The sequence below is a fragment of the Capsicum annuum genome, chromosome 11 (genome assembly GCF_002878395.1).
Source record: "Capsicum annuum cultivar UCD-10X-F1 chromosome 11, UCD10Xv1.1, whole genome shotgun sequence".
Lineage (NCBI taxonomy): Eukaryota > Viridiplantae > Streptophyta > Magnoliopsida > Solanales > Solanaceae > Capsicum > Capsicum annuum.
In genome coordinates this window covers 43,422,621-43,494,709 of record NC_061121.1, presented here as the reverse complement: position 1 = coordinate 43,494,709, position 72,089 = coordinate 43,422,621, and the positions used below count along the sequence as shown (strand labels likewise).

Here is a 72,089-nt window from a genome sequence, read left to right as displayed (position 1 = left end):
CAAGCAAGTAACACAAGTGATTCCACATTTTGTGTTCCTAGTTTCGGCCAAGTCTCCAAAGTGAGAGAGAACTTGTCTTTCAATTGCCTATTACAAGAGATTCAATATCCAAAACCTAATGAAAGAAACCCTGCAATGTTCTTTATATAGTGTATTACAAAATAGAAGTTAAAATGATCAAAATGTCCCTTAACTGAGAGTTGTCCATCAAGTGTAGTTCAAGTGTAGTGTATGGATGTTTTTGGAGTGTATATTGGTGCTCCTTTGCACTTTACTTGCACACTCCAAGTCTCGGGTCTAACACGCACTCTCATAAGTCCATCTCCGTGATCATTCTTGTATCACGTATATCAATGAAGCTATTGTGAAAATTGTCAAACTTAGAAATGTCTATAATTTTGAACTCAAGAATTTACCTTAACAATTAATGAAATGGGTAAGAATCATGAAATTTCAAGTTCAAATTTTTGCAAAAACAAAATTAACAGGTGATTTCTTTCCATATATTTCAGTTTTTGTGTATAAAGTTACCTGAAACTTGGTACAAATAGAAGGTGACAATTATCTCTTAAAATTAATAGAAGTGCATGCAAGTTACTTCCAAACATCATAATTATCTAATAAAAATATATCCATTATTTTGAAGTTCAAAGTATTTTCAATTTTTGAAATACAAATCTGAAAAAGAGGCCAGCTAGCATCATCCTAAAAGGTTATGCTCCCCTAAGAGTACATTTGTGTGAATAAACTTTTTTAATCTCTTATATAGGATTATATAAAAAATTTATCCTTGAGGCTTAAGATATTACAGATGCAATTTATAGGGATTTAGTTGCATTCAATTTAGACAACATATTAGTAAAATCTTTACGGTGGGTGTTGACACCTAATTTTTACTCTCCACAACCAAGTTTAATTTCGAGTTTCTTTAATTTAAAATAAAATTACAATATTTATTTTATCCGAATAAAAAGTTTTTCAAAATATTTATGTACGTAATTTTGTCATTTTAAGTAGCAATTATATATTATTGTATTCAATTATACGAGATTATATAATTTTGTTAACTAAATAACTATATTATGGCATATCCGATTTTAATCAAAGCTTATCTTGAAAATTAATTCAAATGGATAAAATCTTGAGTAAAATATGATTTATTCCAAAAATAATTTATTTGGAGAAATATTTATTCAATTTTAATGAATCAAGAAGCTCGGGATTAAACTAGTTGCTAATTCGTTTCAAATCTTGATTAAAATTTGTCAATTTATTAAATTTAACCTTACTTGAAAGTGATTTGTCCATAATTACAATGTAATTGATCAATTAATTTTTAATTATGCTAAAATTAAAATTCAATTGGCTAAATTCTAATGGTTAGGCTAATTTAATAAATAGCCAAAATTTTTAATACCTAATATAATTGAGGTTTTCTCAAAATAACCTCCATTTCAGCCCATTTCTTATTTTTTAATTACCAGTCCAACAATTAAAAACCATCAGCCTAATAACCCCTAATTGCCCAGCCCAGTCCAATGCAATTAACCCATCCCGTTTTACTCTTCATCAACAAATATCAGCAAACAACAAAAACACGATATACAATACCGCTATCAACCAAAATCAAACCCGACCTATCAACGACGGCTCCAACCCGCAGTACCTCCGACCCGTCTCCAACGTCGACCCAAGCAGCTCTGACCTAGCACCGGTGAGCCAACGGCGACCCGATTCAACGCTAACAGTGGAGAACCCCAAAACCTGCGACCCAATATCAACGAAACAACCCGAATCAATTGCAAAATGACGCTGCAATAGCCAGTAAAAGCTATCCATTTGATTTTCAAAATCTAATACCAAAATGGTACGATTACAAATTGTCCTTATCCCTTTTATCAACATTTGAAATTATTCCCTTCGAAAAAATCGAAAATTGCCCCCTGATTTCTCCTATCCCACATCGATGGAAACAAAGGGTTGAGCCCAAAATCCCCTCTTTTTAGTACAAGTCTTGGAGGGGAGAAAAACCTTTGAGCACAATTCAGTCTCTTTTTAGTAAAATTTTATTTTTGTGAAATTCGTTGGCGTGTTGACGACGACAATGTTTTCTGGTGGTTGATCCCGACGAAGTTCGTGGTCACGTTTTACTACCTCAAAAGAGGTAAATTTTTCAACGCTTTATTTCTTTCTCGTGTTTCTGCCACATTTTCATTTTTTTCATTGTATTAGTAAATTTAGTTCTCTCTTATGTACTGGGATTTGTTCGTTGTAGAGGCCATGATAGTCGTAGGATTTTTGTGATGTTGTTTTAGTTGTTTGCCCTTTTGCTCCAAAGTTCTGATTCTGTATTCATTTCTAAGAAAAAAAATGCTTTGTGTTTGAATGTTTCTTTGCCTGAGCACAACTTCATCCCAAACTGTTTTATTTTTCCCCTTTCGTATGCTGGGATTTGCTTGCTGTAGAGGCCTCAGAGGCCGTAGGTTCGGTTGCGACTATATTCTTATTGCATGGATTCTAGAATCTCACTTTGTGTTGTCTGTAAGCTGCTGAACAATGTTCTTCCTGTCCATTTGGATTATGTTTTTATTCCACTGTGTGAAACTGGTATGGTTGGGTTCGTAACGGTAATATGTTTTATTACTCATGTTAAAATTGCGCCTTGATGAATTTTTCATGAAGTTTGCACGGGATTTGTTCTATGTTAAGAGTAATTATTATGCGTATTTGGGTAACAGAATCAAGTTATTTTAGGTTTGAATTTTGATATTATGATTCGGAATAAATTGTTGTTTTGCTTCTGCATGCTCCTTTTTTCATTTTTTGTGAATTATTTTTCAAAGTGCAAGTCTTTGCTTTATGTGTTAGGAAACATGTTATAGCTTCTGTTAAGGTGACTTCAACATGTCACAATTAGTGTGCATATCGATAAGAATTTGAGTGCTTTACAAAAATTGCTTTCTTGCTTGGTTTTGTCAAATTTTGCTTGCTCCTCTCCATTTCAAATTTTCTACCCGCTTGCAGTCTTGTTGCTTAAAAGGTAGTCATGAAGAATCTATGCTAATTTCGTTTTCTCTATAGAACATTGTTTGTGATCAAGTCATATGTTCTAAAACATTGTTCAATTTGAAAACTAGCCTAAATAGTGAGATAAAAATCAGTTTAGTATTTATTCACATGTGATAAGATATTATATGGTCTGGGATGATTCTAATTCTTACCTTTTCCTTTGCATGTGAATCTGTTTTGGAGTCCACAATGAATTCCCTCCCATTCCATTTTCGAATGGGCCAATAAGGCCCATTGCCTCAAAGTTCAAGACAAAAATCAATCTCATGGAATATGGATACAACGAGTTGAAAGAAGAAGAATGGACTAAAGTCTTGTCTTTGAAATGGCAAAGAGACTCGAGAGGATCATTTTTTATTTTATTTGTTTATTTATTTATTGTTGTCTTTTATTATTATTTATTTATTTCTTCATTTCATTATTCATTCATTTGGACCTCGAAGACAAAGTTGTAAATTTAATACAAGTGAAGTGGATTTTGGGCCAAAAAAGCTTGAAAACATAGATTGGGACAGGTGAAAAATAGGTCGAAAACCCAATTAGATTTGGACAGGTTTCATTGATTTGGGCCCAATGGCCTAAATCTTTTACTTCCTCCTCCCTTTCCCCTTTTATGTGCTTATTTGCTTTTCATTTGCTTAGACGTGGTTAAATCCCTACTAAGTCGTCCAAATCAATTTTACACAAATCTTTTTCTAAACTCAATCACTTTTCAACAATCAATCTTATTGAAGTTAGTCAAAAGATATTTTCAAATAGTCCGAATAATTGCAAGTTAGCGGACGTTTTAGGTGCCTTAAAAACTTTCACAAAACGTTAATAGGAACCGCTTACTCAGAATCTTTAAATTTAAACAATATTTCTATTTTGAATTGTTTAAAGTATCGTATAAAGGTTTTCTTAATTCCTTTTCAAATAAATTAAGTGGCGACTCTCAAAATTCAAAATTTTTGCAAAATAGAAATGGCGACTCTGCTGGGGATTTTTAACTAGGTTCTAACCAAATGTTTAAATTTATCATTTGACGAACTGTTTAAATTGCTTACGTGTTTTTATGTTTTGATTTTACAAAATTTAATTATTGCATCTCAAAGCATAATTCTGTATTGATTATTAAATTATTTAGGGGTTTCGTGGATGTCCCAACCCCTATTGTTCAACTCCAAATAAAGTGTTGGAAATACGATGGTCTATTAGCACGTGAGGCGTCTGATGGTTGTTCGTATTTTCAAACTCAAGTTTTCCACTTGGGACCATGATTCAAACCCACTCTAGACACTTAGGGTAGAGCTAAACCAATACCCTTTTAGGCATAAGCCTAGGACGATCCATTACTCGAAGGGGGTATTGGGCTCATTAGAAAACTTGTCGTGCGTTTATTAACCCCGAGTCAATTACAGATTAATTATATTTATGTGTTTAAGAAATATATGTTTGTTTAATCCAATACATTATCCTTTGGGGGTCAGAAGAAGGCTTTTTTTGCTTACTTTTGTTTAAGGAAGCCTCAATCATACGCCAATTGAAGGAAGAATTTAAGAAAGCCAAGCAAGAAATTGATTGATTTGGATGGTTGCATCTAGAGCACAGTTATATGGAAATCGCTTGATCATCAACGGATGTTGCCAATGACAAAAAATGCACAAAGCTAAGAGAGCGAAGGCCGATAGAAAAGCATTCAGGAGCTATTTTAACTTATCCCCTGTGCGGGACATTATTTTTTTTCTCATGTTATTTTCCCTAACCCTAAAGATTGTATCCCTTTTGTGCAACTTTTGTAGGCATTTATGCCATTTATGTACACCTATGAAGGTTTTGGGGGATAATGGATTGGTTTTAAAAAGAATATATTTCCCTCAAATACGTTAGGCCAACCTTTGGCTCAAAAGGGTTACCCAATTAGGATGAATGACTATTACAATATGTTTGTGTTATATAACTGCTTAAGTGCTTATAGGTGCTATGTTGATTCGAATCAAAGGCGAATTGATCCAACATCATTTTCCACAGAGCATCTCTAGGTAAAAATATACCCCACTATACAAAATCCAACCAAACATACTCCAAGTCTCCCAAGTTTCTCAGAAAAGTCCACAGTTATTCTAAAACCTTCCAAAATGATGGCTACCATTTAAGGAAAGTTGACTTTAGAATTAGAAAAATCCATAATAGTTCGAACTACGCAGGCGTTGATTTCTCCCCCGTGAGATATGTAGGAAGCCTTTTGGTCCGGCCCCTTTTCGCAAAATCTCTATTGTCCTTCACTTTCTTGAAAGAAGAAATAAGGTCGGAAGGGAGAAGATTTGAGCCTTCCTGATAAAGTCATCATTACTTCATAGATCAATTCACATGAGATAAGAAACAACTCTATGTGTTTACTTCCTACCTAATATCTTTTTTTGCTTATTACTAACGGAATCTAACACGTCAGGCTTTGAGTTGTTTTACTTTGTAGGTAATAGAAACTACTTTGTGTTGGCATAAAATGGCCCTACTAGATCAAAGTGAATAAATGATTCCCCTCTTGAATATAGCTTTGTTACAGGAAAAGAAAAATGACTAGTAATAAAACTAGATTCTACCTGTCATTTTTCAAAACCTCTAAGTGATGGTCTCAAGGGTGGAATAGGGAAAAATGTGATGCTATTATGGAAGAATTTTTCAAGACAGTCGGGATCATGGAAGATGAATTGGAGGAAACATTATTGAAATGGACCTCTAATCCACTCATGACTCGTCGCCTGTTGGGTAACAATAACTTAAAACCTTTTATTGTCATGTCATCTAAAAAATCAAAGTGAGAAGATCAAGAAGGATAATGATGAATGGGAGATGATAGTCCTAAAGCAGTCAGCAAAAGAACCAAGGACTTCAAAAATCAAGAAAAGTTTAACATAAAACAAATTGAGGTAGTTAATTAGGGGACAATGACCAATGTAAGAGAATCAGGGTCGATGTCTAAAAAAAGCGAGGAAGATGGAATCTCATCAATTATTTCAAAGGAATCTGGATGGTTGATCCTTCATTCCATCAGGACATACGAAATGAAAGTGTCATCCATAGAGGTCTTATTTATATTCTAGTAGGATGGACAATAATATCTAGGGCCATTCAACTCCTTCCCTTTTATGTACGAACTATGTTTGACTTGAATTCCCAAGAAAGGGATACATAGGCGGCCTATGTCTACTTCGATCAACCCTTTAGGAGAATTTATTCTTTTCTTTTATGTACCAACTACATTTTACCTCAATTCCCAAGAAATGGATACGTAGGCGGCCTATGTCGGCTTCGGTCAACCTTTTAGGATAGTTTATCCTTTCCTTTAATGTATGAACTACGCAATGACCTAAATTCTCAGGAATGAGATACGTAGGAGGCCTATGTCGACTTCGGTCAACCCTTTAGATTTTTCTGTATATCCCTAGTGTAGTGCAGAACTACGTTTGACTTGATTCCTGCTTCAACGGGATACGTAGGCGCCCCTAAAGCTTGGTCATATAACCCTAGAAAATGGAAAATAGGAATAATTTTCGAGAAGGAATCTCAAAAATTCACAAGAGAAAGATCATCTTCCAAAAAGAAAGAGAATGAAGATCACCAAAGACTTCAAATCCTCTCGAGTTGAGATTGTCTCAAACAACTTTAAATTGGGGAAAAAAATTTTGAGGAGGTCCTCAAAATTTCAACTAATATATTGGAATATGTTTCACATCACCCAACACCAGAGTTCAGAGTTAAGTTTTGGAGATCATCAGCTGCTACGAAGTCTTGGTAGACTAATTCTTCGACTATGACAGAACTTTTTGAAGAGCTCTTCAGCAGTGATGATGAGTTTTGAAAATCCTCCATCGAACATCGGATACAGTCAGAACCAGGAGAAAGATGTCTGTTGAGCTAGTACATGACATGACTGGCAGAGATTGTTTAAATCTTTTACAGAATTTTTGAAACTAGTTTCTAAAAATTAAGAATACTTTCAAAAATATATACAAGTCTTTACTTAGTAATTGCCTAGGAATCTATTGGAATGGGGAGTCAGGGTGGAAGTCCTAACGTGACGGAGTAGCAAAAGATGGCGAAGAGCAAACCAAGGATTGAAGGAGGTCAACACGGTATAGTTTCACTCAAAACTAATCAATTTTTTGTGGATGCAGGGATCAGTACCCAAAAAATGGAAATCTTTTTTCAACAAAAATCCCCAAGTGGATTACAAGACACACTAAAGCATATAATGCTCAAAAATGGTATTTTCGGGTAGCCCAGAAGATGTGTTTAATACCCATTTATTGAGGACCTTTTAAATTGTCTATCGTAATTCTTAAGTCCATGAAGGGCAAACAAAGGCGCCTTAGATTTTTTATGAATGTTGTATTTAGAATTCTTTATATAAAAACGGTCGCTAGCATAACTGACTTTATGTCTATTAAATATTTACTTTGAGCGCAGGTGCATTCAAGGACGTCAGCATAATAAATACAACAATCAAAGGATCACTCAATAGGAGGACGAGCAAAAATTCATCCTCCAAAATTCACCTCGAAGCGAAGCATACGGTATTTGAGTAATCTCCAAAGAAGGGGTTTTCCCCATTTACTTGTATTCGGTGGATCCACTATTTAATTATTTCTTCAAAAAGAGAAGATTAATAGCAGAATAAATCATTCAAATTATGATGCTTGGTATTTTCCATTAAAATATCATAAATCTTGACTGTTGTTGCTAGTGAGAGCGATATTATGCCTACAGACTGTCTACCTTGAGTACCGGTGCAAGTAGAAAGCAAAATGTAGACAAACGAACTCAAGTGAAACTATTTTCAAATCACCGAAAGAACCATTTCACTATCGAGAAGGCCATATCATATCATCTCATTGCCAAGAGGGCCATTTTATGCCATTGCCAAGAGGTCCATTTCATATCATCTCATTGCCGAGAGGGTCATTTCATATCATTACCAAGATGGCCATTTCATGTCACTCTCGAGAGGACCATTTCATGTTATTACCAAGAGTACCCTTTTATATCATCGTTGAGAGGGTCATTTCAAACCATTGCCAAAAGGGCTATTAAATATCTGTTGACACGTGAGATAGCATACGCTGGTGTCGGGGATATCATCAATATCTAATATCTGTTGATACGTAAGATAGCATACACTAGCGTCAAGGATATCATCAACATTCATTATTTGTTGATACACGAGATATCATATGCTGGCGTCGAGGATATCATCTGCATCTAATATCTTTTGACATGCGAGATAGAATACGTTGGCATCGAGGATACCATCAGCATCTAATATCTATTGACATATGAGATAGCATACACTAGCATCGAAGATATCATCAGTATTTAATATCTGTTGGCATGCGAGATAGCATACGCTGGCGTCGAGGATATCATCAGCATCTTATATCTATTGACACGTGAGACAACATACGCTGGCGTTGAGTTTATCATCAAATCTAATATCCGTTGACACGTGAGATAGCATATGCTGCGTCGAGGATATCATCAAACATCTAATATCTATTGACACGCGAGATAACATACGTTGGTGTCGAGGATATGATCAACATTTAATATCTATTGACACCAAGATAGCATACGCTGGCGTCAAGGATATCATCAATGTTCAATATTTGTTGACATGCGAGATAGCTTACGCTGGCATCGAGGATATCATTAGCATCTAATATCTATTAACACGCGAGATACCATACGTTAGCATCAACGTTATCATCAAAATTTAATATCTGTTGAAACACGAGATAGAATATGATTTCTTCGAGGATATCATCAACATATAATATCTGTTGAGACGTGAGATAGGATTGCTGGTGTCGAGGGAATCATCTATATTTAATATCTGTTGATATACGAGATAGCATACGCTGGCGTCGAAGATATCATCAGCATTTAATATCTGTTGACACGCAAGACACAAATATTGGCATTGAGGATATCTCATCATTTTATGAATCAGCATCTGAATGCATCAAAAGCACATGATTCAAAGGGCCATCTTTAAGTCGTTATCTAAAAGTGAACGACATATAAGACTTCCTAGAAATTGACAATCCTAGGGTCATCTATAATTCATATTATTTGAAATAGCATAGTGTGTAACCTATGGGTTGATATTCCATAGGTCATCCATAAGCCGCAGCAACATCCTAACCGTATAGTGTGCAAGGTTACCATAAGATTGATAGTTTAAAGGTCATCCATAAGTCGTAACTAAATCCTTATCGGAGAATATACGAGATTATCAAATTGACACGTCCAAGGGTTCTCTATAAGCCGCGTTATATCCATGATTAATTATGTACAAGATTACCCGAAGACTAGCAATTTGAGAGATATCTATAAGTCATATTGTATCCAAGGTTGGATGATGTATAAGAATACCTAAGAGCTAGAGATTGGAGGGATATCTGTAAGCTATCTCATATCCAAGGTTGGATAATGTGTAGGATTACCTACAAAACTAGAAATTCAAAGGATATCAGTAAGTCCCCTCTTATTCAACATCAAATAATGCGCAAGATTATCCAAAGATTGACAATTCAAGGAAAATCTATAATTCGTTTTGACACAAAAGATGTGCAAGACTTACCCGAGGTCATATGCGAAGAATCATTGTCAATAACCAAAAAGGTTATTATTCTACATACAACAATCAATATAGGCGACCAAAAGGGTTGCCGCATCAGCATAAGATTACACGGTTGCAGGGACCATTCTACATAAATTGATGTCGGTGTCTAAAAGGGCCACCTCTCTTTGAAGACATATTCAACTGCCATGTGAGCTAATTGTACAACAACCAAGAGAGTTGTTGTTCCTATCGTTGCAAGTTATTTCCTCCCAAACAGGTACATGAAAGGATGACTTCACTTTTTAGGCAGCAACTCACGTGGAGATATGTTAAAAATTATACACCCTTTCATGAATTATGCTTCTTACTAATGATTTTGTTTGAGTTATTGTCAGGAGAATCCGAGAAGATGAAAATATCAATCCCAAACCACAGGTGCAGACGACTCCAGATAGGAAGCAGTACAACATAGAACTCTTTCTTAGCAGCAAAATGGGACATAGTCTAGAGAAGGACATCTAACTCTTTAGATGCGATCTAAAGGATGATCACCACCACCAATCAAACTACACCCCTGTTATAAGGCATGTGGATACTTTGGGATATTTTTGTTCCAGTTTCACACTCGATATATTTCTAAACTCATATCGAGGGTAACATTATCCTTCCATCAAATTTAAGTTATAGTACACCTAGAGTTTTGTAAATTATGTTTAGGTAAGTTCTTTTCTATGGATGTGAAGGATCCCACATTCATGGTTAAGAGGTTACAAACCTCTTTTTCGCAACTCGATCAACTTATCACTCATCCTAAACCAAAGACCGTTTACAATAAAAGACTATCTTTTCTACCAATTGAGTCGAACTACAAGCAGTTTGATTCCTTGAGTCATGGGGATATGTAGGCAGTGACCTATTTTGAAAACTTGACTGTATTCCAACCTCTTCCCAGATCCCTTTATTCTCTAGCTTTTCGATTTCATCAAAAACTCAAAAACTGAGATAACTTGTAATTTTTTTAAAAATTACGCTTTAAATCAAGTTTTATGAACTACAAGTGGATTGAATTCTCATGTAACCTGAGATATGTAGAAAACCTGATACCGAGGTCCAGCCATAACTCCACAAAACTCATGCAAAAAAACTTCTTTTAGTTTTGAATTTCTGGTCGGAAAAAAATTAGGAACGTCAACCTCCCTTTGCCCAGGATTACTTTCATCCCTCCTACCCAAAGGGAGGGGGCAGTTGTGGACATTGAATTTTTTCCCTTCACAACCAAGTTTAGTTTTGAGTTTCTTCAATTTTAAATAAAGTTATAATATCTATTTTATCAGAATAAAAAGTTTTTCAAAATATTTATGTACGTAATTTTGTCATTTTAAGTAGCAATGATACATTATCGTATTCAATTTTATGATATTATATAATTTTGTTACCTATATAAATATTTTACGAAATATCAAATTTTAATCAAAGCTTATCTTGAAAATTAATTCAAATGGGTAGAATCTTGATTTATTCAAAAAAAAAAATTATTTGGAAAAATATTTAGTCAATTAGATCAAATCAAGAAACTCGGGAATAAACTAGTTGCTAATTCATTTTAAATCTTGATTAAAATTGGTCAATTTATTAAATTTAACCTTAATTGAAAGTGATTTGGCCATAATTACAATGTAATTGGTCAATTATTTTTAAATAGGCTAAAATTTAAATATAATTGGCTAAATTCTAATGGTTAGGCTAATTTAACAAATAGCCTAAATTTATAATCCCTAATCTAATTAGGGTTATGTCAAAGTAACCCCAATTTCAGCCTATTTATTGTTTATTAATTACCAGTCCAACAATTAAAAACAATCAGCCCCAAAACCCTAAATTGCCCAGCCCAGTCCAATGCAATTGACCCGGCCCGTTTTACTCTTCATTAATAAATATCAGCAAACAGCAAAAACACGATATAAAATACCACCATCAACTAAAACCGAACCCGACACATCAACGGCGCCTCCAACCCGCAGTACTTCCGACCCGTCTTCAACGTCAACCCGAGAAGCTCCGACCTGGCACCGGTGACTTAACGGCAATCCAATTCAACGCTTACATTGGCGAACCCCAAAACCCGTGACCCAATATCCGTAAAACAACTTGAATCAGTTGCAAAATAAAGCAACAATAACCAGTAAAAGCTATCCATTTTATTTTCAAAATTTTGTACCAAAATCATACGATTACAACTTTTCCTTATCCCTTTTATCAAAATATGAAATTATTCCCTTTCAAAAAATTCCAAAATTGCCCCCCGATTTCTCCTATCCCACATAGATGGCAAAAAATGGTTGAGCCCAAAATCCGCGCTATAAAAAGCTCATGCTTGAGCTAAAAGAGAACAAGTCTTGGAGGGGAGAAAAACCTTTGAGCACAATTCGTCCTCTTTTTAGTAAAATTTGTTTTAGTGAAATTCGTCGGCGAGTTGACGACGACGACGTTTTCTAGTTATTGATCACGACGAAGCTCGTGGTCCTATTTTTCAACCCCAAAAAAGGTAAATTTTTCGACGCTTTATTTTCTTTCTAGTGTTTCTGCCTCATTTTCATTTTTTCATTGTAGTAGTAAGTTTAGTTCTCTCTTATGTGCTGGAATTTGTTCGCTGTAGAGGCCATGATGGTCGTATGATTTTTGTGATGTTATTTTAGTTGTTTTCACTTTTGCTTCAAAGTTCTGATTTGGTATTCATTTCTAAGAAAAAAATGCTTTGTGTTTGAATGTTACTTTGCCTGAGCACACCTTTTTCCCAAACTGTTTTATTTTTTTCCCTTTCGTATGCTGGGATTTGCTTGTTATAGGGGCATCAGAGGTCGTAGGTTTGGTTGCGACTATATTCTTGTCGCATGGATCCTAGAATTTCACTTTGTGTTGTCTGTAAGCTGCTGAAATTGTTTTAATCCCTAATATAATTGGGGTTATCTCAAAATTACCTCAATTTTAGCACATATCTTGTATTTTAATTACCAGTCCAACAATTAAAAACCATCAACCCAATAACCCCTAATTGCCCAGCCCAGTCTAATGCAATTGACCCGCCTGTTTTACTTTTCATCAATAAATATCAGCAAACAACAAAAATATAATATACAATACCACCATCAACTAAAACTGAACCTGACCCATCAACGACGGTTCCAACCTGCAGTACCTCCGACCCATCTCAAATGTCAACCCAAGTAGCTCCGACCTAAAATCAGTGACCCAACAGCGACCCGATTTAATAGTAACAGTGGCGAACCCCAAAACCCACGACCCAATATCCGCAAAACAACCCGAATCAGTTGAAAAACGACGCAACAATATCCAGTAAAAGCTATCCGTTTGATTTTAAAAATCTTGTACCAAAATGGTATGATTGCAGCTTGTCCTTATCCCTTTTATTAAAATTTTAAATTATTCCCTTCAGAAAAATACAAAAATAGCCCCCCCAATTGTCTTATTCCACATCGATGGAAACAAACGATTGAGCCCAAAATCCCCTCTTTAAAAAGCTTATGCTTTAGCTAAAAGAGGACAAGTCTTGGAAGGGAGAAAAACCATTGACCACAATTCAGTCTCATTTTAGTAAAATTTTGTTTTCGTGAAATTTCGGCGAGTTGACGACGACGAAGTTTTTTGGCGGGGTATCCCAAAGAAGCTCATAGTCCCATTTCGCTGCCCCAAAAGAGGTAAATTTTTTGAAACTTAATTTTCTTTCTCGTGTTTCAACCTTGTTTTCATTTTTTCCGTAGTAGTAGTAAATTTAGTTCTCTCTTATGTGCTGGGATTTGTTCGCTGTAGAGGCCATGATGGTCGTAGGATTTTTCTGATGTTGTCTTTTTAGTTGTTCTCCCTTTTTCTTTAAAGTTTTGATTCAGTACTTATATTTAAGAAAAATTAGTTTTGTGTTTGAATGTTACTTTACCTGAGCACACCTTCATCCCAAACTATTTTATTTTTTCCCTTTCGTATGTTGGGATTTGCTTGCTGTAGGGGCCTTGGAGGCTGTAGGTTTGGTTGAAACTATATTGATATTGCATGGATCCTAGAATCTCACTTTGTGTTGCAATAATGCTCAAACTACACTCTTGAATTTGTGTAAGCGATCGTTGTCAATATAAAACCCAACTAGGTTGGGTCGAATCCCACAGGGAATATGGTGTGAACTCAAGTCGTTTGCGTTTTAATTCACTGATAGTTTAACGTTTCCTAAAATGGGGTTTTAAGTTTCACAAATAATTGTTTGTCACTTTTCTTTCAATGTTTGTAACCAAGATTTTAAGAAATCACTAGGGCTTACAGTACATGACAGATGATAGAGGTGACTCAAGATTCTCACGGTGGTTAGGATAACAAGTTATCTTTATCGATGATATGCTCAAATGTCTCTCGACCTATTTAAGCGTCTAATTTCCTAATCCTCTCGGACTTAGGGAATTTCTGTTCACTCTCCAGATTTTACCTCAAGTTAACCAACCTTGTTAAGTGCTGATTATTAAATGAAGTATTTTCGAGTACTTGTTGATAATTCACTTCCTATTGTATATGATTTCTTTCTCAGGCAAATCAAAGTAGGTGTGTCTACTGTTTGCAACTAACAAACGTTAATTAAAATCTCAGAATTGTCATGAAATCCTAACACCTATTAAATCTTGAGTGTTTAGCACATCGTCATGACCTAATCCTAGATCCCATAATTCAGGTTAATGGAGTTTAGCTACTCATGATGCAAGGAACAAGTACACCAATTGAATTCACAAGTTACAAGATTAACTTACAACGATGATTAAAATCAAGAAGTATAACTTGAATTGAACCCCGGTAGAAAACTCCCAAAATATATTTTTACTAGCGAGAGAGAAATATCATCTGTTTTTTTGAATAAAGTTGAGTCCAAAAAAGAATTATTTTTTTAGAAAACCCTAAAACAAGGCTTTAAATAGTTTAACCTAATTAAGGAAATAAAATCAAAGTTATAGCTTTTCCTCGGAATAGATGACGACATTCGTGACAGCTTATCATAAGTATGACGGCTTATCACGGATGTCGTCATCTCCTCTGCACTTTTGGCTTTCGCTACCTAAGGCTGACGACGACGATGACGCCTTAACACTAGCCTGACAACGTGTCATGAATGTCGTCACAAAACTATCTTCAACTTCCATCTTCTGTTTAAGGCCGACGACGCTCCTGACACCTTATCACCAGCCTGACAATGTGTCATGGATGTCATCACAAAACTGTCTTCAACTTCTATCTTCAATTTAAGGCTGAATACGCTCCTGACGCCTTATCACCATCTTGACGACATCATAGCTTCAACTCATGCCAAATCTCTAGTTAAGTCTGACGACAACTGTGATATGCCATCACAGGGTTGACAACTTATCAATGATGTCGTCAGCCACACTTCTCTTTAGATTCCTCCAAATTTCAACTTCTTTGCTTCCACTCTTGTTCATTCTCTATCCCGCCAGCTTAAACTATAAAATCAGACATAAACCAATCAAAAATGACAAAAGTTGCTTAAGAATTTGCAATTATTCTTGGTTAAAGGTCTTAAATATGTTAGCAATTGCTCACACATCAACACCCTCAACTTAAAACAATTGCTTGTCCTCAAGCAACTCAACACAACTAAGACAATACATAGCATATTCAGCAGCCAATTTTCTCTTTTAAGCTTAAAACATAGTTATCATTTCCAAGGTCAATCCAATTAAAACCAACTGTGTATGTCATTGAAGAACAATAATGTAACACAAAGGATTCAAGCGATGGCATCAATCTTAGCCACAACAAGCATTCATATGCCATTGCTGCACTATCTAAACAAGCAAGTAGCTAGCAACAATACCATTATGCACTCACAACAAAGAAATCCCCCTCCTCGTATATAATAAACCAAAAATGTAAATGTGGGGATCATCAAAAGACTCACTCTCAAAACGAAGTTCCAATCAGTGTATGCCAAGTACCATAGGCTTGCCCTTATTTTCATTACCAAGACCTACAGATAGGCCAGCTAGGATCACTATAGGACTTCTTTTAGGCTTATAATGTAAGAAGGGGCTGGAATGATATTCAAGGTCATTTAAAGTGACTATGCCTCCTTGACACTACACTACTCTCTTAGGGCTCACTTATTTTTCTCTTTTTTCATTTTCTTTTCCATTGATCGCGTATGTTCAAGTTGTATGCCTCTCTTTTTTTTAGATTATTCTTCTTTTTCTTTATTCTACCATTCTTCATACTCATCTTACACCATGCACCCCTATGATAGCCACCCTCAACTTAGGTTGTTTGCCTAGGTCAAGGTGCATAGTGTCTAAGAAGGACCAGGTCCAAACAGGTTCATTATGGTATAAATGGGAAGGTGAAAGGTGTCATAAGGAAGAAATAGGATAATTAGGCTCAAAACAGGGATCAAGGGATATAATGCACATAGGGCAGGCTATTTAGTCTAAAAGTGGGTTAGTCAACAAAACGGCCTATGATCCTTTTCGAATGCCTATCTTTTAACCATGGTAAGACCAACCAGGCAAGTTCTAGATTTAGGATATAGAGGGAATTAAGTAGTTGCTCACACACATATGGCACGCAAGTATATCGCAGGCCACCACTTATCTAGTTCATGCAATTGTTCATCAATGATCATCAAGCAGCTAGAACTAATGCCACAACAAGATTCACAATAGTCATAAGTAAATACAATTCACATAGTCTTTGCAAACAAAACATTGGAGAGGTGTTTAAAAATCTATCAAAAATATGTCAACTGCTTTCTGTACTTGTATTTCTCCTAGTTACCACAAATTATACTAACCTACACTCTCAACTCAAAATCAAAGCAAAATTAAACTAAAGGTTCTGTATACCTAGAATGGATCAATCTCGGGTGTCATGGGTTGCCTCCCATGTAGCGCCTGATTTAACATCATGGCATGACTCAGGTATCTCAATAACTTCAGACTTTATCAAGATAGATAATGGTGATACTTTTCACTGATTCTTTTGGGCCAATGTAAATCTTGACACGTTTCCCATTTAACTTGAAGTTACTACCGTCTTCATTTCCGAGTTCCACTACTCCAGTTGAGTGGACTTAACTAACTTTAAAAGGGCTTGACCACTTAGATTACAGCTTACCTGGGAACAATTTGAGTCTGGAATTGAACAGAAGCACCAAGTCACCTTTTTGGAATTCTCATTTCTCTATTCTCCAATCATGGTACTTTTTCATGTTTTCTTTATAAAGATCTATTTACTCATAGGCCCTGAGATGGAATTCATCTATCTTATTCAATTGCCCCAGTCTCAGCTCTATAGCCTTTTTCCAAGTAAGATTTAACCTTTTGAGTTCTCATAAAGCCTTGCGCTCCAGCTCTATTGGTAGGTGGCAAGCTTTTCCATAGACCAGCTGAAATGGTGACATGCCAATGGGTGTCTTGAAAGTAGTCTGATATGCCCACAAGGCATCATCGAGTTTTCGAGACCAATCTTTTCGGCTAGCATTCACCATTTTGTCTAGGATGGCTTTAATCTCATAATTTGATACCTCCACTTTCCCACTGGTTTGTGGGTGGTATGGAGTAGCCACTCTGTGCTGTTTTACCCTATATTTTGCCAAAGCTGCTTGAAACATTTTGTTGCAATAATGAGATCCCCCATCGCTTATGATTGTACGTGGTAATCCAAAGCGAGAGAAGATGTTATTATTGAGAAAAGCAACAACCCTTTTCCCTTCATTATCAGCCAAGGCTACAACTTTGACCCAGTTTGAGACATAGTCAACAACAACTAAAATATACTTCATCCCGTAGGAGCTCACAAAAGGACCCATGAAATCAATGCCCCAGACATCAAATAATTCCACTTCAAGCATCTTAGTCAAGGGAACCTTATGTCTTTTAGAGATTGACCCTTGCCTCTGGCATTGGTCACATTTCCACAAAAACTCGTAGGAATCCTTGAACAATATTGGCCAATAATAGCCACTCTGCAACACCTTCCTAGCTGTTCAGTCACTTGTGTGGTGACCCCCGACTGAGGAAGCATGACATGCTTCCAATATGCATAATACATCCACTTCCGACACACATCTCCTTATAATATTGTCTGCACATCACCAAAAAAGATACAGATCATCCCAGAAGTAATGCATCACATTATAAAGGAACTTCTTCCTTTGATGGAAAGTAAGGTTTTCTAGGATGACCTCACTCACAACATAGTTTGCATAATCTGTATACCAAGGAAATTTTCTCATAGTGGCAGCCAGAATCTCCACATCAAGGAATGCATTATTTATCTTCATTTCATCACTACTTTCCTATTCACCTTTCATTCTAGACAAATGATCTGCAACCTAGTTTTCACAACCTTTTTTTATCCTTGACCTCATAGTCAAATTCTTGCAGCAGCAATATCCATCTGATCAGCCTTGGTTTAGCATCCTTCTTAGCCATCAAATACCTCAAGGCAGCATGGTCGGTATGGACCAATACTTTGGTCCCAAGTAGATAAGCTCTGAATTTTTTGAAAGCATACACTACAACTAGAAGTTCCTGCTCAGTGATGGTGTAATTCTTTTGCGCTCCATTCAGTGCTTTGCTGGCGTAATATATCGGATGGAACAGTTCGTCCCTTTTTTTCCCCAATAAGCTCCAAGGGCTACACCACTTGCATCACGCATGATCTCAAATGGTTTTGCCCAGTCAGGTGAAATAACAATAGGTGCCTCAATCAGCTTCTTTTTAAGGCATACAAATGCCTTCAAGCACTTGTCATCGAAGGAAAATTTCACCTCCTTCTCCAAAAGTTTGCAAAGTGGATTTGCAATCTTTGAGAAACCTTTTATAAATCTCCGATAAAAGTTAGAATGTCCAAGAAAATTGTGCACTCCTTTCATTGAAATGGGAGGTGGTAGTTTCTCAATAACTTCCACCTTTGCTCGATCAACTTCTATCTCTTTTTTGAAAATTTTGTGGCCGAGGACGATGCCCTCATTGACCATGAAATGACATTTTTCCCAGTTAAGCACCAAATTAAATAAAACACATCTTTGCAAGTCTACATTTAGATGTGCCAAACACATCTCAATTAAATCACCTACCACAAATAAATCATCTCTATGGTGTCCTCTACCATGTCAGAGAAGATAGACATCATATACCATTAAAAAGTGGCGGATGCATTACATAGCCTAAATGGCATCCTTTTAAATGCAAAGGTGCCATATGGGTATATGAACTTCATCTTCTCCTGATCTTCAGAAGCAATACATATTTGGTTGTATCTAAAATAACCATCCAAGAAGTCATACCACCCCTTGCCAGCTAATCGATCAAGCATTTGGTCCATAAAGGGCATCAAAAAGTGGTCTTTCAGAGTCCAAGAATTTAGCTTGTGGTAGTCCATGCAAACTCTCCACCTAGTTACAGGCCTGAACGGAATCAACTCATTCTTTTCATTAGCAACCACCGTCATACCCTCATTTTGGGTACGCATTGGACTGGGCTCACCCACTTGCTGTCAGAAATAGGGTAAACCAATCCTGCATCAAACCACTTAATAATCTCCTTATTAACCACCTCTTGCATTGGTGGATTAAGATGGCGTTGATGCTCTATGGTTAGAATATAATACTCCTCAAGCTGAATTTTATGTGTGCAGATTCTCGGGGAAATGCTAATAATATCTGTAATGGTCTACCCTATAGCCCTTTTATGCCTCTAAGTACTGAGATAAGTTCATTCACATGTTGTTCCCTAAAATCGGTTGCAATAATAACAGGTAGCATATTCCCATTTCCCAGAAACACATATCATAGGTGCCCAGGCAATTCCTTCAATTCCAATACCGGAGGCTCCTCAATAGATGACTTGGCTGGTGGCGTGGGTCGATTAGCCAGGTCAAGGTCTAGATTTTTTGGAGCATAAGGATATGAACCCATTCTTATCAAGTCATAAACGGTCTCTTCATACTCCCCAATGCCTTCACCATCATAATTTATCATGACCGTGACTAAAGGTTCAATAACAAGTTGCTCAGCTATGGGTATCTCCTGTTCGTCCTCATAATACACATCAACTACTAAGAACACACTCATCTCTTCATGCTGCTTCATTGATTTTCCCACATCAAATTATAACACTTCATCGTTCATTCTGAATAAGAGCTCATTCGCTCTTAAATCAATCAGCACACTTTCTATTATGAGAAAAGGTTGACCCAAGATTATATCCACCTCGAAGTCTACCTCACAGTCCATAATGAAGAAGTTTGTAGGGAATATAAAGTTGGACACCTTCACCAGCACATCATATAGAATGCCAATAGGTCACTTTATTGACCTATCCGCCATCATGAGTCTCATGTTGGTGGGTGTGGGATTTCCTAGACCCAACTTTCTATAAATAGTCAGTGGTATCAAATTAATGTTTGATCCCAGATCACATAGTGCTTTGGTGAATTCTGTTGTCCTAATTATACAGGGAATAGTGACTGCACCTGGGTCTGGCTTCTTCTGTACTAGGTACCTTGTAGAAATAGTGCTACAGATATGGAGATCTACCTACAAGTCGTAGCTCACTGCTCATTTCTTAGTCACAAGGTCTTTCATGAATTTCTCATATCTTGGCATTTGCTTAAGTATCTCAACTAAAGGCATATTAATTGTCAATTGCTTGAACATTGCCATGAATTTGATGAATTTGGCATTATCAGCCTTTTACTTTAATCGTTGATAAAAGGGAGGTGGTGGTCTCGGGATAGATTTCAACACCACTTCCTTTTCCTTCTCTTTTTCTTTCTCTGAAGCATCAATAGAGTTATCCAGCTTCTCAGACTCTACTAGTTTGCTTTCTTCAGGTTCATCAACGACCACCTCACCATCTATAGATTTGCCCACAGAAGGTCCAGGTAACATCTTACCACTCCTAGTGGTAATGTCCATACATGAGCCATCATTCCACAGATTCTTAACCGTATCACTAGGTAACGTACCACTTTTTCTTTGGTTTAGTGTTTCAAAAAGTTGGCTCATCTGCTGCTCCAACTGCTTGATAGAAGTAGAGTATGAACTAACCAACTGACTCAGGGTAGAGAATTCACTCTTCATAGTGGTTAATCCCGAGCTGGTAGCCTCAACTCCCTATAGCAATTTTCCATCATGTCCTCCATGGATATCTTGCCAGATGTAGTTGGTATAATAGTCTGACTTCCAGGAGGAACATACAAAAAACTCCTATCATTATTGCGTCTCAAGTTTCCTTGCTCTATATCTTTATAATCGGGCTTGTCATAAAATTTCTGACCTTGATTCCCTTGGCTATTGCCTCGAAAACTCCCCTGATTATTAAAATAATTTTTCTTCTCATCTGCATCAATAGCAACTGTGTACTGAGATTCCACAGCCTTAACCTTTTTAGTCTTGCCTGACAGTAAGTGCTTGGTCAGCTAGTCCATCTAAGTCTTTAAGTGGGCCATGTCTTAGTCTCGCTCCTCATCCCTTCTACGCTGCTTTGTAGTCATACCACCAGAATCAGTCGGGCTAGCTATCACAAAATCCCTGGTATGCCAAGCCCGACTCTGTTTGGTCATTCTATTCAGCATGTCTGAAGCATCTTTAAAAGAAAGGTCAATGAATGAACCACCTGCAATAATATCTATAATTGGCTTTGTCATAAAGTTAAAATCACTGTACAAAGTATCCATCTAGTGAAAGTCCATAATGTTGTATTTCGTACATTGTGCCATCTTCTTCTTGAATCTCTCCCAAGTTTCATGCAATGCTTCAGTTGGGAGGTGCCTAAAGTTACTAATTTCGTCCTTCAACTGTACCCTCCTAGAGGGTGGAAAGAACTATTCTAGGAATGCCTTTTTCTGTCTCTAGTTGGTTATAGAATTGGGCTCTATCTCATTTAACCACATTGTTGCCTTCCCAGACAGAGACAATGGAAACAATCTCAACCGGATCATATTCTGGCTCACTCCCAGATTATAAAAAGATTTGCAAATGGTGATAAAGTTCACCAAGTGCAAGTTTGGATCATCACTAGGCAAGCCTCCAAATAACCACTTCAGATTCAAGAGTTGAATCATAGTACTTTTTATGCTTAATTTTGCACCAAGTGCCAATGGTGGAGGAATAATAGCACCCTTTGCACCTGTTCCGTCCATTCCTTTGGCATCATCATCAACCTTGTAATGGACAGGCTGTTGACCATACCTTCCTCTGACTGGATGGTATCTATCAAAATTTTACTGCACTGGTGCAGCAATTTGCTCAGCTCGCCTTGGGTTTTGAGGATTCAGTAATTCCTCATCCCCCAAGTCTTCATAATCATGGTTCAGGTGATGTACTTGTTGACCCTGGTTCTATACGTCCACCTGAGCCCTGGCCAAGGCTGCCAGTCTGTCAGCCTCTTACTGTTCTGCCATTCTCCCGATCATCTGAGGTTCTGGATTATTTGGTATTAACGGTTCTCTGAAACTTCTTGTTTTTGGCATAAACAACAAGGAACCTGCAATAAGGAAAAACAACAAATAAACGTAAGTCTAGGAAACCTAACTAACAGTTAATTAGCATCATTTTTTATAACGCTCAAACTACACTTTTGAATGGGTGTAAGCGATCGTTATTAATATAAAACCCAACTAGGTTGGGGTCGAATCCCACAGGGAATATGGTGTAAACTCAAGTCGTTTGCGCTTTAATTTACTAATATTTTAATGTTTCCTAAAATGGGGGTTTAAGTTTCACAAATGATTGTTTGTCACTTTAATTTCAATGTTTGTAACCAAGATCTTAAGAAATAACCAGAATTATATTCACTAGGGCTTACGGTACATGACTGATTCTAGAGGTGACTTAAGATTCTCACGGTGGTTAGGATAACAATCTATCTTTATTGATGATATGCTCAAATGTATCTCGACCTATTTAAGCGTCTAATTTCCTAATCCTCTCGGACTTAGGGAATTTCTATTCACTATCCAGATTTTACCTCAGGTTAACCAACCTTGTTACAGTGCTTATTATTAAACGAAGTATTTCCGAGTCCTTGTTGATAATTCACTTCCTACTATATTTGATTTCTTTCTCAAGCAAATCAAAGTAGGTGTGTCTACTATTTGTAACCAACAGACATTAATTAAAATCTCAGAATTGTCAAGAAATCCTAACACCTATTAAATCTTGAGTGCTTAGCACATCATCATGACCTAACCCTAGATCCCATAATTCAGGTTAATGGAGTTTAGCTACTCATAATGCAAGGAACAAGTACACCAATTGAATTTATAAGTGAGAAAATTAACTTACAATGATGATGAAAATCAAGAAGTATAACTTGAATTGAATCACGGTACAAAACTCCCAAAATATATTTTAACTATTGAGAGAGAAATATCATCTGTTTTTTCGAATAAAGATGAGTCCAAAAAAGAATTTTTTTTTTTAGAAAACCCTAAAACAAGGCTTTAAATAGTTTAACCTAATTAAGTAAATAAAATTAAAGTTACAGCTTTTCCTCAGAATAGATGACGATGCCTGTGACAGCTTACTTATCACGGATGTCGTCAGCTCCTCTGCACTTTTAACTTTCATTGCCTAAGGCTGACGATGACATGACGTCTTAACACCAGCCTAACGACGTGTCATGGATGCAGTCACAAAACTGTCTTCAACTTCCATCTTCTGTTTAAGGCTGACGACGCTCCTGACGCCTTATCACCAGCCTGACGACGTGTCATGGATGTCGTCCCAAAACTTTCCTTAACTTCCATCTTTTGTTTAAGGCTGATGACGCTCCTAACGCCTTATTACCATCCTGATGCCTTATCACAAAGTGTCATCACAACTTCAATTCAATTAGCTTTGAATTTTGATATTATGATTAGTTGGGTAACAGGCTCAAGTTATTTTATCTTTGAATTTTGATATTATGATTAGGAATAAAATATTGTTTTGCTTCTGTACGCTCCTTTTAATATATTTTGTGAATTATTTTTCAATGTGCAAGTTTTTGCTTTATGTGTTAGGAAACATATTATAGCTGTTGTTAAGGTGACTTCAATATGCCACATTTAGTGTGCATATCGATAAGAATTTGAGTGTTTTACAAAAATTGTTTTCTTGCTTGGTTTTGTCAAATTTTTCTCGCTCCTCTCCATTTCAAATTTTCTACCCGCTTGCAGTCTTGTTGCTAAAAAGGATAGTCATGATTAATCTATGTTAATTTCATTTTCTCTATAGAATATTGTTTGTGATCAAGTCATATGTTCTAAAACATTGTTCAACTTGCAGACTAGCCTAGATATTGAGATAAAAATCAGTTTAGCATTTGTTCACATGTGATAGGAATATTATATGGTCTGGGATGATTCTAATTCTTACCTTTTCCTTCGCATGTGAATCTGTTTTGGAGACCACAATGGATTCCCTCCCATTGCATTTTTGAATGGGCCAATGAGGCCTATTGCCTCAAAGTTCAAGGCAAAAATCAATATCATGACATATGAATACAAGGAGTCGAAAGAAGAAGAATGGACTAAAGTCTCGTTTTTGAAGTGGCAAAGAGACTCGAAAGTCTTATTTTTTATTTTATTCGTTTATTCATTTATTGTTGTATTTTATTATTATATATTTTGTTTTTCATTTTATTATTCATTCATTTGGGCCTCGAAGCCAAAGTTGTAAATTTAATACAGGTGAAGTGGATTTTTGGCCAAAAAAGCTAGAAAACATACATTAGAACAGGAGAAAAATGGGTCAAAAACCCTATTAGATTAGGACAGGTTTCGTTGATTTGGGCCCAATGGCCTAAGTCTTTTACTTCCTCCTCCCTTTCGCCTTTTATGTGCCAATTTGATTTTCATTTGCTTAGACTTGGTTAAATCCTTTCTAAGTAGTCCAAACCTATTTTACACCAATCTTTTTCTAAAATCAATCACTTTTAAACAATCAATCTTATTGAAGTTAGTTAAAGATATTTTCAAACATTCCAGATAACCACAAGTTAGCGGACGTTTTAGGTGCCTTAAAAACATTTCTAAAATGTTAAAAAGAACCGCTTACTCAGAATCTTCAACTTTAAATGATTTTTTCTATTTTAGATCGTTTAATGTTTCGTGTAAAGGTTTTCTTAATTCCTTTTCAAATAAATTAACTGGTGACTCTCAAAATTCAAAATTTTTGCAAAACAAAAATGGCGACTCTGTTGGAGATTTTTAAATAGGTTCTAACCAAATGTTTAAATTTATCATTTGACTAACCATTTAAATTGCTTGCGTGTTTATATATTTTGATTTTGCGGAATTTAATTATTGGATCTCATAGAATAATCCCAAATTGATTATTAAATTATTTAGGGGTTTCGTGGATGTCCAGGCCTCTATTGTTCAACGCCAAATAAAATGTTGAAAACACAATGGTTTATTAGAACGTTAGGCGTCTGATGGCTGTTCCTATTTTCAAACTCAAGTCATCCACTTGGGAACCTGGTTCTAACCCACTCTAGACACCTAGGATTGAGCTAAACCAATACCCTTTTTGGCATAAGCCTAGGATGACCCATTATCCGAAAGGGGTATTGGGCCCATTAGAAAACTTGTCCTACGTCTATTGACCCCGAGTCAATTACAGATGAATAATATTTATGTTTTGAAAAAATATATGTTTGTCTAATCCAATCCATTATCCTTTGGGGATTAGAAGAGGGCTTGCTTTTCTTACATTCGTGTAAGGACACCTCAATCATACACCAATTATGGGAGGAATTGAAGCAAGCCAAGCAAGAAACTAATCTATTTAGATGGTTACATCTAGAGCACACTTATACAAAAATTACTTGATCATCAACGGATGTCACCAATGAAAAAAAATGAACAAAGCTAAGAGGGCGAAGGCCGATAGAAGAGCATTCAGGAGCTAGTATTTCATATCCCCTACGCGGGACATTGTTTTTTTTCTCATGCTATTTTTCCTTTCCCTAAAGATTATATTCTTTTGTGCAACTTTTGTAGGCATTTATGCCATTTATGTATACCTATGACGGTTTTTGGGGGATAATGGATTGGTTTTAAAAAGCATATACTTCCTTCAAATACGTTAGGCCAACCCCCTTGGCTTAAAAAGGTCACCCAATTAGTATGAACGTTTATTACAATATGTTTGTGTGATATAACTGCTTATGTATTTACACGTGCTATGTTGATTTGAATCAAAGGCGAATCGATCAAATCTCATTTCCCACAGAGCATCTCTAGGCAGAAATATACCGCACTATTCAAAAGTCCGACCAAACATACTTAAAGAAATTTGGACGGTTGATCCTTCATTCTATCAGGACATACGCAATGAAGCGTCTTCTATAGAGAGCTAATTTCTATCCTAGTGGGACAGACAAGAATATCTAGGGTCATTCAACACCTTTCCTTTTATGTATGAACTATGTTTGACTTGAATTCCAAAGAAAGGGGTACATAGGTGGCCTATCTCAGCTTTGGTCAACCCTTTAGGAGAATTTATCCTTTCCTTTTATGTACGAACTATGTTTGACCTAAATTTCCAAGAAAGGGATACGTAGACGGCCTATACCGTCTTCGGTCAACCCTTTAGGAAAATTCATCCTTTCCTTTTATATATGAACTACGTGATGACCTGAATTCTCAAGAATAAGATACGTAGGCGGCCTATGTAGGCTTTCATTAACCCTTTAGATTTTTCTATATATCCTTATTATAGTATTGAACTATGTTTGACCTGATTCCTGCTTCAACGGGAATGTAGGCGCCCCAACGGCTCGGTCATATAACCTCAGAAAATGAAAAATGGGCAGAATTTTCGAGAAGAAATCTCAAAAATTGACAAAAGAAAGATCATATTCAAAAAAAAAAAGAATGAAGACAAACAAAGACTTCGGATCCTCTCAAGTTGAGATCATCTCAAACAACTTTAAACTGCGGCAGAAATTTTGAGAAGGTCCTCAAAATTTCTACTAATATATTGGAATATATTTCAAATCCCCCAGCACCATAGTTTAAAGTCAAGTTTTGGAAATCACCAGCTACTACGAAGTCTAGGTAGATTAATTTTTCGGCTATGACAGAACTTTTTAAAGAACCCTCCAGCAATGATGAAGAGTTTTGAAAATCCTCCATCGAACGTCAGATACAGTCAGAACAAAGACAAAGATGTCCGTTGAGCTAGTACATGACGCAATTGGCAGAGATTTTTTAAATATTTCATAGAATTTTTGAAACTAGTTTCTAAAAATTAAGACTAATTTCAAAAATCTATACAAATCTTTTACTTAGTAATTGTCAAGGAATCTATTGGGAATGAGAGTCAGGGTGGAAGTCCCAACATGATGAAGTATTGAAATATGGAGAGGAGCAAACCAAGGATCGAAGGAGGTCAACACAGAGTAGCTTTACTCAAAACTAATCATTTTTCTTTGGATACTAGGATCAGTACACAAAAGATGGAAATCTTTTTTCAAAATGAAATCCCCAAGCGGGTTGCAAGCCACACCAAAGCATATAATGCTCAAAAAGGTATTTTTGGATAGCCCTGAAGACGATTTTAATACCCATTTATTGAGTACATTTTATATTGCCTATCTCATTTCTTGAGACCATGAAGGGAAAACAAAGGCGCCTTAGCTTCTTTATGAATATTGTATTTAGAATTCTTTATATAAAAGCAATCGCTATCATAAGCGACTTTATGTCTATTAAATATTTACTTTGAGCGCAGGTGAATTCAAGAAAGTCGGCACAATTAATATAACAATCAAAGGATCACTCAGTAGGAGGAAAAAAAGAAAGTCATCCTCCAAAATTCACCTTGAAGTGAAGCAAATGATATTTGAGTAATCCCCAAACATAGGGTTTGCCCCATTTACTTAAATTTGATGGATCAAGTATATAATTATTTCTTCAAAAAGAGAAGATTAATAGCAGAATAAGTCCTTCGAATTATGATGCTTGGTATTTTCCATTAAACTATCACAAAGCTTGACTGTGATCATGTGAGTGACATTATGTCTACTGACTGTCTACCTTGAGTACAGGTACATGTAGAAAGAAAAATGAAGACTAACGGACTCAGGTGAAACTATTTTCAAGTCACTGGAAGAACCATTTCACTGCTGAGAAGGCCATCTCATATGATTTCATTACCAAGATGGCCTTATTATGCCATTGCCGAAAGGGCCATTTCATATCATTTCATTGCCAAGAGGGCCATTTCATATCATTACCAAGAGGGCCATCTAGGATATCATCAGCATCTAATATTTGTTGACACACGAGATACCATACCCTGGCATCAATGATATGATCAATATTTAATATCGGTTTACACATGAGATAGCATACGCTAGCATCGAGGATATCATCAACATCTAATATCTGTAGACACACGTGATAGCATACGCTGGGGTAGAGGATATCATCAGCATATAATATTTTTGAAACGCAAGATAGCATACGCTGGCATTGAGGTTATCATCAGCATATAATATCCGTTGACACGCAAGATAGCATAACCTGACATCGAGAATATCATAAGCATTTAATATCTGTTGACACATGAAATAGCATACACTGATGTCAAGGATATCATCAGTATTCAATATTCATTGACTCGCGAGATAGCATACACTGGCATCGACGATATCATTATCATCTAATATCTTTTGACATGCGAGATAGCATACACTGGTATCGAGGATATCATTAGCATTTAATATCTATTGACACACGAGATAGCATATGCTGGTGTAAAGAATATCATCAGCATCTAATATCTATTGACACATGAGATATCATATGCTGGCGTTGAGGATATCATTAACATTTAATATCTGTTGACATGTGAGATAGCATACACTGGCATCGAAATATCATCAACATTTAATATTTGTTGACACGCAAGACAGAAATGTTGGCGTCAAGGATATCTCATTATTTTATGAATCAACATCTAATGCATCAAAAGCACACAATTTAAAGGAATGTCTTGAAGTCTCTATCTGAAAGCGAATGACATTTGAGACTTTCTAGAAATTGACAATTCTAGGATCATCTATATGTCACATTATTTGAAATAGAATAGTGTGCCAGTTTCCAAAGGGGTATAAGGTGCCTGAGTTTGTTCTCTGGGACTCACACGACAGCCTAAACTCAGGTTACGAAGTAATAAATCAGCCATTGAATAGAACTATGATCGGAGAATAGCACTGATCGGACCCAGTTCACAACCTAGGATAGCTAACGCTACCTTGCCTGAAGACATGGGATTGCCGTAGAAGTCTCATGCCAAGCAAGTTCTTGCCTACCTATGAATTGATAGTCCATAGGTCATCCATAAGCCGCAACAATATCCTAACTGGATAGTATTCAAGGTTACCCTAAGATCAATAGTTTAAATGTCATTCATAAGTCGCAACTAAATTCTTACTTGAAAATATACGAGAGTGTCAAATAGAAACGTCCAAGGGTTCTCTATAAGCTGCGTCATATCCAAGATTTATTATGTGCAGGATTACCCGAAGACTAGCACTTTGAGAGATATCTATAATTTATATGGTATTCAAGGTCGGATGATGTGCAGGAATACCTAAGAGCTAGCGATTGGAGGGATATCTGTAAGCCATCTCATATCCAAGGTCGGATAATGTACATGATTACCTAAAAACTAGAAATTCAAAGGATATCTGTATGTCACCTTATATCCAATATTAAATAATGAGCAAGATTATCTAAAGATTGACAATTCAAGGGAAATCTACAAGTCTTATCGACACAAAAGATGCGCAAGACTTACCCAAAGTCATATGCGAAGAAACATTGTCAATAAACGAAAAGGTTATCATTTCACATACAACAAGCAATATATGTGACCAAAAGGTTACCGCATCAGCATAAGATTACACGGTTGCAGGGACCATTCTATGTTAAGTGTTGTCTGTGTCTAAAAGGGCCACCTCACATTGAAGACATATTCAACCGACAAATAAGATAATTATGAAACAACCAATAGGGTTGTTGTGTCATTTATTACAAGATATTTCCTACCAAACAGGTACATGAAAGGATGACTTCTCTTTTTAGGCAACAACTCATATGAAGACATGGTAAAAACTATGGATATACTATTAACCATGTAATTTGTGTTATAGTATTATATTTTCATCTCATGTAAAGACTATTTATTATGTTAATAAAATCTTTATTTGAATAGATCATTTTGTTAACATGTGTGTCCTTTGCTTATATAGTAGACAATTTTATGTATGGAGTATTTTAACTCATGCACGGAAGATTAAAATTGACGATTCTTATAAGTAATAAATTAACATTCAGAATCAAAGATGAGGTAGGAAAAACATCTTGATATTGTAGCACAAGATTAAATATAATTTGATCTTAATTATGGGAGCGGTAATATTCCGACTTCTTGTGCTAGTACATTTCGTATGTATTGAACGGACCAATTAGAGATATTTGTTTATGTTCTAAATATTAATAAATGATTTCTCTAGACCATTACATGTACTTATACTCTTAAACTTGATATAATTATTATGATCTATGTGGTTTGTTTTGTCATTTTAATCTATTAAAAGGTGAGACTCTTTTGTGAGTCAACATATTCCTGATAGGGTTAGTTGATGACGAATCACTTAGTGAAATATTAATTAGTTGATAGAACCATGTCTCGGACTTGAGATAGAAGACATCCCTTTATGGTTGCTTATAAGTTTTCAGGTGAAAACCCTGCAGGTGAATTTTGTATCCGTCATGTGAAATACCTTAAGCATTATAAATAAAGGATTAAATTAATCAATGAGTTAAATTTTTTAGAGAATTTAATTTAATTGATTGGTGTCGGTAATTCTAACATGGGGAGTTAAATAAGATGTAATAGTAGATTTTTGAAATTAAACCGAGGAGCGCAATTACAAATTTCTAGTGGAATAATTTGTAATTTATTATGATATGATAATTCATTCATTGCCAAATTAATATCATATGCTGTCCCTACTATGCCTGATTAACTAATCAAATTTGAAAAAGAAAAGAATTTATAGAAGAGGTAATATTTACCGGTATTTTGTAAATAAGGAATAAAAGAATTAAGAATTAATTTTGGCATTATGACAAATTTAATGCTAAAAAAGTTTTGGAATTAAGGTGTATTAAGGTTAAAAACATTTTTTTGGCTTTAAGGTTTCAATAAAAGGCCAAAACGTTTGCCTCTTTCTCTTCCTCATTCAATTGAAAGTGGGAATAAGTAGAAGCTGATTTTTCTGAATTTAATTATTCTTCTCTAATTCCAAAGTACTTGCCCACACAAGTTTGAGAGCAAAAGTTAGTCAGGATATAGTAGAAAAGTGTGCCTCGGAGGTCAAAGCAGTGAACGAATTATGTGAAACTTCAACAGGTAAATAACTTTTCAATTTCGCTTGACGATTTATGTTATCTAGATTATATGTAAGTTGTATTGATTCTTTTTGAATTGTTGCTTTTGATGTGCATGTTCTAACACATAAAGGGTAGTTAGCTCTCTGTGAAAAGATTTGTGTATATAAAAATTATAAGACCATGAGAGTTTCTTAAAATGACAAAGCTAGTATTAAATTAAATGTGAAAAGATTCACTCTGTTAGAAGTAAAAAAAAAAAGTGTCAAGTCTATTTAATGAAACCTAGTTTGGACCGCACAAAACATTTTTTTCTAAAATTTACTTTCCTAAATATTTAATTTCTTAAAGTATCATAGTACAATTAACTGTAGGTGTTATTCAGTTATTTATCTTAAATTATGTAAATATAATACTCCCTTCTCCATTCTATTCTACTTGTCATGTTTTCTTTCACAAACTCATTCAAAAAACAATTAAAAGGTAAATTTAGCTAAGCTGTCTTTATTTAGTTGATATCAATTTAATAGTATTATTTTTTACCAACATATTAATAGCTCTCCAAGTTTGTTGAGAAGATGGAAACAAATAATTAATTAAACTTGATTTTTTAAAATGACAACTATTTTGAATCCTGTTATTTTTAGTTGAGGAATGCTTAAGTCATTTTAAAAATACACTCCTTAGACCTTGATGATACCGTCACAATATATTTGTTTATTGATATGATTTCATGGAGGACTGCTTCAGTCCTCAATAAGTTACTACCCAATTCGTAATGATATCATCATAGTATATCTATATACGATCATAGTGCTATTGAAACTTCAGTCTTTTATGAGACAGTCCTCAGTCCTCCATGATATCATCACAATTATATATCTATCTATATACTGACATCTATCATTGAGGTCTGCTTTAGGTCTTTGGATATCCATCGTAGTATAGCTATATACTAACATGGAATTAGTGAGATCTGCTTCAATACTTCAATTCCCCAATTATCCATGATACCTTTACCATATATCTACAATGTGTCATGATATCTACAAAGTTTCATGATATCATTGAGATATATTTAGGTCCTTCAATTAAACACTTATCAGTCCTCCATGATCCCATTACATTGTATCTCTCTATCGGCACATCATTACTCAGGTCAGATTTAACTTCTCAATCTACTATGAAATGCATGTGGTAAATATCATATACTAACGGGGTATCACAAATTTTATATTTAACTCTGTTATTTATTTTATATATCAAATTTCGCAAGTTAAATTTTGTAAAATAAATTACAAAAAATAGAATCATATTATAAATACAAGTTTTGCTTCATTTGTAAAAGCATATATAAAATGTTTTAATACAAGTCATATTTTTTTAAAATTTAGATTTTAATGAATGAGTCAGCGAATTTTTTATTCTTCTTAATGATAATATATATAATGAATGAGCCATCATTTTATTTTAAATTTCTCTTAATGATTTCTTATTGTAATCTAGTTATTTATCTTTTTATTTTTAATAATCTAACAATAATTATTTTTTGTTTCTTTTTCAATTGTTCTTTAAAAAAGTACAAATATAAAAAGGAACCAAAAAATTAAATAGAAGATGAATTAACCAAAAAAAAAGTACAAAAAAAAATTAAGAGAAAAATGAACCAAAAAGAAATAAATAAAATTAAGGAACAAATAATAAATTATTATCAAATGATATCTTTAGTGGATGATAAAAGGAGAAAACAAGATTTAAAAAAAAAGAAAGGAAAAAAGAGAAGAAAAAATGCAAAGAATAAAGTATTAAATGCAAAGTCAAAGCAATCAATAAAAGGAAAAAAAAAAAAAAAAAAAAGAACGTGAAATTGAGGGGCATCCAGGGAAATAAATTGAGCCATATATCTATTGACTGAAATTGATTTGGGTTGAGGGATGCTTGAGTAAATAAATATCTATATGGTTTTATTTGTATACTTTTTCCTAATTAACAGGGTCCGAAAGAAGCAGTGATCTTCGCTTTGCTTTGACTTGATATTACGGATATTATTTGAAATTTTCTTGCAGTGTCACACTGTAAAAGAAAATGTTTAAATGATGATTTAAAAATTGGGTACATGTGTATTTTTGCTAGTATCCAAAGCATATTGATATGATACGAACAAAGAATGCACCAAACACACTTCAAAATAGTCTATAAATCTCAAGTATCTTAGGACTGATTGGAGATCGCTCTCGGATTCAACAATAAGAACAAGAATGAAAAGATAACAAGGTGTTTAACACCTATTTTTTGTAACCACAAACTATATTACCAACAACAAAATGAAGAACAATGATGAACAACAACAATGTTATAACAATAATACCACACAACTTACAATAACAAGATACAAACTACTAGAAGATTGCAAGAAAGGTAAAGATAGGTAGTGTGACATGTACTATCACAAGAACTAAGAACCCTAAGATGTCTCAAATCTAAGAGCCCTTTAACTATTGTAATAGAAACACCTACACTCTTCAATGGACACTAGAGGGACGTCAATCCTTCAAGCATCCAAAGTTCCAAGCAAGTAACACAAGTGATTCCACACTTCGTATTCCTAGTTTCGGCCAAGTCTCCAAAGTGAGAGAGAACTTGTCTTTCAATTGTCTATTACAAGAGATTTAATATCCAAAACCTAATGAAAGAAACCCTGCAATGTTCTTCATATAATGAATTACAAAATAGAAGTTAAAATGACCAAAATGTCCCTTAAGTGAGAGGTGCCCATCAAGTGTAGTTCAAGTGTAGTGTATGGACGGTTTTGGAGTGTATATTGGTGCTCCTTTGCACTTCACTTTCACACTCCAAATCTCGAGTCCAATACGCACTCTCATAAGTTCATCTCCGTGATCATTCTTATATCACGTATATCAATGAAGCTTTCGTGAAAATTGTCAGACTTAGAAATGTCTATAGTTTTGAACTCAAGAATCTACCTTACCAATTAATGAAATGGGTAAGAATCATGAAATTTCAAGTAAAAGTTTTAGCATAAACAAAATTAACAGGTGATTTCTTTCCATATATTTCAGTTTTGATGTATAAAATTACCTGAAACCTGTTATAAATGGAAGGTGACAATTATCTCTTGAAATTAATTGAAGTGAGTGCAAGTTAGTTCCAAACACCCTAATTATCAAATAAAAATATATCTATTATTTTGAAGTTCAAAGTATTTTCAATTTTTGAAATACAAATCTGAAAAGAGGCCAGATAGCATCAACCTAAAAGGTTATGCTCCTCGAAAAGTACATTTGTGTGAATAGACTTTTTTAATCTCTTATATGGTATTATATAAAAAATTTATCCTAGAGGCTTAAGATATTATAGATGAAAATTATAAGGATTTAGTTGCATTCAATTTAGACAACATATTAGTAAAATGTTTATGGTGGGTGTTGACACCTAATTTTTGTCCTTCATAACCAAGTTTAATTTTGTTATTTTAAGTAGCAATTATACATTATCGTATTCAATTATACGAGATTACATAATTTTGTTACCTAAATTACTATTTTACGGAATGTAGGATTTTAATCAAAGCTTATCTTGAAAATTAATTCAAATGGGTAAAATCTTGAGTAAAATATGATTTATTTTAAAAAATAATTTATTTGGAGAAATATTTATACAATTTTATCGAATCAAGAAACTCAGGATTAAACTAGTTCCTAATTTGTTTCAAATCTTGATTAAAATTGGTCAATTTATTAAATTTAACCTTACTTGAAAGTGATTTGTCCATAATTACAATGTAATTGGTCAATTAATTTTTAATTAGGCTAAAATTTAAATTCAGTTGGCTAAATTCTAATGATTAGACTAATTTAACAAATATCCAAAAATTTTAATCCCTAATCTAATTGGAGTTATCTCAAAATAACCCCAATTTTAGCCAATTTTTTATTTTTTAATTACCAGTCCGACAATTCAAAACCCTCAGTCCAATAACCTCTAATTGCCCAGCCCAGTCCAATGCAATTGATCCGGCCCCATTTTACTCTTTATCAACAAATATCAGCAAACAACAAAAACACGATATACAATACCACCATCAACCAAAACCGAACCAGACCTACAACAACGGTTCCAACCCTCAGTACTTCCGATCCATCTACAACGACGACCCGAGCAGCTCCAACCCGGCACCGGTGACCTAATGGAGACACGATTCAATGCTAACAGTGATGAACCCCAAAACCCGCGACCTAATATCCGTGAAGAAACCCGAATCAATTGCAAAATGACGTAGCAATAGCCAGTAAAAGCTATCCGTTTGATTTTCAAAATCTTGTACCAAAATGGTACGATTACATCTTGTTCTTATTCCTTTTTTCAACATTTGAAATTATTCTCTTTTGAAAAATTCCAAAATTGCCCCCCAATTTCTCCTATTCCACATCGATGGAAACAAACGGTTGAGCCCAAAATCCTCTCTATAAAAGCTCATGCTTGAGCTAAAAGAGGATAAGTCTTGGAGGGGAGAAAAATCTTTGAGCAAAATTCAGTCTCTTTTTAGTAAAAAAAAAATTTTGTGAAATTTGTCGGCGACTTGACGCCGACGATTTTTTCTGGTGGTTGACCCTAATGAAGTTCGTGGTCCCATTTTACTGCCCCAAAAGGAGTAAATTTTTCAACGCTTTATTTTCTTTCTCATTTTTCTTCCACGTTTTCATTTTTTCGTAGTAGTAGTAAATTTAGTTCTCTTTTATGTGCTGGAATTTGTTTATTGTAGAGGCCATGATGGTCGTAGGATTTTTGTGATTTTGTTGTTTTAGTTGTTTGTCCTTTTGCTCCAAAGTTCTGATTCTGTATTCATTTCTAAGAAAAAAAATTCTTTGTGTTTGAATGTTACTTTGCCTGAGCACACCATCAACCTAAACAGTTTTATTTTTTCCCTTTCGTATGCTGGGATTTGCTTGTTGAAGGGGCCTCGGAGGCCGTAGGTTTGGTTACGACTATATTTTTATCGCATGGATCCTAAACATTGTTCAACTTGCAGACTAGCCTAAATAGTGAGATAAAAATCAGTTTAGCATTTGTTCACATGTGATATGAATATTATATGGTCTGGGATGATTCTAATTCTTACCTTTTCCTTTGCATGTGAATCTGTTTTGGAGTCCACAATGGAATCCCTCCCATTGCATATTCAAATATTCAATAAGGCCCATTGCTTCAAAGTTCAAGACAAAAATCAATCTCACGGCATATTGATACAAGGAGTCAAAAGAAGAAGAATGGACTAAAGTCTCGTCTTTGAAGTGGCAAAGAGACTCGAAAGTCTTATTTTTTATTTTATTTGTTTATTTATTTATTGTTGTCTTTTATTATTATTTATTTATTTCTTCATTTCATTATTCATTTATTTGGGTCTTGAAGCCAAAGTTGTAAATTTAATATAGGTGAAGCGGATTTTGGGCCAAAAAAGCTCGAAAACATAGATTAGGATAGGTGAAAAATGGGTCGAAAGCCCAATTAGATTTGGACAAGTTTGGTTGATTTGGGCCCAATGGCCTAAATCTTTTACTTCCTCCTTTCTTTGCCCTTTTATGTGCTATTTGCTTTTCATTTGCTTAGACTTGGTTAAATCCCTACTAAGTCGTCCAAATCTATTTTACACAAATCTTTTTCTAAACTCAATCAGTTTTTAACAATCAATCTTATTGAAATTAGTCAAAAGATATTTTCAACTAGTCCGGATAACCGCAAGTTAGCGGACGTTTTAGGTTCCTTAAAAACCATCCCAAAACGTTAATAGGAACTGCTTACTCAGAATCTTCAAATTTAAACGATTTTTCTATTTTGAATCGTTTAAAGTATCATGTAAAGATTTTCTTAATTTCTTTTCAAATAAATTAAGTAGATACTCTCAAAATTCAAAATTTCCGCATAACAAAAATGGCGATTCTGTTGGTGATTTTTAACTAGGTTCATTTATCATTTGATTAACTGTTTAAATTGCTCATGTTTTTTAATGTTTTGATTTTGCAAAATTTAATTATTGCATATCATAGTATAATCCCGCATTGATTATTAAATTATTTAGGGGTTTCATGGATGTCCCGACCCCTACTGTTCAACTTAAAATAAAGTGTTGAAAATACGTCGATTTATTAGCATGTGAGGCATCTGATGGGTGTTTGTATTTTCAAACCCATGTTGTCCGCTAGGAACCTGATTTAAACCAACTCTAGACACCTAGGATAGAGCTAAACCAATACCCTTTTAGGCATAAGCCTAGGATGACCCATTACTCGAAGGGAGTATTGGGCTCATTAGAAAACTTGCCCTGCATCTATTGACCCCGAGTCAATTACAGATGAATCATATTTATGTGTAGAATAATATATGTTTGGGTGTTATAAGAAGGCTTGCTTTGCTTACTTTTGTGTAAGGAAGCCTCAATCATACGCTAATTGAGGGAAGAATTGAAGCAATCCAAGCAAGAAATTGATCGGTTTGGATGGTTGCATCTAGAGAGTGGAAATTCCTTGATCATCAACGGATATTTCCAATGACAAAAAATGGACAAATCTAATAGGGCGAGGGCCGATAAAAGAGCATTCAGAAGTTATTATTTCTTATCCCCTGCATGGGACATTATTTTTTTCTCATGTTATTTTCCCTTTCCCTAAAGATTATATCCCTTTTGTGCAAATTTTGCAGGCATTTATGCCATTTATGTACACCTATGAAGAGTTTTGGGGGATAATGGATTGGTTTTAAAAAGCATATATTTCCTTCAAATACGTTAGGCCAACCCTTTGCTCCAAAGGGTCACTTAATTAGGATGAACATTTATTACAATATGTTTGTGTGATATAACTGCTTATATGGTTATACATGCTATGTTGATTTGAATCAAAGGTGAATTGATCCAATATCATTTTCCACAGAGTATCTCTAGGTAGAAATATACTCCACTATACAAAAGTCCGACCAAACATACTTTAAGTCTCCCAAGATTCTCAAAAAAGTCCCCATTCATTCTTAAAACTTTCAAAATAATTGCTACCATTTTAGGAAAGTTAAATTTAGAATTAGAAAAATCCATACAATTTTGAACTACGCAGGGCTTGATTTCCCCCCGTGATATATGTAGGCAATCTTTTTAGCTAGGCCCCTATTCTCAAAATCTTTGTTGTCCTTCACTTTCTTGAAGGAAGAAATATGGTCGGAAGGGAGAAGAGTTGACCCTTCCTGATAAATTCCACCTATCCTTATCATTAAGAAAACTCCTGTTCATTCAAATTCTCGAGTGATCACTACTTCATAAATCAATTCGCATGAGATGAGAAACAACTCTATGTGTTTACTTTCTATCTTATATCTTATTTTTCTTATTACTAACGGAATCTAACACGTCAGGCTTTGAGTTGTTTTTACTTTGTAGGTAATAGAAACTAATTTGTGTTGGCATAAAATGGTCCTACTAGATTAAAGTGAATAACAGAATCCCTTCTTGAATATGGCTTTGTTACAGGAAAAGAAAAATGACTAGTAGTAAAACTAGACTCTACCTGTCATTTTTCAAAACCTATAAGTGATGGTCTCGAGGATGGAATGGGGAAATATGTGATGCTATTATGGAAGAATTTTGCAAGACAGCGGGGATCATGGAAGATGATTTGGAGGAAACATTATTGAAATGGACCTCTAATCCACTTATAAATCATCGCCCGTTGGGTAACGATGACTTAAGACCTTCCATTGTCATGTCATATGAAAGAGCAAAGTGAGCAAATCAAGAAGGATAATGATGATGAGAGACGATAGTCCTACAGTAGTCAGCAAAAGAACCAAGGACTTCAAAAATCGAGAAATGTCTAACCTAAGCAAGTCAAGGTGGTTAACTAGGGGACAATGACCAAGTTAAGAGAATCAAGGTCGATGTCTAAAAGAGGCGAGGAAGATGGAATCTTATCAATTATTTCAAAGGAATTTGGAAGGTTGATCCTTCATTCCATCAGGACATAAAAAATAAAAATGTTATCTATAGAGAGCTTATTTCTATCCTAGTAGGATGGACAAGAATATCTAGGGCCATTCAACTCCTTCCCTTTTATATACGAACTACGTTTGACCTGAATTCCCAAGAAAGGGATACGTAGGCGGCCTATGTCAGCTTCGGTCAACCCTTAGGAGAATTTATTCTTTCCTTTTATGTACGAACTACATTTTACCTAAATTCCCAAAAAAGGGATACGTAGGCGGCCTATGTCAGCTTCGGTCAACCTCTTAGGATAATTTATCCTTTTCTTTTATGTATGAACTACATGATGACCTAAATTCTCAAGAATGAGATACGAACGCGGCCTATGCCGGCTTCGGTCAATCCTTTAGATTTTTCTATATATCTCTAGTATAATCCTGAACTACGTTTGAACTGATTCCTGCTTCAATGAAATGCGTAGACGCCCCAACGTCTTGGTCATATAACTCCAGAAAATGGAAACTAGGGAGAATTTTCAAAAAGGAATCTCAAAAATTCACAAGAGGAAGCTCATCTTCCCAAAAAAAAGAGAATAAAGACCACCAAAGACTTCAAATCCTCTCGAGTTGAGATCGTCTCAAACAACTTTAAACTGGGGAAGAAATTTTAAGGAGGTCCTCCAAATTTCCACTAATATATTAGAATATATTGCACATCCCCCAACACTAGAGGTCAAAGTTAAGTTTTGGAAATCACCAGCTGCTACGAAGTCTAGGTAGACTAATTCTTCGGCTATGACAGAACTTTTTGAAGAACTCTCTAGAAATATTGATGAGTTTTGAAAATCCTCCATCGAACATCGGATACAATCAGACCCAAGAGAAAGATGTCCGTTGAGCTAGTACATGACCTGACTGGCAGAGATTGTTTAAATCTTTTATAGAATTTTTGAAACTAGTTTCTAAAAATTAAGACTACCTTCAAAAATCTATACAAATCTTTTACTTAGTAATTGCCTAGTCATCTATTAGGATGGGGATTCAGGGTGGAAGTCCTAACATGACAGAGTACCAAAAGATGGATAAGAGGAAATAAAAAATAAATGGAAACTAATCATTTTTCTGTGGATGCATGGATCTGTACACAAAAAATGGAAATATTTTTTTAAAAATAAATCCCCAAGTGTGTTGCAAGCCACACCAAAGCATATAATTCTTAAAATTGGTATTTTCAGGTAGCCCCAAAGACGTGTTTAATACCTATTTATTGAGAACCTTTTAAATTGTCTATCGTATTTCTTGAGTCCATGAAGGGCAAACAAAGGTACCTTAGCTTGTTTATGAATATTGTATTTAGAATTCTTTATATAAAAGTGGTCGCTAGCATAAGCGTCTTTATGTCTATTAAATATTTACTTTGAGTGCAGGTGCATTCAAAGAAGTCAGCGCAATAAATACAACAATCAAAGGATCATTCAATAGGAGGAAGAGCAAAAATTCATCCTCCAAAATTGGCCTTGATGCGAAGAAAACGGTATTTGAATAATCCCCAAAGAAGGGGTTTGCTCCATTTACTTGCATTCGGTGGATCACTATTTAATTATTTCATCAAAAAGAGAAGATTAATAGAAGAATAAGTCATTCAAATTATGATGCTTCGCATTTTCCATTAAAATATCACAAATCTTGACTGTTGTCGCCAGTGAGAGCGACATTATGTCTATTGATTGTCTACCTTGAGTACAGGTACAAGTAGAAAGCAAAATATAGAAAAACAAAATCAGGTGAAACTGTTTTCAAATCACTGAAAGAACCATTTCACTACCAAAAGGCCATCTCATATCATCTCATTGCCAAAAGGGCCATTTCATTCCATTACCGAAAGGGCCATTTCATATCATTGCCAAGAAGGCCATTTCATGTCATTATCGAGAGGACCATTTCATGTCATTGCCAATAGTACCATTTCATATTATTGCCAAGAGGGTCATTTCAAACCATCGCCAAGAGGGCCATTAAATATCTGTTGACACACGAGATAGCATACCCTGGCGTCAGAGATATCATAAGCATCTAATATCTGTTGACACGCGAGATAGCATACATTGGCGTCGTGGTTATCATCAGCATTCAATATCTGTTGAAACGTGAGATAGCATATGCTGGTGTCAAGGATATCTGGTTAAATAAGTTGAGCATTATAAATAAAGGATTAAATTAATCAATAGTTGCTTATAAAATTTCACGTGAAAACCCTGCAGGTGGATTTTCTATCCATCATGTGAAATAAGTTAAGCATTATAAATAAAGGATTAAATTAATCAATGAGTTAATTTTTTTAGAGAATTTAATCTAATTGATTGGTGTCGGTAATTATAACATGGGGAGTTAAATAATATGTAATGGTAGATTTTAAAATTAAACGAGTCCAATTACAGATTTCTAGTGGAATAATTTGTAATTTATTATGACATGATAATTCATTAACTACCGAATCATAATTGGAAGCCTCAGTTACTAAATCTGCGGTCCCAACTATGCCTGATTAGCCAATCAAATTCGGAAAAGAGAAGAAGTAATACAATTTTATTTGCTAATCTTATGTAAATAAGGAATAAAAGGAGTGTATTAAAAATTAACTTTGGCATTATGGCAGTAGTTAGGGTGGAAAACTTTTTGTGGTTTCTGGATGTTTCAGATTGTGCTGCTCTTTTGATTAATTCTTTAAGTTCCTCATCAGATGCACCTAAATTGTTCTATAAAATGGCTGAAAGAAGTAGATGTCTTTCTATGTTGCATGACTCTGAGTATATAGGTGAGGTCGAAGTGCTAATTGAATGCAGTGATAATCTTACAAGTTATTGTAATTCCTACAAGCTATTGGGTATATCTCTAGATAACTCATTTTTGTATTCTCTTGATTGGGCTGTAATTTCTCGTATGGAGAGGTACGCAATTGATTAGTTTAGGTATGTTAGTGAGGAGAGGTACATATTAGAGACTGCAAATAATTTTAGTGGAAGTTTCAGATCTTATATCTGTCCATTGTCTAATAATATGGAACATGCAACAACTTTATCTTTATTGATTAAGCTCTATTCATCTGAACAAGTAGAACCAGCCTTGCCTCTTCTGTTGCTTTTCGACTTTAGGTGTGAGATTAGAAATTTTACACGGCAAATAAATTTGGAATTGGATGCACAAATTCTTGAATAGATTTATTCTCTCAAGGGTTAGACGTCACTTTTGCCTCAACAAAAACAAGTTGAAGGAATTCTGATACTTGTTGGTCAGATTGAAGGGTTGTCTGAATATGATTATGACTCATGCGTGGTATATGTAACTGACGGCTAATTCTTGTCAAGCATTGGCCCAACAGATGTCAAGCATTAGGAGAGGTATATGGGACCCAACTCAGTGAAAGAGTGGGGGAAACATCTTGACAAAATACTTCCAATGTTAGTGACTTCTATTCGGGTGACTTATGGAGCATATATTGTGGCCTGTTTTGTGGATGGTAAGATTTTTAAAGCTACAGTGATACATAATGAGATGGTTGTGCAAGAAATTAAATCAAATATTGTGCTATGCACCAATCATATTCATGAATTTTGCAATTAATATATGCCATTGGAAGCTGGTTATGTGTTAGTTGCTGGAAGGACTTAGCTCAAGGTGCAACCTTTTTTTTACTCCTCAACAACTTTTATTATTTTTATAGGTTTTCAATCCATAATTTTGATCCTGGAATACTCAACATCCATATAACTGATGATATCGACCTGACCATGCATACACATACTAGTATTCCTGCTACATATTATTTAATTGCTATACTGGGGAGTGAGCTACTTGGTGGCCTTATGATGGAAGAAGTAGGAACTGATGCATTTGTAAATTTTGATAAAATGACCAAGTCTAGTGATCTAGTGTTCTTGTTATCTGAGACGCTGATGTTTGACATTTACAAATCAAATGTTCCTTTGTCTGTTGTAGTTAAGAAGTGCATTTTCATGTTCTTTGAAATATCATAGAATAGAACGGAACACAACAATTTGTATGAAGCAATTTCCAAGACCATCCAGTTAGGTATCCTTCTTGCAACAAATAGTTTGGCTCTTAGCTCTGTGGTTCTTTAACACTCAATAATGGACTTAGTCGCTAAGCTTGCAGCTTGATTGACACATGTTTTGGGTCTATCAATTACTCTTACATATCTTACTGTTGATGTTGTTTCTTATGTGCCCATTTATGCCTATGGAACTATTCTAGGAATTATCACAAATACAAAATACTCCTTCCAAAATATTACAAGAATGCAAGAGTGCTTAAAGGTCCCAAGCAAGTTTACTACGATTACTCTAGCTCCAGTTCCTGCTACTTTTTGAGACCCTTATGGTTCCAGACTTGGCACAAATCACTTGAGACTACTGATGCAGAAGAAAAGGAAAAGCAAGATTCCATGATCGACAGTACAGATGTCTTGACCCACCTCATTGCCATGTCTCTCAGTATACATTTCACTTTTACAGGACAAAAATATTTGTGGAGAATTACTCTAGATCCTGGAATCATTTTTCATCATTTATGTGCATATGTAACTGGTGGTACATTAAACTTTCTTATTTGGAGAAAACATGGATTGAACTCTTCTGGCTTTTAAATGATGCTTTCCCTTGGATTTCTAGTAAGTTGGTTTTGAAAGTGACTATCCCTTGGGGTTCTTCTTGGATTGCAGAGATCGTACATGTGCTAATGCCATCAATACGAACTGCTTTAGAGGAATCTGATTCAACTATTAACAGTGATCTCAACTCAAAGATCCATCAGGTGTTCAACGTTTGCCCTTTGGTTCTTCCATCTTCTCTTTCCAAGGAACTCCTTGGTGATTATATTATTAGATGTGGATGCATCCTCTGGTTTGAAAAGCAAAAAGAAGGATCGATGTTGGAAGTCAATTTTGATAATGAAGCTTTCGAAGAATTCTTTTGGGTTGTTAACACTGACAAAAAGGAACATAACAATACAATGGAGTTAGTAAACACTTATCGCAACATAAATCCCATATGGAGTTATTATTCAAGAGGTAATGTAATAGTATACTCAAATTCAAAGGAACTACGAGAAGCAGATATGGAACACGTTAGGCAATAGATCTTGAATTTACTCAATCCAGAGAAAAAACCTATTGCCAGAGCCATTAGAGAAAAAATTATTTTGGAAGAATTATTAACCAGATATTGCAAGTTAATTGGACATAAATATCCAGACCATCAATGTTCAAAATGTAATGGAGAAGATAATACTGTCCCAGAAGTTCAACTGGAATAGAAGAAGATAAAAACACAGCTGGAAGATACAAGATATGAAGCAATAATGGAGATACAGAGCAATAAAAAGAAGATAACTACGGATAAAGAAAGAAGACAAAGAAAGTAATTCAAGTTACTAAAGGAGAAAAAGAAATATGCAAGATTTAAAATAGCTAGATAGATTTACGTAATTATGATGTAACTAGCCTTAGGCTTTTTGACTTTTCTTAGTCTTTTTTGACAAGTAGTGCCATTATTAGATTTTTTGGCAAGTAATGCCATTATTAGATTAGACATTAGCTTTAGGACTTTTGCAGAAACATTTTTTTTACTTTTGTAAAGTAGCTGACAGATGTAAAGAAAAACAGTGTATGCATTTTCATTTCTAACAATATAAATAAACGACCACTTGCTCAGATGAAGGCAAGCCTTCATACGATTGAAGCAAAAAACTCTCTCTTGTCTACAGTAAATGATTTGATTATTTAAAAAATAGGTATATTTCAATGGAAAAATCTGTGGAGGAACAAAGCTTAGAATTATCAAAACTACCAGAACAGGTATATTCATTTACTATTATGAATAGCTAAATTTATAAATTCCTAACAATCATGATATGATAAAATAAGTTCAATGTTAGTTGCTTTATAGTAGAATTATTCGAAAAATAACATGTTAAGAAGTTTATTAGCAAAGTGGAAAAGGAGAAAAACCCTAAGAACTATGCCATCCTAATGGTGAAATTGGTGAGGCAAGAAAGCCGTGATAGGGGAGTAACCAGAGTAGAGGCTCTATTTAAGGGAAAAGTATCCAGATTATCATGCTAATAGTGACCGAAGAATATATTATTTAAGAATAATCTAGTATATAGCAATCTAAAGTGATCATTTTTTGTTATGTGCATGATTGAAGGGAATATTTTGAAAATTGCAATTTTATGAAAAATGGATAATTGTTTATCTGACGAAATGGTACATAAATTTAAAATACTTGTTTTATATGTACTTAAAGATATAGAAATTATAGATATTAAGAGAATAATATTAGAAAAAGTATTAGACTATGAAATTGAAACAATAAATTAGATAGAACAGTTATACCTGGATAATTACCCAGATGGATATTATTCAGATTAATAAATATTAGAATATATTAGAAAACTAGAGAAAATCAAGATAATCTAAATGAAGAAATTAATTATAGAAACCGAATTAGAAAAATAATGGAAAATCTAAAAGAAAAATTAATATGGATAGAAGAAACCCTAGAAAATTTAGGAAAAAGTACATGTGATAGTTTATATAATTTAAAAACCTCGCTACGAGAAGAACAACACAAGATAATAAATAGCATTGAAAATCTAGAATTAGATATATATTACAATTAGGATAAATTATTATACAGAAATTTGTAACTCTTCAATTACTACAAGATAAAATGATAGACTATGAATATTTAATATATTGGAGACAAAATATGGAAGAAATAATATTATTAGAAAAACTTATGAAAGATAATCTAATTAGACATTTTAAAATAAAAGATATAGAATATTTAGAATACCTTCAAAATAATATAGAAGAATTACAAAAACTAAAGGAAAAAAATAAAATAAAGAATACTATAGTAAAGCATTTAACCAATTACCATATAATCACCCCCCAAGATATGAATATCGATAAAACTGACATAAATAAACTCAAAATAAAAATATTTAGAGAAGTTAAGAAATATCCACGCACAAATAAAAATAGATCCATTCTATTTATAATAGATCTATTTTACCACACAAGTTATCCACACTGATACCAATTGTAGGGGAGTGCGGATAACTTGTGTGGTAAAATAGATCTATTATAAGTAGAATGGATCTATTTTTATTTGTGCATGGATATTTCTTAACTTCTCTAAATATTTTTATTTTGAGTTTAGTTATGTTAGTTTTATCGATATTCATATCTTGGGGGGTGATTATATGATAATTGGTTAGATGCTTTACTATAGTAACCTTCTTAAATACCAACCCTAGAGCTATAAGCATCCAAGAACCACATACGAATTATATAACCTAGAAGCTAACCGGATATAATAAGCTAATTGCTTTACCCAAAACCAAACCAAGTCTAGTTAAAACCTGTTACGAATATGGATTACTTAGTATCATATATACCCAAGACGGAAATGAAATATCCAATATACCAGAAATATATGATTCATTTAACATTTTTAAAAGAATTACCAAAGGTAACCTATTTTTTATAAAATTTTACACGGCACCAGCAGATATATTGTATGATGAAGTTAAATCACCTATACACGTTGTAAAAATAGGAATGACCCGAGATAAGATTATACCAGAAGATATTATTCCACAACCAGAAATACCTAGAATTGAGATACCAAACTTTTATGCGAATAAGAGAATTATCGGACTATCCACAATTCTTTAAGAGTTAGCATACATTTATCGCAACAGAAATCCCATATGGAGTTATTATTCAAGAGGTAATGTAATAGTATACTCAAATTCAAAGGAACTACAAGAAGCAGATATGGAAGACGTTAGGCAATGGATCTTGACTTTACTCAATCCAGAGAAAAAACCTATCGCCAGAGCCATTAGAGAACAATTTATTTTGGAAGAATTATTAACCAGATATTGCAAGTTAATTGGAAATAAATATCCAGACTATCAATGTTCAAAGTGTAATAGAGAAGATAATATTGTCCCAGAAGTTCAACTGGAATAGAAGAAGTTAAAAGCGACAGCTGGAAGATACACGATATGAAGCAATAATGGAGATACAGAGCAATAAAAAGAAGATAACTACGGATAAAGAAAGATGAAAAAGAAAGTAATTCAAGTTATTAAAGGAGAAAAAAAATATGGAAGATTTAAAATAGCTAGATAGCTTTGCGTAATTATCATGTAACTAGCCTTAGGCTTTTTGACTTTTCTTAGTCTTTTTTGGCAAGTAGTGCCATTATTAGATTTTTTGGCAAGTAGTGCCATTATTAGATTGGACATTAGCTTTAGGACTTTGCAGAAACATTTTTTTTTTTTACATTTGTAAAGTAGTTGACAGATGTAAAGAAAAACAATGTACGCATTTTCATTTCTAAGAATATAAATAAACGGAGTGCGGATAACTTGTGTGGTAAAATAGATCTATTATAAGTAGAATGGATCTATTTTTATTTGTGCATGAATATTTATTAACTTCTCTAAATATTTTTATTTGAGTTTATTTATGATAGTTTTATCGATATTCATATCTTGGGGGGTGATTATATGGTAATTGGTTAAATGCTTTACTATAGTATGCTTTTTTTAGTTTTTGTAATTCTTCTATATTATTTTGAAGGTATTCTAAATATTCTATATCTTTTGTTTCAAAATATCTAATTAGATTATCTTTCATAAGTTTTTCTAATAATATTATTTCTTCCATATTTTGTCTCCAATATTTTAAATATTCATAGTCTATAATTTTATCCTGTAGTAATTGCAGAGTTACAAATTTTTGTATAATAATTTATCCTAATTGTACTGTAATGTATATCTAATTCTAGATTTTCAATGCTATTTATTATCTTGTGTTGTTCTTCTCGTAGCGAGGTTTTTAAATTATATAAACTATCACATTTAAATAGCTTTCAAGCTATCAATGAGATTTCAATAGCTTTCAATGATTTTATTGTGCATTGAGGGGCTTTACATAGCCACCTTACAATAGAAAAATCAACAATATTCAAAATTCAAACTAATAAAAATGTCTCAACAAATCAAACAACCTCACTTAAATAACTTATTTTGCTAAAAATTAGTGCAGTAACTAAAAGCAATTTTCAGCACTCCTCCTTTACTTTAGTTACCACGATTTAATAGCGATGCTCCTCTTCGATTTCTGCTTTCAATGCTTGTTCTTGAGGATTGTTTTTGAACTTGAACATCATTTTTATGTTGATCTTTCTCTTTCTTCTTTTTCGTCTTTTGAATATTTGCTGAAAACCATAAACAATCTTGTCTGGTTTGAAAGTACTTTTAATATTGCAAGGATTTTTCTTTCATCACTACATCTCATAAAGGATAGCTTTTAAGATATGATTTCTTCACAGACCAAATTTGATAGTTTTCATCAGTGAAAATTTTTGAGACATTGAAAGAGAGACTGTTGTTTGACATCTTATTATTGAAAATATCCCTACACTTTGAAAATAAGAACGGGTTGAAAATGATAGCCCTGACGGGTTAAAATAGGTAGCCCTGACGGATTAAAAGGTAGCTCTTATGGGTTAAAAATGGTATGGTAGTGCATTGGAAGAACTCACAGAGATCCCGTAAGATCAATGAGGCTCTGATGCGACTGTTGGTTTTTTAAAAAAAGATGGGGCAACAAAAAAAGGTTTAAAATAACTCTCTTTGGATTGAAATAGCTTTCAATGATTTTATTGAGTATTGAGGGGTTTTACATAGCCACTTTGCAATAGAAAAGTCAGCAATATTCAAAATTCAAACTAACTAAAATGTATCAATAAATCAAACAACCTAACTTAAATTCAAAATTTAAATTCATCCTAAATTAAATAACTTATTTGTTAAAAACTAATACAGTAACTAAAAGCAATTTTCAACAGGCGTGATGAATATATTGATGTAGCAGTAAAATCCCACCAGGCTACCGTAGCTTTAAAATATGTCTTTCTTCATCCTAAAATTCATGTTTCTTCCAATACAACCTTTGCCAAATAAGTTCTTCCACTACCAATACATTTCCTTACTCATCCTTGATGCACTTCCCTTAGTGTAGATCGCTAGTCATCCTCAATCTTCTTGTATTTTACAATTTTTTCTTTTTTATAATCTGAAACATCCCAAGTTTGATTCTCATAAGTTTTGATTTAAACATTTGTTGTTGTGCATTTCAAATACTCTTATGTGAAACTAGAAAAAAAGAGAAGAAAAATAAGAAGGGGATATGAAGAAGAGGTATTGGCACTTGTATTTGCACTTTTCTACTACGATAGAACATTATCTAAAATGCACATCCTCTTATGAGTAAATCTGTTATGCTCATATACTGTAATTGATCTTCTAGTGTCGGGATAGGCAACTCAGAGTCACACCAACGACTCAACATAGATGCAGGTTTAGCTTATTACCAAATACCTTGACTAACTGCGCCCTTCAAATATTTAACTGCTTGGTATCTGCTTCCTAATGAGATTTCTTAGGAACTTGCATTAATTGACTAAGAATTTGCACTGTATAACTAATATCTGGTCTAGTGCTAGCAGCATATAATAGCTTGCCAATCAATTTCTGATAGGAAGTAACATTATGTAAAATAGTATCACCAGCTAAACCAGCAACTGTCATACTCTACTAAAGTCAACCTTAAGTTAGATTCCAAAGGATTAGAAACTAGTTTAGTACCACTGAGGCTTGTATCATTGATCGATTCTAAATGTAGTTCCTTTGGTTCAAGACAACACTTGCACTTGACATCAAAACTTCAATGCCCAATAAATACTTGAGCTGACTTAAATCCTTTAGTTTGAATTGCCGAATTAGTTGATAATTGCTTCTAGTGATGAGGAGACAATCAACATACACCAACACAATCACTATGTCTTCACCTTTCTTTAGAGTAGATAGTGAGTAATTGTTATGACCCAAACTAGGTGCTGGCCATGATGGACATCTCGAACCATGAAGGCACGGACGTCCTACTTTATCTGGTAGTCATGCACAATATTCATATAATAAGAGAAGATGCGAAAATACAATCTGATACGGAAACATGATCATACTCTAAATTCATTTTAATCGTAAGAAATGAAATCAGAAATCAACTAAACAAACAATCTGTGAAATCTTTAATACATGATCAAATGACAACTGTCTGGAAATTGGGACAAGGTCCCCAGTAGACCAAAATAAAAGGAATAACATAATCTGATATAATAGGCCTTCTGGAACAAAGAAGGCTCACCACTACACTGATCACTTCTCTCTGGATACTCTACTACTTAGCCGGACTCCTAGATTGAGCATCTGAACCTGGGAGGTAGGGGTCAATACAGATGTACTGGTATGCAGAGCAAATCTAAAATAGTAATTTACATTCAACATATATGAGAGCAATTTGAAACAGTTCATAAATATGTCATATGGTAAAAATCACATGGGCATTTTTAAAAGACTCTGTAAAATCATTTGAACTCTATAACACTCTTTGTTTTACTTCTGCACTAGGTGGTATACCCTACAATTTCACATCTTTCACCGACTACCTTATCTTAGTTGTCGCTTAGATAGGAGTACTAGTGAGGGAAGAGCACACAAGATCACACAGAAGGGTGCCACAACCCCAATCAAGTCATTATATCATGGTTGGGCTCAATATCACAAAGCATGGCTCCAAACCATAAGTCCCAATTTAGGATGACAAAGTACTAGGTACACAAGATCACATAGCAGGGTACCAAGTTTTCGTGTCGAGAAATCACGGTTTCCAAAAAAGAGTCATTTGACTCTGGCTTTCTTCGGGTAACCACCTAACTCACATCAACCTAGTTTTTAACTCTTTAAAACATAGATTCTATGAAATCAAACTCTAACTCTGTCATGGCATAGATTTATATGGTATCGTCATACTATTGACTTGCAAGTCACATTCTCTGAGCCATTTAGCAAATTATATCTCTGTTCTCAAAACACGGAATTTAGGACCACTATATCAACAATTCTTATTAAGAAACTCATTCTTTAAAACTCATGTAAACATATACAAGGAAACTGTCTTTGTCAACAATTCAAGAATTCAAGGTGGTCATGTCAAAGTTCTCAATTACATGAATTTCTCTTTAAGATAAGAACATCATAGTAACATCAAGAAACACCATCTGATTATTTCTAAATCATGTTTCAATTGCTATGACATTGAGAAAACTACTTTCAAATAACAAGGCATGCATTTCAACTCTTTCCAGCAAAACCATAATCTTTAATTCAACATACGATAGGGGTTTCATAATATGTGCTCTCAAACAATCTTCAATCTCAGTTTTCATACATATACATAAACTTGTAAATCAATTCAAGGGGGAAAGACCTAAAGGCCAAATCAACAGTATCATAAAAATATTTATAATGCATAATTAAAACATAGATTCCAAAACCCCCTTTAAAATTCATGCTTGATAATATTTAAATCATGATCTAGTGTTTACAAGCCCTTATAATTTTTAGAATAAACCCCATGTACCTCAAATTAGGAATTTGATAGATTCTTCTTGAAGCCTACAGTTTGGAAATTCCGAATCTTCAATCAATTTCTAAAACCCACGGTTGAATCCTAAGGGATCTTGATTCTTAGGTTGAGATCTAAGTGTTTAGTTCTTGAGGGAGTTGGAGAAAATAACCATATTTTGGTCAATTGGGGTCTTAATAATGTGTTTATGGCTGAATAAGGGTGGGGAAAGGACTAAAATACCTCTAAGAAAACAAAGAAAGTCGCAACAGTCCCTCAGTCAGCATAAATTGGGTATAACTTTTTACTCCGAAGTTGGATTTGGATGAAATTAGTTGCATCGGAAAGAAAACTCAAAGATATTTCATTTGATATATAGAATCCCTCCCAGTTCATTATATACAGAAAGTTATGGTCGACGAAAATTGACCCCAGTTGAAGTGTCTAGAAAAACAAAATCGATAGAATTGTTTTCAACTCATCTTAGAGTTAGGAGATTCTTGTGACCTCAATTCATACTCAAAGGTTTTATCACACTGTAGGAGTGATCAACACACATACATTAACAAGGAATAATTTAGTTCGGGTCTATACGTGTAGGAACGATGGTCTAAATTTTAGCCCAAAAGTACGGGGTGTTACAGTAATCATATGTACTCTAAGGAAAACCAGCAGCCAACGGGGTAGAAGTAAGCTTGATGTTCCATTGCTTGGAAGCTTGCTTTAAACCGTATCAGGATTTGAGTGATTTGCAAACTTTAGTCTCTCAATGTTTCTTAAAAACTTTAGGCATGTCTATATACACCTCCTCAGCAAGATCTTCTTGAAAGAATGCATTATAAATATCCATTTGAAATAAATTTCAAAATTTGGATACAGCCAGTGCAATAACACATTTCACTGTTATCATGTTAGCAATATGAGAGAAGTGCCATGATAATCTAAGCCTTCTTATTGACTATAACCCTTTGCAATCGGCCTTGCTTTATAGCTTTCCACCTCACTATTTACATGATATTTAATCTTGTACACCGATTTTGATCCAACTGTATTCTTTCCATGTAGTAGATCAAATATTATCCATGTTTTGTTGGCCTCCTTGAAATTCCTAGGCTCCACATGATTAGTGACTTTAGTCACATAACTTTGAGTTAATTACCAACCCTTCCTCTTCTACAAATGTCTATACTCATAGATGAGTCTCTCTTTACGGTTAGCCTTCTTTGTAGTTTCTGTGAGCCGTTGCACTATCGATCAGTTTGGCACTTAACTTTTTTCCCATGAAGAAATCACTGCTCTTTTAATAAGGTTTACATCATGTAAAAGCATTTTCAACACGGATTTAAGGATCGTTTTAGAAAGGGTAAAATTCATATATAGCATAATTAAAACCATAATTATGATATTCATACCAACATTTTCATAATTACTTAAACTAACAATTTGTATTTTGTATTTGAAAAAACTATAGCTAAAAAATACATATACAAATAGTTTTACTGGCCATATTTAACTCAAATAAGTTGAGTTAAATACGGTATAATTAGCCATGAATTAAATGTGGAGATTAATTTTCCCTTAAAACTTCTTAATTAACATGATTTCCGTTATGTGTTACCAATTGAAATCAAAATTCAAATTTCAGTTTCACATTATTGTTTTCATCTCAAATAAAAAATCAAAATCAAATTCAACTAAAACTTCTTCTGTTCAATATCTTTGAAAATCCGAATTAAACTATTACTGTTGCTAAAGATATTTAATCGTAATATTGTTTTCTTATATGAATTTCATCAGTTGTTTGAAATCGATCAAAATTTTTTCGTTCTGGATTTTTTTTTTGAACCATTACTGTTATTTTGTTCAAATATTTTGAGCCATTAACGATTTTTCGTTAGAGTGATCAAAATTAATTTTCCGTTATGTTGTACAATTTAATAATTTATTTCGTTAAATTATTTTTGAATATTTTGTAAATGAATTTTGAAAAAAAATGTAATGCAACAGTAAATTGAACTGATCGAACAATATAGTATTCAAAATTGATTTTTCAAGTTGCTCAAACTCAATTTTTTTCTTTTTCACTTCTCTCTCTTTTTTTTTTTTTTTCTCTTTTATCTCTAACTTTTATTTTGAAAAAGACAAATATGTATATCACACACACATATTCAAAAAATATACAAAACATAGTCATACGGATCTCGATATGTATTTACAGTACAAAACATACATATGTATTTGCATATTTATTTATAAAAATACGTATCTCACTCATATGTTTATACAAACATATAAGACAATAAAATCTCTATAAAAAGGAAAACTACATACATATATACGTATAGGTAATAAAAAATTACATGATACATATCCTCTATGTTTATATATACATGTGAGTCAGATATGTATTTCTGCAAATACATATGCAGATATATATGTATGTTTTTTTATAGTAAATACATATGCAAATCTGTATGTCTATTTATTTTTTATTTTTTTTGGATATGTATATATGATATAGATATTTTTCTTTAAAAAAAAAAAATAGAGAAGGGACAGTAAGAAAAAAAAAAAAAAAACGAAAATAAAAATCTGAAAAAAAGGAAAAAAAAAAAGAAAGAGAAATAGAAACTAGAAATAGAAGTGTAAAGAACAAAAGCAAAAAAAAAAGTAAAAAAGAAGAAGAAAACGAAAAAAGTATGAGAAAGGAAAAAATAAAGAAAAATACGAAAAAGGAAAGAAAAGAAGAGAAGTAGAAGAGAGAAAATAAAGTGGAAACGAAAAAATGGAAAAGGAAAAGAAATTAAAATAAAAAATAAAACGATAAAAAAAATGAAAAAACTAGTAAGAAAAAAAGTTAGATATATAAGAGAGTGATATTTTAAGATTTTGAATATCTTGAAGATAATAATCTTCACAATTGAGTTTGATTTAGAAAAGGAAACTACTAATTTAAGTAAGAGTAATTTATGGGAAAGAAAAAAAAATTAAAAGAGGAATCTAAGATATTTCAAACAATAAATGGTAAAGTAAAAAATTAATTAAAGGAAAGAGAAACAGAAGTGACATAAAAAAAATACATGGTAACTTCTCAAAGACAGTAAGTAGGGGACTACACTTAAAATAATGTTATATTTGCTACACAATATAATTTGATTAAAGTATTGCTATTTTTCATAATTTAAGTCTGCTACTTCTTGTAGTTTTTTCTTTTAGAAACAACTCAGTCATGTCATCTGTTAATAATTGGGCTTAATTGTGCTATCGACCATGACAAATTTGGTTCATTCATGCCACTAAACCCTAATGGTGCACTACTACTACCAGACTTTTCCACGTGGAATTATCTAAACCCTTCATTACTACCATAATATTATTCTTCATTTTCACATAACAAAAGAAGGGGCGATGGAAACATAATTAAAATAGATTCAAAGAGAACACAAAACATAAGTTCGTTCAATCCTTAGATGTTCAGAAAACAGAAGATAAATTGTTTGAGTTCTACGGAGGCCTATAACTGTAGATCAATGAAAAATTATCGAAAATCTTTACTCTTTAGCATTCTGTTTCCACATGTAAAAAGGCCTATAAGTGCTCTGGAAATGCCAATACCATATATAGTAAACCTCACAGTTTATGTTCACTTCAAGCTAGAAAAAACACAATCTCCATTAATTCTTTCGTTTGAGTTTCAAACTACACATGGATGTACAAATGTTAATAGATAATGTTCTGAATGAAACTACTAACATGTGTTAACCAAATATTAGGAACTTAAAAGAAGATGGGGGCGCTAATGAAGCTCGTTGTTGCTAAAACAGGTTGTATCTCGTCATTCATGTCTGCTTCGAGCTGAAAGGATGTGGCAACCTTCTCCAAATTGGGCTCACCAGAGTTGAATTTCATGACGAAAACTTCTCACAATACAGTTAATTCCTCTCTTCTAGGGCGGAAAGAATCCCAAACTTCTCTTCTCTGAAGTTGAAGTAGTCGATAGCTGTTTACGGTAGGTGAATCAGTTGGTGTTTGCAACACAATCTAGATTTATTAATTACAGAAGAAGTATTTGGTTGAATATAGATGAGTCCAGTATTGATATTATGGTTTGTCTGCACTGCACACAAGCTCTTCTTTTTAAAATTTTCTCTTCTCATGAAACAGTTCAATGAAGTAATTAAAAATCATCAGAGAATAGTACTGTGGTGATTAGTAATTACAAAATTCAAAGCAAATTCAAATGGTCCGCGACGTGTCTCTGAGTAAAATTTGGTACATTCATTAACTCCAGAATGATTTTAGGACGGGCTAAATCAAAAATATATGAGGATTCAGTAGTTAAAGTATATTCAAAACAATGTTTGCTCAAAATACATCATTTGTTTGTACTGTCCTTGACCAATATTCTAGTATTTTTTTTCTGGTTTGTTTTGGGATAGAAACTAATTCCTTTATACACATACCTTTTTTCTCCTAAGTTGTGAATGACTTTTCTTCTCTCGTCCTTCCATAGTATTTTTCAGACAAAAAAAAAGGATGGTCCTCTTCTAAGTTGCTCGGACTCAGGTGCAGGTGCCCGATACGGGTATGGATTTAGAAGTTGAATTTTTCACGATCTCAATTTAAAGATTCGGATATGGATCTAGGGATGGATACGGGTGCGGGGATTCAATGAAACTAACTTAAAGATCTAAAAATAGAGTTATAAAACATAAATTATGAGATAATATGTGAAGAATTTGAGGAGAAAATATTGTTCAAGAAGAAAAATCCTGAAAGGAGGTAAAAAGAAAGCAATAATATAGAAATTTCTATATACAAGGTATTCCATTTTCTGCAATTTCATCTTACATTTTGATTTGATTATTGAATTTCTTATGTTTGTCTGGACTTTCCTGATCGATTTTGATCAAAGTACCCAAAATTGGTTGACCAGATCGAGTATGAATCCCACACGCATATCGTGTCAACACTGGTGCGACACCAAAAGTGAAGAGTCCAAGTAACTTTGGGACTCTTCTTCTTCTGGATTAAAACATTTGTTATGTGTCTCTTCATTCTCTTAAACACTTCCGCCTCGTCTTATTTCAAGTAACGAATCAACTTCTTGATAACTCTCTCAAGAATTCACTATGTTTTCTCCTTTTTTTCCTGAATTTTGTTGTTAGCATAAGATTTACTGGTCATTAAGGCTCATGCTTTGATTTTTGACTTGCTTCTACTTGGTGCCTTTAACCATATTGCCACACATTTTTGAATTCTTTATTGAAATTGACTTCATAAGAGTGAAATATGTACCTTGTTCCCATGCTTCTTCCACCATTAATCAGAAATGGTGGAAGAATTAGGGGCACAATGGGGCATATTTCATTCTTATGAAGTCCATTTCAACAAAGAAACTCTAGAATGTGTGGCAATATGTGTACCGGCACCAAATAGAAGCAAGTCAAAATTTGAAGCAATGCAAAACAAATCTTAGGCTACTAAGAAAATTCAAGACAAAACGATCCTTATATAGATAAAGATTACAAATAACAGAATACATCTACCACTAATTATTTTGATTTAAGTTTACTCTACTAATCCTATAGCCTAAAGACTAGGAATAATAGCAACAATTTATTCGACTCCTAAACAGTAGTAACAAACAAACCACCCCACAAACTAGCTTAATTTCAACGGGCATCATATAAATAAGATTCAACAAGTTTATGTAAAAGAACAAGGCCATTGCAATAATTTGAGATCCTTAAATTGGTATACATACTTAGGCACTTAGTAATGTTTACCTCATACAAAACTAGAAAACTAAAAACAATCTCGACTCATTCTCTCATTTGATTTTCAACTGAATTGTTAATTGAAGAGTGAAGGGTCAAAAGCACACGTAAAGTATACCCAATTTTTCAAGTTTCATACCTGAACTATCAAATGTGCGAATTTCCTATTTGAACTATCCCTAAAAAATTATTAAACACACATCAATTATCAATTATTTCGTTCTCTTACCTGAACGATGGGGTGGGTTGTTGTGAGGGTATGAGGAGACAATGCCAATTGTTTTTCCCATTTTCATTAAAGAATTCATTTTTCTTATTTCCAAAGAGCTTTCCTAAAGAAAATATTATCCAAATTCCTGCATACCAAAGACACCTTAAAACTCTATTTTGTCAAGAACAATGCTTCTTAGCTCTTTCTTAGACATGAAGAGATGTCTAAGATGTCTAAATACAAATCAAATCAAATCAAAACAAAAACCTCCAAAACTAGATTTGGAGAACTGAAGCAGATCCCATCTTATCAAATTTCCCAAGTTCCAAATGAGTCTAGGGAATCAAGATTTTGATCAACTCAATATAACTTCCACCAGATCACATCAGCTATATTAGAGAAATGAGAATATTAGCACCTGAGAGTGTGGCTTACCGGTCAATCAACAAAGTAGGTGAAAAAAACAAAGACAAATAACACCAAGTGATTTCTTCTACTATCCCTCATTAGAAAAAATGATAAATTTTCTAAGTTAATATATTTTCTTGAAAACTATTGTAACACCCCGTACTTTCGGGCTAGAATTTAGACCGTCGTTCCTAAGCGTATAGACCCGAACTAGATGATTCCTTGTGAATATATATGTGGTGATCAATCCTATAGTGTGGGAATACCTTTGAATATGGATTGAGGTCTAAAAAATCCCCTAAGTCTAAGATGAGTATAAAACATTTCTATTGATTAAGTCTTAGTGGATGTTTTAACTTGAGTCAACTTCCATCGACCATAAATTTTTGTATATAAAAACTTAGAGGGTATACTATCTATCAAATGAAAGGTCTTCGAAGTAGATTTCCAACAATACCAATTTTGCCCAAATCCATTAACCGAGCAAAAAGTTATGACTTTGCAAAGTGGAGTGCGTCGCATAGCAAATCGCCTAAGTTTACTGGAATGGTTATGCCATAGGTTAGGCGCCGCCCAACCTAGCTTAGGCAATAGGTTAGGCACCGCCCAGACTAACTTAGGTGATGGACAATGCGCCGCCTAGCCTAGCTTAGGCGATGGGCAATGCGGCGCATACCTTATGGCCCAAGCGACGTAAACACTCCATTTTTGATTTATTTTGAGGGAAATTAAGACTTTTGGCACTCATAAACCTTCCCTAATCATGATTAAAGGAATTTAGGATTATTAGTAACGTTTAAAACTCTCCTAAGATCCCTAGTTCATCCCTCAAGAAGACAAGAGGAGAAAACAACTAAGGTTTGAGAAATCAAGCATAAAGGTCCAATCTTTTCAAAACTTCTTCATGAATTTTTTGCAACTAACGTACGTGGGGTTTTTCTAAAACTATATTGGCTGGTTTAAACATTTTGAATATGATTTAAAGTTTAGAATTCATGAATTTACAAAGAGGTTTTGGCATTTACATTTCGATTGTGCATTATGGACTCTTAAATGGAATTATTGTTTTGGTCTTGAGGACTTTTCTCCAAATTGAGTTGTAATCTTATATATGTATGTATGAAATTTAGTTGAATATTTACTTGAGAGCATGACTATTTATGCTCCCTCTCATGTTGCAACGCTTCTTGATTTTAGAATGTTATGAGTTGAAGAATGTTATTTAAAAGAATGGTATCAATGTTCTTAACTAGTGTTGAATGATTTAAGGTTGATTTTTAAATTAATGAGAGGAACGTTTTGTATGTTGATAAATATTGAGTATATATAATGAAAGAATTACATTGTTTTCTAGAAATATATGACCACCACATGTTTGTTGAAATGATTGATAATAATGTTTTTTGCATAGTTTGATAAATGTATTGAAGAATGAATCTTCTTGAATTATTTGAATTATGGTGGTCTGAACTTTATGTTTTGAAAGAGAAAACTGTGATATGAATTTATGTCTCATAATAATGACTTGTAAGTCTTGGTATGACAATATTTACACAGAAAATGCCATAGTAATTCAGAACAGAATAGAATGCAGATTTTTATTCAGATTTTTTTTAGAATTTGAACGTAGAATGATTCAAGTTGAGAAAAGGCTAAAATTGGGCATAAAGATATTTTAGGCGGTTACCCGAAGAAGGCACGAGTTCAGATAACTCATTGCTCAAAACCGTATTTTTTCGATATGGGTTATTACATCCCCTAAAGGGATTTTACGTTGTCCTAGTGCCCTATGGTTTATCAGATTCAGACACTTCAACCCTTACCGCAAACTCAGGTTTGGGGCTTCTCCGCCGAGTCAATGGAAGATTCTATATAGCCCGTGGAATATCAGACTTGTAGGGATGTACTACCTAACTCAGAAGTAATACAAAGATCAGAACTACATTAAGAAGAATGTTTTATGGTTATCAAAGAATTGCCCAAGTATTTTAAACTCTATCATGCATGATCTTTCATGACTTGTTCTCATCTATTATATATATATATATATATATATATATATATATATATATGCATTAGTTTGGATTTCTCTGCATACCAGTACAATTGTATTGACCCCTATTTTTCAGGGTCTAAGGCTCAGTTTAGAGGTCTTGCTAAACAGTAGAGTTGACAGTCAAAAGTGTGTAGTTGGTGAGCCTTCCTTACTTCATAAGGCCTTTCTTAGAGTATTGTTATTTGATTATGGTATTGGTCCACTAGGGGCCTTGTCCCAGATTCAGACAGTTACTGATGTCGTATGTAGTAGAGATTTTGTAGACTGAAATAGATGTTGTTTAGATGTTGATGGATTTCTTTCTAGTATTGTTAAATTGAATTGAGAGTATGACCATGATTCTGTTTATTTCATTTCCACATTCTTTTCTTTATTATTGAATATTGTGCATGTCTACCTGAAATAAAAGGGCGACCGAGCCTCCATAGTTCGGGATTCTTGTCACAGCTAGGGCCCCAACTCGGGTCGTGACAAATTTGGTATCAAAGCACGGTTCATGGTCCCAGGGTGTCTACAAAATCGTGTCGGGTAGAATCTTGTTTATGGGTGTGTAGCACGCCATACCTATAAGTAGAAGGCTACAAGGCATTTAGGAATGTCTTACTTTCTTCATGTTCTAGTTCATGCTATGGAGTCAGAATATTCCTCTTTAATACTCTAGTTCATGCTATGGTGTCTCCTATATGAAAGTAAAGTTATCCCAAATCCTACTTTGATATTCTCAGATATGTCTCATTGTTGAGGTGATTCAAGTGCAGAAGTCTAAAATCTAAATAGTATGGTCCTTTATGATTGAGTCATGAAAGATTATGAAATTTCACAAGGACTTGAGAGGAATCCATGAGTTCTATAAAGTGTATTCATTCAAGCTTATACCTTTATCTACATCAATCATGCATTTGAGCCTGAGTTGTAAAGTGTATTCAGTCCCTTTCAAGTTCTTATTACAAATGTCATGCATAAGGGGAATGATGTGTAGTATAATGTTGAACTATATTTCCACCCTAGTAGTAGTGTATGTTAAAGTGTCATGACCTATTGGTAATGAGATTGGACCAAGATGTTGGTGATATGAAGTCATAAGTTTAGAAGTCAGAGTGATGGTGACTTTTGTGTATATAAATATTTTTAGTTGTATAACCATTGATTGAGGGATGATTTGCCATTTTATACTGATAGACTAATGTGTTAGTAATATTTGTAGATTGTAAGGTATTCGATAGAGGAAGTGTTTGGCTGTGATCATTATGTATTCAAAACTAGGGAAGGAGCCTAGAGTAGATAGTCATGGTGGTTATAGAAACCTCTTATAGGATGTGAATGGAAATGGTTAGATTAGCCAATAAGTTATAATTATAGATTCATTGTTGTATGTGGAATTTGAAGGTAGTCTAAAGGTATGCTTGGGCAAGTAGGTATGAGGTGACAAAGTAGAATATGTAGATAAGATCGGGTTAGATTATGTTATATGATTAGAATCGAATATCCCTATTATGACTTTACCCCTCATTTTGATTATATCTTTATTTTGGTAGTCGTAAACTGGTACTTCATGTAAGAAGGTATGTAGTGGATTTTGTTATGTAATACTGATGTCTTGGAGGGGTTACGACTATAGGTAGTAGTTAAATAAAATGAGTATTTTAAGTTGATTTCTCAATTTGATGGACTAGTATAATATGTTGCATGCTTCACCGGTGGTACGTGATTGTTTCTAGACTATAAGCTTGAACTTTAGATGTAGAATGTGGTGGTAAGAGTAGTAGCTTAAGATTAATGATGCATGTTTTGTTGGAATTAATTAGCAGTCTTGATGGGATGTGTGAAACAACCTAGGTTGGAAATTTATGAAAGATTTAAGTGGTAATTGTGAGGTATATGTGTATATGAAGACTAGTGTTAAAATTATGAATTGTGGGTGAGTCATTAAGTGGATAAGGGTGTAAGTATATAAGAATAAGTTTCCCCCCTTGTAGTATGGAGTTAGGTAAGATTTTATGATATAAGTTATGCGATTAACAATCTAGTGTTAGAAGGTTAAGTAGTGGAGAGTGGACTTTTATGTGATAAGGAGTGAGGATGTGTAGACTCATGAGACTGCGAGTTATAAGTTGATGATGGCAGAGGATAGCAAAAATTAAGAGTAGCATTCTTTGAAAGCAATGACTTTAGAGTATACTTAAAAATGGAAAGTTTAGCATTTATGTGTATGTGTGTTTTGCGTAACTAGTTTGTGTTCTTGAAATTTTGGAACGGGGAATTTTGGGGAGTTGTTGTATAGCGTTATTTAGAGTTAAATTAAGAAAAAATGAGTGGGCAATATGCGACTTTGGTATAGTTTTTCAAATTTTGTTAAAATGCAAGTTATGTGATTTGAGGTGTAATGCTAAGTATTCTAAGGAGTTGAAGATGAAGTGTTGTGTGCCTAGAAGTGTGGCTATCTATGCCCTGATAACGTTAGCCATAAATAGATGACTTTGGGGTTTGGGGGATGTTAGGATTAGTGTACCTGAAGGGGATGTTCTATAATGAATTAATGTTATTGAAGAAAAAAAAATCCTTGGAAGGGAGTTTGTGTTCATGTATATTGGTACCCCTTTATGATTAGGTGTGTGGATATTGGGAGGCTCAGTACTTCACCTAGTCTCCATGTTCCTCGAATGGTTGGCACATCTCGTTTACGTGAAGATGGGTTGCAGGGTGATGGTCGTAGAGGCTAGCAAAAGTGAGAGTAGTATTTCCGGAAAACAAGACCTACAGAGTATAGTTTATCTGAGAGGGATTAGCGGTAATGTGTATGGTGGTATATCTCTTGTGTTGAAAGTTGTGGATATATATTTGATGAGAGGTTATGTCCGGAAGTGTAGGATTATGACTTTGATCTAAGGGGCAGATGATGAGTTAAAGTAGTTCTCAAATTTTCTTATGGTGTCAAGTTTCAAGTAAGATTCACGATAAATCTATTACAATTCAAACAAACTCCTCCTACTCATTCTACAAGGTCACTCTGCTAATGCCTTACGTTATGTATCCAAGTCCTACCTATGTCTAAGGTTTGAGCACTCTATGTAACTCATGACATGTCACGACTTCCAAACTAGAAGAAATAATGTCCCTCAGTGATCCAGTATTCTAAGTATCCAAGCTCTATGTTATGTTTCTTATGAACAACAAATTTGTGTCCCAAAATCATGATTGGTTCTAAGGAACTATGTTTTCGTATGTTAACGATTCATTTTATGTCGGGATTAGCCAAAATGATAAAGTTGTGTGAACTCATGACTATTTCAGTTCTGAAAATGAGAAGCGATAGCTTTGAGTAGAAGTCCTTGCCTAAATAATCGACTTCATGAATTCCACACTCATGTTATAAGACTCATGATGTAAGCTCTCATGTTTCTCACTGTGGTTGTCTTAAGAACTCATGCTATGTTGAGTTTATGCTAGAATGACTCTTAACTTGTGATCCAAACATTTGATATATGAAACACTCTGTGATTGTACAATATCTTCAACTCATGTCCCAGCTGTATGGAAATAAGTATATGTTATAACTGAATAGTGTTACTCCCTTTCATGATGCTCTTGCTCAGGTCCTTTAGTGACCCTCTGTATGCTTGTATGCTAGTATGGCGATGGTTGTAGAACTGTAGAAGTGTTTTAGGTGGGGGAGTAGATGTCGTTGTAGGTGAAAATTTCGATGTGATTTTTTGAGCTAAAGTTAGAAGAGTGGGGGAAGGAAGGAGAAGAATATTCTTTACGTGAAATAGTTAGGAGGGAAGTGTATGGCGAGAATCTTAGTGAAAATGATTGAATTTTCAGGTCTTTGTGGAGATGTCCATAAAGTTTGGTGTGGTAGCGGTAGGCTGAAATTTTGTGATAGATGAAAACACAAACTAATATGCCATATAGTTAGTATTCTTTGGACTAAGACTTGGGGTTGTTGGATTATAGTGATGAGGTGAGATGATTTCTTAATGGGATATAGGGTACAGGGTCCCATAGTTTAAATTAGCACCTCTTTCCTCCAAGTTAGGCTTCAACATAAAGTATTATACGATGGGACACAAATTCTTGTGGTTAGATATGCTACGGAAGAATTGTAAGTTGGAAATGATGAAGCATGTTGATTAATGTTGGGGTATAGACAAGTAGTGTTGCTAAGTTTAAGTCTTTTCGTGGGAGCTTGTAAGACGGAGAATGCAAATAATCATATGTTCCGTGAGGAGCTTATCTCATCTCTTGTATCAATCTTAATCAGGCCAAGGACTCTTAGGAAAATTTATGTCTTACAATGTTTTGATCATATGCCATAAAACACATGCGAAGATTCATGTCGATGTAAAGTTTCGCTATCTCGGGTTTTATCCTTACCCATTTTCCTAGGGGTTATCATAAAGATCGTGTGATGCCTTTTCATATTTTTTTTTGAGGAAAAATGTTCGAATCAATATTACGTTCTTTATTCTACACTTTTAGAGCTTCAAGAAGTCCCTACTCATCATTTAGGGACAAATGATCCCAAGGGGGAGATAATGTAACACCCCGAACTTTTAGGCTAGAATTTAGACCGTCGTTCCTAAGCATATAGACTTGAAATAGATGATTCCTTGTGAATATATGTGTGGTGATCAAACCTATAGTGTGGGAATACCTTTGAATATGGATTGAGGTCTCAAAAATCCCCTAAGTCTAAGACGAGAATAAAACATTTCTATTGATTAAGTCTTAGTGGACGTTTTAACTTGAGTCAATTTCCATCGATCAAAAATTTTGGTATATAACAAATTAGAGAGGCAACTACATATCAAATGAAAGGTCTTCAAAGTATCTTTCCAATGATACCAATTTTGCCCAAATCCGTTAACCGAGAAAAAAGTTATGACTTTGCAAAGTGAAGTGTGTCGCCTAGAAAATTGCCTAAGTCTACTGAATAGTTATGCCATAGGTTAGGCGCCACCCAACCTAGCTTAGGCAATGGGTTAGGTGCCGCCCAGCCTAACTTAGGCTATGGGAAATGCACCGCCAAACCTAGCTTAGACGATGGGCAATGCGGAGCATACCTTATGGCCCAAGCAAAGTAAACACTCAATTTTTGAGTTATTTTGAGGGCAATTAAGTCTTTTGGCACTCCTAAACCATTCCTAATCATACTTAAACGAATTTAGGCTTATTAGTAACGTTTAAAACTCTCCTAAGATCCCTAGTTCATCCTTCAAGAACATAATAGGAGAAAACAACTAGGGTTTGAGCGATAAAGCGTAAAGGTCCAATCTTTTTAAAACTTCTTCACAAATTCTTCGTAACTAAGATATGTAGGATTTTCCTAAAACTGCATGGGATGGTTTAAATACTTTAAATATGATTTAAAGTTTAGAATTCATGAATTTATAAAGGGGTTTTGAAATTTACATTTCGATTGTGCATTATGGACTCTTAAATGGATTTATTGTTTTGGTCTTGAGGGATTTTCTCCAAATTGATTTGTAATCTTATATATGTATGTATGAAATAGAGTTGAATATTTAATTGAGAGCATGACTATTTATGCTCCCTCTCATGTTGCAACACTTCTTGAGTTTAGAATGTTATGAGTTGAAGAATGTTATTTAGAAGCATGGTATCAATGTTCTTAACTAGTGTTGAATGATTTAAGGTTGATTTTCAAATTGATGAGAGGGATGTTTTGCATGTTCATAAATGTTGAGTATATATAATGAAAGAATTACATTATTTTCCAGAAATATATGACCACCACATGTTTGTTGAAATGATTGATAATAATGTTTTTTGCATAGTTTGATAAATGTATTGAAAAATGAATCTTCTTTAATTATTTGAATTATGGTGGTCTGAACTTTATGTTTTGAAAGAGAAAACCGTGATATGAATTTATGTCTCATAATAATGACTTGTAAGTCTTGGTATGAAAATACCAATACAGTAAATGCCATAGTAATTCAGAACAGAATAGAATGCAGATTTTTATTCAAATTTTTTTTAGAATTTGAACGTAAAATGATTCAAGTTAAGAAAAGGCTAAAATTGGGCATAAAGATATTTTAGGCGATTGCCCGAAGAAGGAAAGAGTTCAGATAACTCATTGCTCAAAACCGTATTTTTCCGATATGGGTTATTACATCCCCTAAAGGGATTTTACGTTGTCCTAGTGCCCTATGGTTTATCAGATTCAGACACTCCAACCCTTACGGCAAACTCAGGTTAGGGGCTTCTCCGCCGAGTCAATGGCAGATTCTAAATAGCCCGTGGAATATCAGACTTGTAGGGATGTACTACCTGACTCAGAAGTTATACAAAGATCAGAACTACATTAAGAAGAATGTTTTATGGTTATCAAAGAATTGCCCAAGTATTTTAAACTCTATCATGCATGATCTTTCATGACTTGTTCTCATCTATTATATATATATATATATATATATATATATATATATATATGCATTAGTTTGGATTTCTCTGCATACCAGTACAATTGTATTGACCCCTATTTTTCAGGGTCTAAGGCTCAGTTTAGAGGTCTTGCTAAACAGTAGAGTTGACAGTCAAAAGTGTGTAGTTGGTGAGCCTTCCTTACTTCATAAGGCCATTCTTAGAGTATTGTTATTTGATTATGGTATTGGTCCACTGGGGACTTGTCCCAGATTCAGACAGTTACTGATGTCGTATGTAGTAGAGATTTTGCAGACTGAAATAAACATTGTTTAGATGTTGATGGATTTCTTTCCAGTATTGTTAAATTGAATTGAGAGTATGACCATGTTTCCGTTTATTTCATTTCCGCATTCTTTTCTTTATTATTGAGTATTGTGCATGTTTACCAGAAATAGAAAGGTGCCCAGGCCTCTATGTTTCTAGATGCTCGTCACGGCTAGGGCCCCGGCTTGGGTCGTGACAACTATCTTCATACTTTTATTTTTTAAAAATGATAATTAATATTAATTTGAAAATAAAGCAAATATAAAATTAATAAAAATAAAAAAAGTGATTCTCAAACAATTCTTTTAACAATTGCACACACGAAGTGCGGCCAAGTTATCTAGTTTATTTATTAAGACATTCATTTAATCTTCAAAGCCTTGTCTCTTTGATTTTCATAGGACTAACCACTTTATTTAAAGTTCCATCATAATTTCGTGTATCTTAGGTGGTGGAGTAACCTCTATAATTATGCAACTTAAACATGCTAAAACATTGAAATAACATTTAAAAATACCTAAAAATTCTTCTGAAAATTAAAGGAAAGATGTCATTTAAGTCTTGAATGATGGATTGGTGACATTGACCAACTTAAAGGGTAAAACATAATTAGAAAAATTAATTAATTTAATTGTGGGCTTGATTAATATTTTAAAAACTTTTTAATCTTTTCAAAAATACAAATCAAACCACACCCCTCTCCTCTCATCCCTCTCTCTATTTCGACTATTTCTCTCAAGCTTCTACCAACCAATAGTTCTGTAAATTTCTTCCTTCAATTCCCGGCAACTTTAACCTCCCGGCAATAAAAAGTTGGGCTTCGAGTTCTTTTTCGACTTTCTACCTTCAATCCATGTGACAACATTGCTCTCTGGAGACAACAACTTCGAGTTCTTCATCGTCTCTTTTCTTCTTTCACAGGTAAAATTTTAGTGCTGTTTAGTTGTTAAGAAAAAGAGAAACTTGAGCCAACTTCTCTTCTAATATTGATTAACAATTTCAATATTTGCTACTTAAATTTGAAACGGGGACTGAAGAAAAAACTAATTTTTGGTATTTGTTATTCTTTTCTTCTCTTTTCAGAGTAAAAAATGTTTTTTTGTCGTTACTGTCATTCTTGTTGTTGAATTTTTGATTGGATTTATTGGTGTCTTTTGAGTTTTTTGAAGTTTGATTATTGTTCTTTGTGTTTTTACAAAAGAAACAATAATTTTGATGGTTTTGGTCACTGTTGATATTCTTGGCGTCTGTGTTATGTTGTGTTGTGTTGGTGTTGCTAGGTTGATTTATTATTTTTCTTGGTAAAAATGGTGTATTTGATATTAAATGGTGATATTGCTACTGTTCTATTAAACAAATTCTAGCTACTATTTTTTTCCTACACAGATGAACTGTAATACCCCGCATCTTTTGAATTAGAAATTGAACTGTTGTTCTTGCGTGTGTAAACTCTAATAGAAATGATTTCCAAGTGATAATAAGTGTCATGATTGTTATCCTCATGTTGGAAGTGCTGTCGAGGTGAAAAGTGTTCATATGAATCACTTAGAGTGAATTTGAGCTAGGAACCTTGGATTTGGCTAAATCCTTGTACTCAATTTTATAAGGGTATACTTTGAAAATGTATAAATTTTGATACACATAGAGTTTGGCAGCTAAATACCCAACAAATTGTAGATAATTGAATCAGCTTTCCAACGATACCAATTTTTCCTAAATCCGATACCTGAGCGAAAAGTTATAATTATTTTTGTTAGAACCCTTAGCTGCGTGTGATAAACATGAGACACACTCCGTTTCATCCCTAAGAGGGTGTGCGATAGGTAATGTGATGCGCACTCTATTTCGCCACTCCAGAGCATGTGACACACGTTCCATTTCATCCCTTATTTTCCATCTTTTTGAATCCACGTAATTAGGGGGCAGTTAGGACATTTATCTCACCCAAAAACCATCCAAAACACAGGATTTGAGCCCCTAAAGAGCATTGTACATCACTATTATCTTATTTTCACTTCAAGAAAACCCTAGAGCCCCAAAGATCAAGAATTAAGCTCTTAAGTCAAGAATTCGAAGAAACTAATCAAGATTCGGGTTGTCATTCTTTGAATTAAGTAATCTAAGGTACGTGGGACTATCGTAAACCCCATGGGCATTGATTTTAGATTTTAAAATTAATTTTAAAGAATATATATTTGTATATACGAAATTGTTTCAAGATCATTGATAAAATTGTATTGAAATTATTACATCTTGATGAAGTGTTGAGAAAATTATGGTACTAAACCCCAAATCTTGAAATGTTTTTCATATGACATGATGATGATTAAATTGTGAACTTAAATTAGAGCATCGGATATGTGATTCCCTCTTTTACTATGAAATTATATTGAATTTACATGTTCGGAATGGATTACGCAAAATTCTTAAATGTTGAGCCTATTATGTATAGATTTCACCGTTTTTATGAGATACTGGAAGAGTACTTTACTTGTTTTATGATGATCGTGATTTCATTTTAAAATGGCTTGAAAGTGATTGAAAAGGGTGACCCCTATAGAATAAGTATTGACAATGGTTGTTTTGTTTCAATTGATTTGAAATATAAACATTTGTTCAAATTGTAGAGCTTTTGGGTGGTCAATAAACCTCTTTTGAAATAAGATAAGGGTAGTAGATATGTTGTGACATGACTTGCAAGTCGGGTATGATGATACCCTATTTTTTATGTTCTCGAATGATATTAAGAATGAAAAAATGTTTCAAAGTAGATATGGTTTAAAGGATCTAAAATTGGGCTGAAGAGAGTTAGATGGTTACCCCAAGAAGGAATGACCCATACAGTTTCATTGTCTGAAACTGTGATTTTTCGACACGGGTTTACTTTACCCGAAAAGCAAGATTGTACGCTGGCGATGGACTTGTTGCATAGTAGATAAGAAGATATTCCAACCCTTGCGGCAAACTTGGATTGGGGGCTTGGCCTCCTAGTCAAGGGCAGATTCCATACAGCCCATGGAATAGAAGAGTTGTAGGGTGTACCATTTGGCTCAGAAGTAAGATAAAGAGTTGAGTCATGAATTGCAGAATGTGTTTGAAAGTTTCAGATTATGCCCATGTGTTTTTCAACTATTTTAAGATGACATGTGATTTATGAAATGCTCTCGCTTATGGTTTGTATAAATGTATATTTTTGTTTATGGATTGTTCTGTGTACCAGTACGTTTTTATCGAGCCCCTATATTTTAGGGTCCGAGGCTCAGTCCAGAGGTATATATAAGCGATAGATTTATCAGACAAAAGTGTGCAGTTGGTGAACATTCTTTTTTTCGGAAGGCCTGTTTTTAGAACATTGTTATTTCATTTTGGTTTTAGGTCCGATTGGGGCCTTGTCCCAGTTTAAGAAAAGTTGTTAATTTTTGATGTATCACAAATTTTGCAGACTGAAATAATATAGTCTAGATGTTTATGGATTTCTTTCGGTATCATTAAATTAAACTTAGGACATGACCATGATTCCGTTTGCTTAATTTTTTCATCTATTCTTTATTGTTTATTAATGGTATTCAGGAGTACCAGATAGAAAGGGGCACCCGAGCCTTTATGGTTTGGGATGCTCATCGTGGCCAGGGTCCCATCTAGGGTCGTGAAAAAATATTTAATGCAACAACTAAACTATCTAATGCAATAGATGAATCATCTGATGCAACAGATTAACCATATGATGCAACAGATGAACCATCTGATGCAACAACTGAATTATATGATGCAACAGATGAAAAATTTGTTGTTTTCTTATCAACTATTCCAACATGATGATTTTCCAACTATTTGATTTCTCCTAAAAGATAATTCATTTATTACGATAGATGAAGCTTCTGTTAGAAGAAATCTAAACAATATTGACAGTTGATTTGTTGCACAGAACAGTCATCTATTTTAATAGATGAGTGATTTGCTTTGATGGGACAGGCCCCAACTAACTTAAACTATCTCAACTGAAATAAAATACTGAACAACTGAATAAATCTGAGATAAACAACTATGTCCTCGATAGATGAGGACTCACCACGACTACTGCTGATGATACACTAGAATGTCTAGGTACGACCGGAACCGAGCGTCCGAACCTTTGATATGAGATACATAGTGCAAGAAAAGAGCTTATGGTCAGTACTTTGAATGTAATGATATACTAAATGAGGTTAGGCTGATATGCATAGGTTCATGTGCATGAATAATAACTGAATGAATGAATAACATGAGATAACTAATACATAGTACGCGTGAAAGTTGTAAAATCTAAGAATGCATGACCAAGCATATAACATGATCCTTAAATAGTTGTAAACTAAAATACTGAAATACTAAGACTAAACAAATGGTAAATGTATGCAATGGTGAAGCAAACTTGAAATTGAACTTTGAACTGAAATGTTGATTTGAGATTGTGGGAGCTATTATCTAACCGACATGCCCCATTATAAGCAAATTGGAGTCCAACCTATGAACCTATTAGAAGGGTGTCAGTACCTTACCATGGGTACTAACACATGGCTACGTGGATCCAGTAAAGTAAAGTCTTGAAGGACTAAAAAGTCACCCTCTACTGGCAGGTGCTCTAGTGAGATATACGTTAACCCTCAACTGACAGGTTAATATCTCAACCTACACTGGATATGTAGTTCTAGAACGCAGGGACTTCTACTAAAGGTCACATCCTCAACTAGCAGGAGAGCCCCCACCCCTGGGTTCCCTCGGTGCTAAATCCTAATCCTAACTGAACTGACTCAGATTACTGAATTGATCTAAGTTTGACTAGTATGATAACTGACTAAACTAGTAATACTCAAATATATCTGAAACCATTCTAAAACAATAGATACTAAGTAAACAACTAAGTTTTTGGGTATTCATAACTCCCAAGACTCAATAACATTAAATTAGAAACATATTAAAGCTATAAAAGCATAATAAGCAGTCATTGTTAAAAATTCATCTCTTAGGCATTTAAGATTCCTGTGAGAAGAGTTTTCAGATTAAATCTTCTCAAATTCCTGTGAGAAGATGTTTTAGGAGTTGAAGACTCGACTCACCTCAACCCCAGTTTAACCTTACTAGATGGCTTAGATGGGTTTTTGCTTACTATGATGCTTTTAGAGTTGGTTTGGGTTGTGTTTTGATGAAGAGAGGTAAGGTTATAGCCTATGCCTCAATACAACTTAATCCCC

The 72,089-nt window shown here is 34.1% G+C and overlaps 2 long non-coding RNA genes across 2 annotated transcripts; both read left to right on the top strand.

Moving 5' to 3' along the window:
* Positions 1-1,561: 1,561 nt before the first annotated feature.
* On the top strand, positions 1,562-3,362 carry LOC124888459. The gene is made up of 2 exons (XR_007046617.1): positions 1,562-2,164; positions 3,253-3,362. It is a non-coding gene; the product is annotated as an uncharacterized LOC124888459 (long non-coding RNA).
* A 31,950-nt stretch (positions 3,363-35,312) lies between these two features.
* LOC124888458 lies at positions 35,313-36,547 on the top strand. Its single transcript, XR_007046616.1, has 2 exons — positions 35,313-35,487; positions 36,307-36,547. It is a non-coding gene; the product is annotated as an uncharacterized LOC124888458 (long non-coding RNA).
* Positions 36,548-72,089: the final 35,542 nt, after the last annotated feature.